Raw genomic sequence first — 72,089 nt, 5'->3', positions numbered from 1 at the left:
TTCAAGCAACGGCTCATTCTTAGCCTCAGTATTATTCATAATCCCTACAATTTCAGCATCTCCATGGATAGTAATCACTAGCCCATCCTTGATAAACTTGACCTTCTGGTATAGCGTAGAAGGGATGGCTTTGATTTGGTGTAACCATGGTCTCCTTAATAGTAAATTGAATGAAGACTGGATGTCAATAACCTGAAATTCCACAGGAAATTCGACTATGCCAGTGGACAGTCGAAGGTGCAAAATTCCCAGTACATCTCTCTTGGTGTTATCATAGGCTCTAACACCTTGATTAGTAGGTTTGAGATCTTCAGCCTTAAACCCGAGACAAGTAGCAGTTTTCAGAGGGCAAACGTTCAGTGCACTCCCGTTATCGATCAAAACCAAAGGCACCCTCATCCTGTTACAGTCAACTGTAATGTGCAAAGGCTTAGTGTGGCTTGCCCCTTCTTTTGGGAGATCCGAGTCCGAGAAGGATAGGATATTCTCCACGTAAGTTGCCCCTACTATACTGGCCAGCTGATCTGGAGAAGTTTCAAGGGAGACTTGGGCTGTGCTTAGTGCTTTGAGAACAGCCTCCCTATGAGCAGTGGAAGCCATAAGTAGACCCCATACTGAGATATTGACCCCTGATTTTTTCAACTGTTTGATCACGGAGTTATCCTCTTCGATGCTTTCCTTGGTGGGATCATCTCCTTCTTTTCTTGCCAGGGCTACAGGATTATCAACACAGAGTTCTTGTGGCTTAAAAACTCTTCCCCCTCGAGTCATATGTTTAACTTCATCACAGGAAAGGGGGAAAGGCTCATCTTCCTCAGTCAACAAGTATGGATCTTCGACTGTCAAAGGTTCAGGGTTTTTTAGATTCATTTGGGCCAACAAGTAACTAGTGAACGCGGGACTATCGTAACGAGGCGGGGATAAACGATAGGTATCATCCGAGGTTAAATCAAATGGTTCATAGTTTGTGGTGAAAACCTCATCAGTGAAGGCTATCCCAGCAAGGGGTAACTGGGCGGTTTAACTTGGATTTGATGGATGAGAGAAACAGGGTCGAATGGTAATGGGGTGTGAGAAACCATGTTCAGGGTTGGTGGAGGTTGATAAGTAGGTAGTGGATTAGTGGTGACATTTGGCGAGCTAGGGATAGTGACCTTTTTGTTGTCAATAAGGTTTTGAATGGCATGGTGCAAGGTGATACAATGATCCGTGTGATGGCCAGGATTTTTATGGAACTCGCAGAACATGTTAGCATTATGTCCAGCTGGCAAGGGATTAGGTAAAGGTCGGGGTTGGATAGGGGTAAGAAGCCATTTTTTCATCAATTTGTGAAGCACTACAGTGAGACTCATCCCTAGATTGGTGAACTGACGCGGAGTCCGAGGTTGACTTGGGTGAGCTTGGTTATTAGTCCGGGTTGGGGGTTGAGCTGGGGTAACTGAGGTATTGGCGATGTAAGTATGGTTGATGTTGGGTTTGGGAACATATGATTTCTTAGGCTTATTATCTGAGGGGTTAGAAAGGATCCCAGAGGCAAATGCATCCTCAAGTTGGCTCCCGGCTTGCAACAAGGATTCAAAGGTAGGGAGGTATTGGGCCACTAGGTGTTGAGCATATCCTTGAGAGAGGTTCTTTAGGATAATTGCTACTTGTTCTTTCTCCGAAGGTCTATCCCACATTTGAGAAGCCTTGGCCCTCCAGCGACCAATGAAATCAGTGAATGTCTCCCCATTTTTCTGTTTAGTTGCTTCCAAATCCCTTCTTGAAGTCTCAATCTCGGTACTGTACTTATACTGATGCCAGAAGGCCTTTGACATGTTTTCCCATGTACCCACAGTAACTGGATCTTGAGACATTAACCAACGTAGTGCTGATCCTGATAAAGTTCTTTGGAACAACAATGTCATATGTTCGTCGTTGAGCCCCATAGTGCGTATGTTGGTAACATACACCTTAAGATGTGTTTTTGCACACCCTGTCCCACTGAACTTGTCCATTTCAGGCATCACAAACTTCTCTGGCAAATGGATTCTAGGGATGCGATTCAAAGCTTCAATGCCTGCTGCAATTTCATCAATACCCTTTATACTCTTCATCGCTGACTCCAATTGAGACATTCTATTAGATAACGCCGGATTTTCATCAACATACTCTTCGTCTCCGTCGAGTTCGAAAACTTCACGTGGACGTTTCTCTTCAACCTTTTTTTCCCTTTGGGTCATCTAAGGGAATTCCCGTGGATTCCGAGGTCTGTTCTAACATTTCCACTTTGCCTTTTATATTGCTGATATCATTGGCAAAGGCTGCCAAGATCTTACGGATCTCTGTAAGCTCAGATTCTGAAGCCATATCTGCTTGTTGACTTAATACTGTGGTTCTTTCTAACCAACTGGGCTTACGACTCCAACTAGGAGGTGGACGCTTGAGTTTGGGCGCAATGATTATCCTATATGACCCCATCAAAGGTAGATTTAGTCAATTTCAGTATTACCCCCTTGATAACGTTTTTAAGAATCATTTTATTGAGGTTTGTGCACCAATCCATTAATTAATCCATTCACACAATGAGTATTTGAAAAGAAGATATTTATTCAAAAAGATAGTTTTATTGAAAATGATTGGCAACGAATATGTTCTTATTAAAAACATTTTTCAACAATTTTGACTTGAACTATTTTTACATGGACGCTTGGCTTTGTCTTGATGGTCATCAAGATTGCTGTCAGGCTTGACCCTCTTGGCTCTAACAACTGGCTCTCTGAATTCTACTGGTCCATCTGGATACTCTAAGGTGCGCTTGTTCCAAGCTTTCTCAATGAGGTGTACTAACTTTTCAGTCAAAGGCTCGGGGGAAAAGAAAGCTTTGTGCTGAGGTAAGGATAATTCTATAGGTACATCGTACTGTTCTGGGATCAGATTAGGATGGTAAAAGGATGTTTCTTCTAAACCAATCAGACGGACATAGTAGGATCCTTTGGTTCCTAGAACATGGGGATCAGTCATCCACCAAGGGCACCTAAAATCAATATGACAGGCGAGGCGAGAGTCTAACCATTTGCTCCAAGCTTTGACTGAGTTGTGACGCACTAACAGGTTTCTCTTGGAAAAGTGTTCTGGCCCATATTCGAGGTTTGAAGGAACCTCTACGATTTTGAGACGATCACAAATCCACATATAGAGTAAGTAGGGGCTTCCCTTGAAGCTTTCCCGCTCACCATTTTTCATGGCATCCAAGCCTGAGAAGGTTTCGACTAGGATGAGAGGTACTGGGTTGGCTTTCCTTGAGAGTTGAGAGGCTATATCTATGAAGGACTCAGGGATAGTTTGGCCATCACTATTGGAGGTCAGTATGTATTGGGCTAGGATTCCTAAGCATAATCGATAATCCCTAGTGGCTCGCCAAGCTTCGGGTTTTACATTGATAGGGTGACTGCGAGAGCGATACGGGCCCAGTAAAGGTACTAAGTTCAATCTCTCGTCATTGTAATTTTGTCGAATTCTGTGAAAATTGACGAAATGATTTATTTGGTTTCGATTTGTTATTTTATGTGTTTGAATGAGTTTTCCTAATCGTAACGTAGGCTCTAGGGTTGTTTTGATGTTAGGGGTATTTTGGTAATTTGGTCATTTTTTAGTGATTTTTACCATGAAACTTCTTTTTGTCTAAAAAATGATGATTTCTAAGCTTTTGGGGTCGTATTTTCCTAGCGTAGCATGATTTCTACATTTTTGTCAATTCGAGATACCTCATCCGGATTTCTGAAACACATCTGGTAACAAAATAAAATAATGGAATAAACATCCATCATTGGGAATCATTGCGATCGGGTTGACGAGTTGATTAATCAGGCGAGTGCAAAAATGGGGTGTCACAGATGCCCCTCTTTGGCAGAGGGTTGAAGCAAACTAGATAGCAAATCTATTTTGGTAGATAGTGCGATATCTGAATGCCGAAGCTAGTGACAGTTCATTTTACAGCCTGATTTAGCAATTAATCGGGGTGTTCAGATCCTTGAGGGTAAAACTCTCCCTGAACTAAAAAATGTCAGGTCCTTGAGCATGAGCTCTCACTAGCAGTGTCAGATCCTTGAATTTTAGAAAATTCTCCTTGACTGATATAACAACTGTGCAAGTGTGTGACGTAAAATCTGTGGTAAATTTCAAAAAGTTTAAGTTTGAACTAAGTAAAATCTTAGCATAAAATGAGTACAAATTGAGCATAAACCGAGCATAATTTGAGCATAATCTGAGCATACACTGAGCATAGACTGAGCATAATTGAGCATAACTGAGCCTAAACTGAACATAATTCCGAGAAAATCCTCGGTGGTAACTGAGCAAAATCCAAGATAACTCTTGGCGGCATCTGAGCAAAATCCAAGATAACCCTTGGCGGCAACTGAGCAAAATCCAAGTTAACCCTTGGCGGCAACTGAGCAAAATCCAAGATAACCCTTGGCGGCATCTGAGCAAAATCCAAGATAACCCTTAGCGGCAACTGAGCAAAATCCAAGTTAACCCTTGGCGACAACTGAGCAAAATCCAAGATAACCTTTGGCGGCATCTGAGCAAAATCCAAGTTAACCCTTGGCGACAACTGAGCAAAATCCAAGATAACCCTTGGCAGCATCTGAGCAAAATCCAAGTTAACCCTTGGCAGCAACTGAGCAAAATCCAAGATAACCCTTGGCGACATCTGAGCAAAATCCAAGTTAACCCTTGGCGGCAACTGAGCAAAATCCAAGATAACCCTTGGCGACATCTGAGCAAAATCCAAGTTAACCCTTGGCGGCAACTGAGCAAAATCCAAGATAACCCTTGGCGGCAACTAAACTAAGCAAAATCCAAGATAACCCTTGGCGGCATCTGAGCATAATCCAAGATAACCCTTGGCGGCATCTGAGCATAATCCAAGTTAACCCTTGGCGGCAACTGAGCAAAATCCAAGATAACCCTTGGCAGCATCTAAGAAAAATCCAAGTTAACCCTTGGCGGCAACTGAGCAAAATTCAAGATAACCCTTTGCGGCATCTGAGCAAAATCCAAGATAATCCTTAGCGGCAACTGAGCAAAATCCAAGTTAATCTTGGCGGCAACTGAGCAAAATCCAGGTTAACCCTTGGCGACATCTGAGCAAAATCCAAGATACCCTTGACGGTAACTGAACAAAATCCAAGATAACCATTGGCGGTAACTGAGCAAAACTGGCAGAGGAATGAAAGAATTTTGGGAAAGAATGAATGAATTTGGAGAAAACTGATTAGAATGAATCGGAGAATGAATAAATCTGGAAGATAATGAATCTGGAAGAGAAATGATCGAATCCAAGAATGATTAGATCTGGAAAAGAATCTGGGAAAGAATGCCATATCTCCTACTTTAGGTAAATGAAGTATTAGTTAATCTCTAGGCACAGTCAAATGTGAGATCCGAAGTGCTTTGGTTTGAACCTCAAGATTTTATCCAAAAAGTTTTATGAATTTAAAACCTGAGTTTTGATTTCTTTTGAACTTCAAAGGTTTTTCGAAAAATTGTTATCAAGAGGGTAACCTTAAGTTTAGGGTTCCCATTATCTTTTAGGATTAACATTGCTCAAAAATAAAATGCCCCTAGTTTGACAATAAACATGGCATTGAAGATAATCGAACACATCATGTAAAAATTAAAAAATGCCCCTGGTACAAAGGGGAAAATTACATATTTAGAGGAAAAAGAAAATGCCCCTTGTATGAAGGTTTAAAATATTTGATTACCACAAGCGCAATAAAGATCCAACTTTTTATTTTGATTAATTTTATTGAAGATTTTGAGTCAGGCTCAAGAGAACAAAATATTTCCATTTGAGACTCATTATAGAATTCATCATTCTCTCCCTTGGTTCACTTGGGGAAGAAAGAATTTTCAGATCGATCATAGACAAGATACTTGTGGCTTCTGAGTCTATGCCTGGTTTAAACTAAGTATTGAACTTGATTATTCGGACTTCTGATGTTTTAGCTCGGACCGCTCTCAGTTTGGGATTTTCTTCTATTTTTCTTTGTTGCTATAACTTTTGCCTAGATCGCCTTTTCAGGTTTTCAATCTTTCGAGTTTGCTCTAGCTTTTGCCTAGATCGCCTTTTCAGGTTTTTGATCTAGCGAACTTTTTTTTTTCTTGGCTTTGATTGTTGTCAAAGTTGTCCTTTCAGATTTTCAACCTTGCGAGCTTGTCTTAATTTTTGCCTAAGTCGCCCTTTTCAGGTTTTCAACTTAGCAGGCTTCATCATTTTTTATCTTTTTCTTCTCCTCTGAACTTCTAGAGTTACTGTCTGATCATGCTTTGCTATCTTCCTTGACATTTCGCACGGTACTTAGGAGGACTTTTATAGGTAAGCTTAGGACTGGGTATAAAAAGAAAGGAATTTTGAGGCTCAAAAACCCGAATGCCACTTGTGTGGCATTTATTTTATTTCTTCCCCATTTTGAAGATATTTTTTCTTTCTTTTGAATTTTTTCTTGATTTTTTTTTATTGTGTGGGAAAATAGATTTTTTTTTTGATGTGGTCGGGCCGAAGTAACTTCTCAGGTTACCTACATACCCCAGAATTTTGGGATCAGACCAAAACGTAGTTCGAACTTTTCCCTCCCTTGGGTTAGGTGATTGGGCTGAGAAAGAAAAAAAGTATATTTTTTTTATTTTTTTATTTTTTTTTGAAAATGGTTGCAAAGGGCTAAGAAAGGAGATATTGAACTAAGTAGCAGGGAAATTGATTCGAACAAAGATGGCCTCTTTAAATATAGTACTGTTTGATCTGGTCAAGGTTGATTGGTTCTAGTAGCTTAATTATATCATGATTTTGAAGTCTGACGACTTTTCCAAGAATATTTTCTTTAATGATGAACGGACCTTCCCAATTAGGTTTGAACTTCCCTCTGGGGTTAAAGATAAAAGATAGGTGCTCGATTTTCTTTGAGTACCAAATCCCCGACTTGTAAGTGACGAGCACTAGCCTTCTTATCAAACATGAAAGTGACTCTTCTTTAATAAGTTTGCACGTGGCACAGAACTCTAAGTTGTTTTCTTCAATCAAATTTAGTTCTTCGTATCCACAGACCCAATCTACCTCTGGCAATTGACTTTCCAATAAGACCTTGAGAGACAGGATTTCCATTTTAACTAGCAAGACTACTTCCATATCATATATTAGAGAGTAGAGAATAGCTCCAATGGAAGACTGCATTGAAGTATGATGTGCCCCTAGTGTGAATGAAAACTTCTCTAACCATTCCTAGTGCAATCAACACATTTTCACGATAATTATTTTAAGACTCTTATTAGCTATTTGCTTCAACCACTCCATTAATCTAAGGACGATAGGGAAATGATGCCGAATCTTGAACTTTGAACACAAAGTAATCATTGACTTTGAAGTGTGACCCGTTATCAGATATCAATCTCAAAGGTACCCTGTATTGACTTATGATAGCTGCAGTGAAGACAACATTGAAACGTTTTGTAACATCTTCTTTGATCTCGTTGGTGTTTTCATTTCATCAAGCGAGTATCTATTCCATGTCAGACAACACCCAAGCTTGCACCTAACATATCCTCACCAGACCACGTGAACAAGTCTTTTGAAATTTATGAGTAAATTCATTATCCCTTCGTGTTCCTCAAGGGATAGGATGGTTTCTACTTGAATCTCTTTAGGAATTATTTTCTGTTCCGAGGTCAATGACCTTTGCTTTCTTGATTGAAAGTTGTTGAGTCCGACCCTTATCTTCTTATTCAGGAGAAAAATATATCATTGAAATAAATTATTAGTTAATTCGTTAATGCACTCGAGATATTCAAAAAATTTCTTTATCCAATCAAATTCAGAAGGGGCGACAGATACCTCTATGACTCGACAAACTAACTCGACTTAACAGAAAAAAGAGTTGACTCAATCTAAAGAAAACATGACTTTGCTGGATTGATAAAAAAAATGGACTCGAGCTAATCCAAATGACTCATGAAAACTCAAGACAAGTAACAACAACAGGCTTGATTATGGACTGAGGACTCGAGACATTGCTTATAACCGGCAAGACTGAAACATTATGATCTTCAGGGAATAACTGTGTAATTTTGAGATATTCTGATATCATTTCTGACTGTTGACTTGATATTGACGTTTGTTCTAACTGACTGGATTTACAACCCAAGCTAGACGATGGACGATTGAGTTTAGGTACAATGATAACCCTGAAATCTAATCGAATGTGGATTTAATCAACTTTAGTGTTACCCCCTTAATAACATTTTAAATGAACCCTGAGATTTTATTGAATTCTATGCACCAATCCATAAAACAATTCATCCGTTCAAGGATTATTCAGAAGGAAAATAATTTTATTGCACTCTTGAAAATTATTGAAAAATAATGTTTTTATTATATAAAAATTTTCACAAATTTATTATTTTTTGCAACACATTTTGATAATTTTTCAAGGCCCATGCAAAAAATAGATTTTTTGTAAAAAAATATTTCAAAAATTTTCCATGCAAAAATAGATCTTTTGAAAATCATTTCCTTCATTTTCTTTTCTTTTGGAAAATATTTTTTCTTTGGAAAATATTTTTCATTTGGAAAACAAATTTCTTCTGAAAAATATTTTTCTTTTATTAAAATGGATTAAAACCCAAATTAGAAAAGAGTTTGAATTCTATTTTGATTCAAATGGATTGACCTATAATGATCGTTGGATCGAGATGGACTGGGTCACTATGAATCATTGCAAAAAATGGATTTTTTATTGGGTCGGTGCACCCATTTTAATCAGGTAAAACAAAACCTTAATCATTGAGGACGACAAAATATTCTGATCTCATACGTACATTTTGATCTCATTATTCACATCATCACATACATTCATCAATCACAAGGTCCCATTCAATAAATAACCCGGGAACACCGACGATAAGTTCGAGTCGTGACCTACAGGGGAGGTTTCTAGACTCTAAGCTTACTATATGCAATGCATTTTTATCTAGCCACCCTTGCCCAAGTACACCTATATACCTCTCGATACGTGGTGACTTGGTTTGATATACCGTATAGGTGATAATCTAAAACCTCAACTCACTTCTCTGAAGCCAAAAACAGCCAGTCTGATCTCCAGTTGAGAGGTGGCGCACAATGCTGAGCAAGAGCCCACTTAAATACCTCTCGTCTAGAATAGATGTAGTATATTCCCCTCGTACAGTAGGGTACAGTGGGGCAAGATCTCGCTTAGGCACTGGTTTTTACCAAGAAGTGCAATTGATATACTTAGATTATCTTTTACATACCTATAGGTACGAGTCAAGAGTTGTAGCTTTCATAAATGGTTTGGCATCCCACGAGGGGACCGACCACGTACCAGTACTACGTTGGCAATCGGGACATGTGATTATATGGCTCACAATAGGTCAAAGGCTCAGGTCGCTCCAGCCTGGGTGCATCGATATACCTCTTAGAATCACCTGATCAGACGGTATTGATGCTCCAGTTTGATATACCTTAAGGTACGTGACTGAAGTTGTGGTTTTCATGAATGACGTCGCATCTCCGAAGAGACCGGGCCACGCACTAGTGCCACGTTGGCTATATGGGACGTACGAGCATGCAAAACGATAAATATGCTAGTAGTGTGTGCAAAATAGGGTGGGGTGTGCCCGGGGCCTCTTCCAAACAAATGGACCCATAGGCCAGATCATACCATCATAACATTGATACCACGTAAACATGAATCAAAACAAACATTATTTCAATCACATTATTAAAAATACGCACATCAAACTTATCAAGATCATGGCACCATTAGATAGGCAATCAATCAAGGCATTATAAAAATAACAACAATGATCGATTAATCAGGATAGCACTTACAAAAATCAATTATCGATCAGTCATGGGCACAAGAATAACCAATAAATTTTTTTTCTTTTTTGGTCCAATCAAAGGTTATTTTGGGTGATCCAAAATACATCGAGATTTCAATGGATGTTAAATTGATGATAGAATGATATTTGTTGAGACTAGGAGATGACTTTTTTTTTTTTTTTTTAATTGAATTTTGTTTTACTAAGCAACAAACAAAAACTTCTCTCAGCCAAAATTAATTTTGAAAGCATAAGGAAATTTTTATTTTTTATTTTTTATTTTTAAAGCTATTACTAATTTAAAAAAAAAACTAAAAATATAGCCTAAAAATTTTTATTTTATTTTTTTGCCACACCAATTTATTTGTAATCAAGTAAATCATTAACAAGCATCTAGATGTGATGTACTATAGATAAAATTGGGTGTGCAAAAAAAAAAATTTTGATCTTCTTCAACACCAAAGAGAACCTGCTAATAAGTTCCATCAAAATTTTTTTTTTTTTTAAAACACACTTATACAACCATCACACCCAATTTCTTTTTCTCTCTCTTTTGGAAGAATCTCATTGATAGATTTGGATCCGAAATTGTTCATTAGATTTATGATTATTGTTGAAGATCTTAATCGATAAATTCACCTTCTTGTGTTGCTCGAAAGCTCCGCACAACTCGAACAAATTCTGGCAATCAACCATTGAATTTGTGAATAATCTGATATTCTAATTCTTTTGCAAATCAACAACTTGATCTAAAATCTGAGTAAATATGAGGATTAATTCAAAATTCTCGATCACTCAATCCAAAACCACAATCAAATTGTATGTTGAAACAAGACATGGAGAGTACGCAAATTATATGAACGATAGATTTGTTGAAAACTAATTTTGACCTCAGTTTCTATCCAAACCAATCTTGAGGTAATGATAATAAAAAAAAATTCAGCATTTTAAACAGCAGATCTCACACCCAAAACTGATTTCTCCATCGATTCAAAGGCCTAAAACCTGAAAACCTCGACCCAAACATCCTTCGCCAACAGATCTCCCAATCCGATCACTCAACACAATCAAAAGAAGGGATCGGATGAGAATCTGCTCGTAAAACCTTCAACAATCGATCCAATCAATTTTTATTTACTCAAAGGTAAATCAACAAATCTAAAACGCATTCCAAATTCCAAAGCCATGATTTCATTCAATCGGAAACCAAAAGATCTACCAAGATTCAAGCTTTAACTGATCATAGATCATAATTTTGCCAAAAAGATAATTAGATCGATGAAAGCGCCCTCGATCCGCGGGGTGCGCGGATCTGCTTTTGACCCTTGAGGTTTGGGAGTCGCCACCTAGTTATTGTGGTCTAGGAACCAAATTGACCCTACAATGGATAAAAAGAACTAATCTACTATAGAAATCTGAATTCGGGGATCATGTTACGGGGTTGGAAGGTGTTAGGCACCAACCCCGCCCGGCCAATGCCGGTCTCTACTTATCCCAAATAGATCTACATTGCTAATGATAAAACCTAGATTAAAAAAATAATAAAAAACCTTACCTTCGATCTGCAAAAACACTATTCCCTCAGATCTGAAAAACAGTTCCTTGCACCGTATTCCTTGCTTCGTTTTGTCTCCAGATCTGATTTCTGATCTCCGAGGCAAGGTGTCTCCTTCTTGGATCTGAATGCTTTGAATTTGTGGTGGATTTTTGGGATGTTTTTGGGAGGTTTTTGGATGTTTTTTAGGTTAAAATAGGAGTAGGGGTGTTAGGGAAGGAGTTGGGACTCCAAAATTAGGGTTTTGGAGGGGTTGTGGGGGCTTCTTCACCTACTTTTTCTAGGGTTTTTTCTTTGATACGAAAATAGGGTGTGGAGGCTCCTATTTATAAAGCATTTAGGGTTTGATTAGGGTTTCTTTTAGGGTTTCAATTAGGGTTTTGACTTAGTCTTTAGGGTTTTAGGGTTTTGACTTTAGTCTTATGAGATTGACTTGATTAGTTTTAGATTAGGGTTTGGATTTAGGGTTTTGACCTTAGTCTTATGAGATTGACTTGATTAGTTTAGATTAGGGTTTTGATTTAGGGTTTTGACCTTAGTCTTATGAGATTGACTCGATTAGTACCTTGACTTCAGTCTTGCTTGATTGACTTTAATTTTGATTTCAGTTTCACTTGATTGACTTTAATACCTTGACTTCAGTCTTGTTTGATTTACTTTTAATTTTTGGAGAACCCCCTTCTATTATATCTTTAATTCTTTGGACCCCCAAATGGAGGGGTCCTTAAAGAAATATCCCACGAACCCTCAACAATTTTACCTGAGAGTCCAATTAATCGATTTTTTTAGGTTCAACTTTTTAAATTAATTTCATTGATGTTTCACTTTAATTATTTAATGTTTTATTTATTAATTTCGAATTTTTTAATTATGAAAATTGTGAAATTACCGTTTTACCCTCGGAGAGGATTTTTTACGTTTTAAGTCGTTTTTCAATGTTCCAGGATGTTTTGGAATCAGTTTTTCGTAAGGAATTCAATGAGAATGTTGGTTTTTGTCATTTATGAAGTTTTTTGTATGAAATGATCGTGAACTTTATGAGGGGTATTTTCGTAATTTTGTCAAATTTTGTGAAAATTGGCGAAGTGGTTTACTTGGTTTCGATTTGTTGTTTTATGTGTTTGAACGGATTTTCCTAAGCGTAATGTAGGCTCTAAGGTTGTTTTGAGGTTAGGGGTATTTTGGTAATTTAATCATTTTTAGTGATTTTTATCGTGAAGCTTCTTTTTGGTTTGCATGATGATGATTTCTATGTTTCTGGGGTCGTATTTTCCTAGCGTAGCGTGGTTTCTAAGTTTTGTCAGTTCGAGATACCTCATCCGGATTTCTGAAACATATCTGGTAACAAAATAAAGCATTGGAATAGACATCCATCATTGGGAACCTTTGCGATCGGGTTGACGACTTGATTAATCAGGCGGATGCAAAAATGAGGTGTCTACAATCGAGCAAACCGATGAATAATTGACAGATCAAAACTTCGCAATCACGATTCCTCAAGCTTCAAAAGTTGATGAGATCAATTGATCCATATGACTCTCATATGAACGATCAAGAGAGAGAGAAAAAGCAAGAAAGAACAAGAGAGATCAGAAAGAAAGAGAGAGAGAGACGTTCTCTCTCTTTCTTTTCTGTTTTTCGTTTTTAAAGATTGGAGAAGAAGATAAAAACAGCAAAAGCTGTTTTCTGCTAATGGCACACCACGAGTAAAAATATTTTTTTTTTTTGATTTATTTTTTTTTTATTTTCTTGAAATCCTCTCCTCATCACGAACAATATTAAAAAAGGCAATTTTTTTGTTTCTTAGTGCATCATTCACAAATAATTTTTTTTCACAAATCGCCGCCTATGCCTAGTAACGTGCCAAAAAATCATCCAAAATTATTTTTTTTTCTTTTTTTTCTTTTTTTTTAAAGAATATCATAACTCTCATCCCAACCACCATCATTCCATCCTCAATTTATGTCAATTTTAATCTTTCATTATTTAGGAATCATCAAAAGGTGACCCTTAATTGAACCATAAAAAAGTGCCAAAACAAAGTATCCAAAATTGAACCAAATACTGATAAGGAAAATACAGACCCAAAAATAATTCAAATAAAAAAAAAAATGGGTCATTCCCTATGTCATTAACCTTTGATATCTTGCATTGTTTAGGGTCATTCTGAATGACCCCAAATTGAACCATAACAAAGATGTGTCAAACAAAAATATTCAACATCCCAATCAATGATCACCAATAGGCCAAAAGAATGATAAAAATCAAAATAAAAAATAAATAACTAAAAAAAAAATAAAAAATTAGGTCCTACTGGCAATGCTCCCATACTTGGGACTTTTCAAGTCTGATCCTCAATGGTCCCCAGCAGAGTTGCCACTGAAAGCGCCCTCAATCCGAGGGTGCAAGGATCCGCTTTTGACCTTTGAGGTTTGGGAGTCGCCACCTAGTTATTACGGTCTCCACCTAGTTATTACGGTCTAGGAACCAAAAATTAACTCTAAAAGGCAAAAGAAACTAATCTACGAAAAATAAGAAACTAAGTCTAGGGATCACATTACGGAGTTGGAAGGTGTTAGGCACTAACCCCGCCCGACAAACACCGGTCTCTACTAATTCTCAAGTAGAACTACATTGCTAAAAAGACCTAATCAATAAAAAAAATAAAAATACTTATCTTTTGGAACGCAACGATTTTCTTTTCCCTCAGATCTGATAGAATAACTTCTTGTACAGTATTCCTTGCTTCGTTCTCTCACCGGATCTGATTTCTGATCTCCAAGTTGAGGTATCTCTTTCTTAGATCTGAATTTTTCGAATTTGTTTATGGGTTTCTGGGTGTTTTTGAAGGACTTCTAGGTATTTTTTGGAGCTAAAATCGAAGTATGGATGTTAGGTAAGGAGTTGGGACTTCAAAATTGAGGTTTATGGGAGGTTAAGGAGGCTTTTTGACCAACTTCTCTTTGAGTTTTGATTTGATACGAAAATAGGGTGTGAGGACCTCTATTTATAGATTTTTTTTAGGGATTGATTTAGATAGAATTAGTGTTTGATTATAATTCTTTTAGTTAGAGTTGTATTTTAGTTAGAATTGTTTTAGGTGGAGTTGTATTTTAATTAGAACTGTTTTAGGTAGAGTTATATTTTAGTTAGAACTCTATTAAATAGAGTTATTATTTAATTAGAACTCTATTAGGGTTTTGACTTTTGGTCTTATTTGATTGACTTTAGTCTTAATTTATTGACTTTAATATCTTGACTTTAGTCTTGCTTAATTGACTTTAATTTTGACTTTAGTCTTATTTGATTGACTTTAATATATTGACTTTAGTCTTTCTTGATTGACTTTAATTTTTTGGAGAACCTCCCTCTATTATATCTTTAATTCTTTGGACCTCCAAATGGAGGGGTCCTTAAAGAAATATCTTGTGAACCCTCAACAATTTTGCTTGAGAGCCCGATTGATCGATTTTTTTAGTTCAAATTTTTAAATTAATTTCATTAATGTTTCACTTTAATTATTTAATATTTTATTTATTAATTTCAAAAATTTTAATTATAAAAATTGTGAAATTACCGTTTTACCCGCGGAGAGGACTTTTCGCGTTAAGTCAATTTTTAATGTTCTAGGATGTTTTAGAATCAATTTTTCGTAAGGAATTCAATGGAAATATTATTTTTTTTCATTTATGAAGTTTTTTGTGTGAAATGATTGTGAACTTTATGAGGGGCATTTTCGTAATTTTGTCGAATTCTGTGAAAATTGGCGAAATGATTTATTTAGTTTCAATTTGTTGTTTTATGTGTTTGAATGAGTTTTCCTAATCGTAACGTAGGCTCTAGGGTTGTTTTGATGTTAGGGGTATTTTGATAATTTGGTCATTTTTTAATGATTTTTATCGTGAAGCTTCTTTTGGTCTAAAAAATGATGATTTCTAAGCTTTTGGGGTCGTATTTTCCTAGCGTAGCGTGATTTCTACAGTTTTGTCAGTTCGAGATACCTCATCCGGATTTCTGAAACACATCTGGTAACAAAATAAAGCAATGGAATAAACATCCATCATTGGGAATCATTGCGATCGGGTTGACGAGTTGATTAATCAGGCGAGTGCAAAAATGGGGTGTCTACAATGTTCAGTCTCATTTTTCCATTTACAAAGTGTCTAGTCTATTCTCAATGATCCATAGCAATATATGGGGTCTGTCAAAAATAAAAAATGTAACAGGTGCTAAGTGGTTTGTCTAATTCATAGATGATCATACTAGATTGACATGGGTATTCCTCATGAAAGAAAAATTAGAAACAAGTCAAATATTTAAAATTTCAAAAATATGATTCAAACCCAATTTCAATCAAAAATACAAATCTTAAAGACTGATAATGCTAGGGACTATTTCAACTCCATTCTAGGAGAATTTCTATAAAAAGAAGGAATAGTTCACTTAAGTTCATGTGTAGATACCCTGCAACAAAACGGAATCACTGAAAGAAAAAATAGACATTTGCTAGAAGTGGCTAGATCGCTATGTTCTCAACGAATGTTCCGAAATTGTTATGGGGGGAAGCTATCCTTACAGCAACTTATCTCATCAATAGAATGTCATCTAGGGTACTAAAATTCAAAACACTTTGCCAAACCCTCCCAAAATCCTTTCCAACAACTCATCTTATTTCCACCATTCCACCAAAAAAAATTGGGTGCTCTGTCTGCATTCATGTCCATCAACAACATAGAAGTAAACTTGATCCTAGGTCACTCAAGTGTATCTTTCTTGGGTATTCTTCAAATAAAAAAGGGTACAAGTGTTACTCTCCAATCACGAGAAAATTCTATAATTCGATGGACATCACCTTTTTTGAAACCCAACCATAATACCCCAAAACTAATATTTAGGGGGAGAATTCAAGTCAAGAATATCAATTTTGGGATGTTGAGTCTCTCACTAAGTCACCAAAATCCATAGAAAATCCCATTATCCTAAGGTCAGAAAATCACATTTCTCCAGAGTCTCCTAGTCAACCTCTACTTGCCAAAACCACCGTGTTCATTGTTAACTTGTGGGATAAAGAGCACATCTAAAAGGAAACTGAGGAAGGAGCACTTTCTCAACAAATCCATGAAGCAGACTGGGTCCTAATCCAAGCAAAATTCCAGGTAACGTTATCTCCGACTCAGATAATACTGTTGATTCAGAGTTACAAAATGTTATTCTGAATATGCCCATAGCTAAGAGAAAAGGAGTGAGATCTTGCACTCAGCATCCCATTGGGAATTTTATTTCCTATGAAAAGCTATCACCTTCTTTTCGTTCATTTACTTCTAGCCTCATAGAGATACAGGTAGCCTCGAAACATTTAGGAAGCGTTTAAGTGTCCTAAGTGGAAAGCTGTAGTCAATGAAAAAGTTCAAGCTTTGGAAAAGAATGGTACTTGGGAAATTGCTGACCTTCCAAAAGACAAGAAATCGGTGGGGGTGTAAATGGATTTTCACAATTAAGTACAAAGGTAAATGGAAATGTGGACAGGTACGTGGCTCGTTTAGTCACCAAAGGATTCACTCAATCCAATGGCATTGACTATCAGGAAACATTTGCTCCAGTTGCCAAGCTCAACACTATACGTTTACTTCTGTCATTGGAAACTAATCTCGATTGGTCGCTTCACCAACTAGATGTGAAAAATACCTTTCTCAATGGGGATCTAAAGGAAGAGTTCTACATGGATATTCCAACAGGTCTTGAGACGAAATCCAACTCCAACAAGGTATGTAGATTTCAAAAATCCTTGTATGGACTCAAATAATCTCCCCGGGCTTGGTTCGAACGGTTCACAAAGGCTGTAAAAAGGTATGGATATTTTTAGTGTCAATCTGACCATACCATGCTTGTGAAGCACTCCATAGAAAGAAAGTTGGCGATTATCATTGTGTATGTAGACGACATTATTTTGATAAGTGATCATGAGGAGGAGATAGGGCTGCTCAAACAATTCTTGCCCAAAGAATTTGAAATCAAGGACCTAGGGAATCTCAAGTATTTCCTCGGGATGGAAATTGGCCGGTCAAAGAAGGGTATATCTGTTTCCCAATGTAAGTACGTCCTGAACTTGTTAAGTGAAATAGGAATGCTTGGTTGCAAGCATGTTGAGACTCCCATGGATTCAATAGTAAAATTAGAAGCCAATGGTAGTAGTACTCCTGTCGACAAAGGAAGATATCAATGTCTTGTGGGAAAACTCATCTCTCTCTCAAACACAAGACTGACATAGGCTTCTCCGTTAGTGTGATTAACCAGTTTATGAACTGACCAAGCGAAAAACATGTGACCACTGTTTACAGAGTACTGAGATATCTCAAGATGACGCCTGGTAAGGTATTATTCTTCTTAATAATGCCTAAGAGGGATATCGAAATATTTTCAGATGTAGATTGGGCAGGATCTGTTACTGATCGACGATCAACTTCAGGATATTGTTCTTATGTATGGGGAAACTTGGTTACTTGGAAGAGTAAGAAGCAATTTGTTGTAGCTCGCAGTAGCGCAGAAGCTTAATTTCGTGCACTGGCTCAAGGTATATGTGAAGTTATTTGGTTACAAAGACTACTATTAGAATTAAAAATGTTGATAAAACACCCCATGAAGTTATTTTGTGACAATCAAGCAGCAATCGGTATTGCAAAGAATCCTATTCATCATGACCGAACAAAGCATGTGGAAATCGATCGGCACTTCATTAAAGAGAAGACTGAAGAAGGAATATTCACAGTCAATTACACAGTTACTCACCAATAGATTGTCAAACAACTAATATTCTCACAAAGGCTCTCGCTAGATCAAACTTTGATAACTTAACGGAAAAATTGGGAATGATAAATATCTACAATCCGGCTTGAGGGGGAATGTTGGAATCCATGCCCTAATTCTCGTATTTAGCATATTTAGCTTGGTTGTAATTATTTTTATTTCCTTAGTTGGTAGGATTGGATTTTATTTATTAGCATGATTCCCTCCTATATAAAGAAAATTTTCCAAAATGGACAGCCACTATAATCTATATATGTTTACTTCTCATATTCATAATAAAAAAGATGAATCACAAAAAGAATTGAATCTGTGTTCCTCCACTCCCTTCTTATTTTCTTCATATAAAGATGTGTTTCTTTCTAAACTTTACAAAATCAACAATCCTTATGAAACTTTTTTAGAAAGAAAAATTTATGTCAGGACTACCACCTCTTTTCGCAGCAAAAGTTAAAGAAACCTTAGCTGCCATCCTTGGCGGAAATCTAGATTATGATCGATTTTCTATACGAGAAATTATTCAACACATCAACAAAATTGGCATAAAATTTTGTTTTGACATGAAACTTCAAAAGCAATTAAAGTCTAATAAACTAAAATCTAAAAAAGAACTAGGTGATTTTTGTTATTGTAGACACCCCATTTTTGCACTCTCCTGATTAATCAACTCGTCAACCCGATCACGACGATTCCCAATGATGGATGAATGTTCCAATGCTCTATTTTGTTGCTAGATATGTTTCAAAAATTTGGATGAGGTATCTCAAACTAACAAAACTATAGAAACCATGTTATGCTAAGAAAATATAACCCCAAAAACACAGAAATCATCATTTTACAGAAAAAAAGAAGTTTTACGATAAAAATCACTAAAAAATGATCAAATTACCAAAATACCCCTAACATCAAAACATCCTTAGAGCCCACATTACGCTTAGGAAAACTCTTTCGAATACATAAAATAACAAAATGAAATCAAATAAACTATTTCACCAATTTTCACCAAATTCGATAAAATTACGGAAATACCCCTCATAGGGATCACAATCATTTCATACAAAAAATTTCATAAATGACACAAACCCATAATCCCATTGAATTCCTTATGAAAAACCGATTCCAAAACATCCCGGAACATTGAAAAACGACTTCAAACGCAAAAGTTCTCTTCGGGAGTAAAATAGTAATTTTTCAATTTTAACTATTTAAAATTCTGAAATTAATAAATAAAAAATTAATTAACGTAAATTGAAACCTTAATAAAATTAATTTAAAAATCTGAATCAAGAAAATTAATCAATCAAGCCCTCAGGCAAAATTGTTGATGGTTGTCCACTTATTTAAGTGGAGACCCTTGATATTTATTAAAAGACCCCTCCATCTGAGGGCCTAAAGAATTAAAATATAATTAAGGGGGATTTTCCAAAACCAAAAATATATTCTTTCATTGTACGTAAGAATTAAAACCCTAATCTAAAGAAACCTAGCCAATCTCATAAGACTTAAGTCAAAACCCTAATCTAAAGAAAACTAGTCAATCAGATAAGAATTAAGTCAAAACCCTAATTCACCTTATTTAAAAAGAAACCTAGTCAAACCCTAATTCTTCCAAAATTTTTTATAAATATAGAGCATCCACAACCTAATTTCGCAAGTCAAAATAAATCCTAGAAAAAATAGGTCAAAAAGTCTCCCTATCCTTCTCCAAATCGATTTTGAATCCCCAACTCCCTACCTAATATCCAGACCCCAAGTTTTGCTCAAAAAACATCCAAAAATCCTTCAAAAACACCTAGAAATCCATTAAAAAATTAGGAAATACTCAGATCTAAAAAGAAGACACCTCAACTTGGAGATCTGAAGTAGATTCAATAATTAAGGAAAAGCAAGGAATCTCATAGAAGAGTATTTCCACCAGCTCTGAGAGAATAAATCATTGTGATCATCTAGGTATGCTTTTTTACTATTTTTATTGGTTTTATTTATTAGTTCTAGGTCTTTTAGCTATGTAATCATTTTTTAGAAAATAGTAGAAATCGACGTTTGTCGAACGGGATTGGTGCCTAACACCTTCCAACCCCGTAACGTGATCCCCGGACCATAGTCTCTTTTTTATTCGTAGATTAGTTGGTTTCATCTATTTAGAGTCAATATTTGATTCCTCGACCGTAATAACTAGGTGGCGACTCCCAACCTCAAAAATCAAAAGCGGATCCCAACACCCCGCAGATCGAGAGTGCTTTCAGTTATTAATTTGGTTTCGATCAAATAATTGCCCCTTCTAAACGAAAGCCCATTTTCCCCAAAAAACATTTCTTAAGAAGAATAAGAACCCTACTTATCCAACTTTTTGTCAACACAAACATAAGCCTTTCCATAGACAATATAATCAAACAAACCAGACTAACCCTAAACCATCCTCTACCTGCTATAAATGTGGTAAACCATGCCATTTTGCTAACAAATGCCACCTAAAAACTTTTAAGAAAAATGTCTATGAAATACATTTTTTCTAAAAATGAACACGAAAATACTGATCAAAAAATTGATTCCAAATCTGATAGTTGCCCATTTCCTTGGCATCTCCTTAGCCTTCCTTCTACCTCCTCTTCTCCTTAGAACTTAACGTTCTCACTACAAATGAATAATTAATGTTAGAATTATTAGATAATATCCCAAATGAGGCATTGAAAATGATTATCTCAGAAAAATACTGGACAATTCTAAACACAGCCTCTACTTCCAATCCAGGCCCGAAGCCTCTACCAACAAACTTTATTCAAGAAAAAACTCTCTTACCATTTACATATAAAGATGTATTTACTAGATTAAATACTAAATCATAACCTTTGACCTTACAAACTCTTCAACAGCAAATTTCTCATCTAAAAACTGAAATTAAAGATCTAAAACTCTAAGTTGAATCTCTACAATTTAATAAAAAATACACAAAAGAACTCCTTGATATTCAGCCTTTTCAAAAAGAAGAAACTCATGTAAATCTTGACCAATTCTTAGGAACTATAGGAACCCTAATGCAATATATTTATCAAAACTGGTATGCTCAAGTCACTTTAAACCTACTTAATCATTCTCATAAATTTATAGCTTTACTAAACTCTGGAGCTAACATTAATTGTATAAAAGAAGGCATTCTTCCTATCAAATTCCTAGAACCTACTAATTCCTCCATTTCTACCAATAATGGTAGTTCTCTGACTATAAATTATAAATTAACAAATGGCTCCATTTGTAAACATAAGATTTGTTATCCTACCAAATTTCTAATTGTTCCAAACCTTCAACAAGATATGATTTTAGGAACACTTTTCTTAATTGATCTCCAACCTTTTATTGTTAGAAACAAAGGTCTCGAAACATCTACCTCTACCTCCAGGAAAAACACTCCTTTTTGAATTTGTTAGTCCTCCCCAAAAGGGTAACCTAGAAATGATTTTAAACCAAATCCAAAATAAAGAATCACAACTCAACTTTATCAAATAAGAATCAATATATCAATCCATTCAACAAAAACTCTCTACTAATTACTTCAAAATCCAATTAAGAACTTTTGAACAATCCCTTATACAAGAATGATGCTTTGATTTACCAAATGCTTTCTTGCCTTAAAAAACACATCACGTCTCTCTCCCCTACATTCTCAAATTCGATGAAAGAAAAATTCCTACCAAAGCTAGACCCATACAAATGAATTCTAGATGTTTAGAATTATGTAAAAATGAAATAAATGACCATCTAGCCAAACACTTAATTAGAAAATCTAAATCTCCTTGGATTTGTGTTGCCTTCTATGTTGAAAATGCCGTAAAACTAGAACGTGGAGTTCCTCATCTAGTTATAAATTACAAACTACTTAATAAAGTTTTAAAAGTCATTAGGTTCCCAGACCCTAACAAACAAAACTTAATAAGTCAATTATCCAATGCAACAATATTCTCAAAATTTGATCTCAAATCAGAATTCTGGCAAATTCAAATTCACAAACTAGATCGAAACAAAATAGCATTTACTGTCTCTTTCAAGCACTACGAATGGAATGTTATATCATTTGACCTTAAAATTGTTCCAAGTGAATTTCAAAATATGATGAATGACATTTTTAATCCCTATCAATGCTTTCTTTTAGTTTATATCGGCAATATACTTATTTTCTCAAATTCCATAGACTAACATTGGAAACATTTATATTTATTTAAAAATATTATTATAAAAAATGGATTAGTTTTATCTGAATGCAAAATTAAACTCTTCCAAACATCTGTCCAATTTTTAGGTTTAAATATTGAACGACAAACTATTACTCCTACCAATAGATTAATTTCTTTTGTTCATAAGTTTCCTGATGAAATCACAGATGACTACTTAATTTAGATGCCAAAATTTAGATGAATAACACATTCCTTACTTAGTAAGCAAAGTTTCTAGACTGCATCACATTGTGGCATCCAAAAACATGATCCAATGCAGCATTCTTGTTGAAAGTGCTCTCAATCTGTGGGTTGCAGATCCTTTTTTTTTTTTTTGGGTTTGAGAGTCGCCACCTAGTTTTGCTGTCTAGGAACCGAAACATGACTCAAAACTGGAAAAAGGTACTAATCTACGAAAAAGAAAGGGTCTGGGGATCACGTTACCGAATCGGAAGGTGTTAGGCATCGATCCCGCCCGACAAACACTGCTTTCTACTTTTTTTTAAAATTATTACATTGCAAAAAATGACCTAAAAATCAAAATTAAATATTACCTTTGTTACCTTGGGTGATTGCGACAATTGGTTCCCTCAGAGTTGGAGGAGAGCGTCATCATGTGAGTTTTTCTACTTTTTCTCTATCACTAGATCTGCTTCTGATCTCCAAGATGAGGTACTTTCCTCCTAGATCTGAGTATTTTCTAGATGTTCTAGGTATTTTGAAGGTTTCTAAGTATTTTTCTTAAGAATTCTGGCTATTTTTTAAGCAAAAACTAGGGTTTGGATGTTAGGTAGGGAGTTGGGACTTCAAATTTAGGATTTTGGGAAAGCTGGGGGTGTTTCTGACCTCTCTTTCCTATGATTTCTCTTGACCTGCGAGATTGGGTTGTGGAGGCTCCTATTTTGGAAGCTTCTAAGTTTGACTAGGTTTTTTTTAGATAAGGCGAATTAGGGTTTAATTAGGATTTTGAATTAGGATTTAGAATTAGGGTTTTAATTCTTACGTACAATGAAAGAATATTTTTTAGTTTTATGGAGAACCATCTTAATTATATCTTTAATTATTTGGGCCCCCAGATGAAGGGGTCTTTTAATAAATATCAGGTGGGCTCCCACTTGAATAAACGGGCCACCACTTAAAATTTGGCTTGTGGGCTTAATTAATTGGTTTTAATTATTTAAAAATTTTAATTTAATTTATTAAGATTTCACTTTACGTTAATTAATGTTTTAATAATTAATTTCGAAAATTTGAATTTTTAGGGTTGAAAAATTATTGTTTCGCCCTCAAAGAGGTCTTTTACTTTTTTGAAGTCGTTTTTCGATGTTTTTGGATGTTTTAAAATCAATTTTTCGTAAGGAATTCAATGGGAGTATCAGTTTATTTCACTTATGGGTTTTTGACGTGAAATGATCGTGGACCCTATGAAGGGTATTTTCGTAATTTTGTCGAATTTGGTTAAAATTGACGAAATGATTTATTTGATTTTAATTCGTTATTTTATGTGTTCGAAAGTTTTTCTTAAGCATAATGTAGTCTTTAGAAATGTTTTGACATAAGGGGTATTTTGATAATTTAGTCATTTTTTAACGATTTTTCTCGTAAAGCTTCTTTTTGTCTCATAATGATGATTTCTACATTTTTGGATCATATTTTTCTAGAATAGCGTGGTTTCTAAAGTTCTGTTTGTTTGAGATACCTCATCCGAATTTCTGAAACATATCTAGTAACAAATAAAAAATATTGGAATATCTATCATTGGGAACCATCACAATCGGGTTGACGAGTTGATTAATCAAGCGTATGCAAAAATGGGGTGTCTACAGTATAGGACGCAATTCTAAAAACATAAAAAGAAAATTATTTTTACCATTGTATTTTAATTTTGAGAGTTTGATGGCCTTAAATTTTCAGCCACTTTGGATCAAGAGCAAAAAAAAAATAAAAATCGTTTTTACCCTAGAATGGTAGGTTTTCTTTATGAAATCTGTAAGGGTGTGATGTTGGATTTCCAATTCACTAACACTTTCCTTACTATCTTAGTAATATTTTAAGTCTTACTAAGGGTCATTTTTCTCAAATGGATTATCACATTGGCAAACTAACATCACAAACCTCTAGAGTTCCTGAAAAAACTTTGATAAAAAAAATTGATTTTTTCCCTTTTGGACGTGGTCTAATGCTTTGAAAATGAACGGCCACTGAACCTCCACCTAACTCCCAAATTTAAATTAAAATTCAATGGGAAAAAACAACTATTTTGGATTTTTTTTCAAAGTTCATTGAATTTTGTCCTATACAACCCTAAAGCATCGGATCATGGTTTTGGATGCCACTAGTTGAGCCCTAGAACCCTTAGTATGGATGGAGACCTGAACGAGACAAGACATGAAATGGGAATTAAAAATCATTGAAGGAACTTATTGGACCCACTTAAACCCTAAACCTTAGACTTAACTAGCTTTAGAACCATTAATCCTCTTCTCTAAGGTTCAAATCTAACCCTCAATTGATACCTTTTTTGTTTAAGAAATGCATCATTCTCATGAGATGTGTGCATTTGTTATACTTAAGAAAGATTAAACCTAGGTAAATCCTTGATTTCTCGTTAAGAAAAATATTTTGTAAGTTCTGATAACTCAATGGCTTGACACCATATGTCATTACCTTGCAAATTTCTTTTGTCTCGATAAGGAACATTCTTCAAAGACCCATTTTCAAATGATTGATTAATTTAAAAATATAAAGCTTGTTTCACCACCAATCTCATTATACCACCATCATTATCATAATCTTTGATACTGTTGTCAACATCAAATTTTGATGAAACTCACAGGACAATCACCACCATTATAGAATCTTTGTTGCCAGAAGATAAATTAGAGAAATAATTCCTTAAAACAAACAAAAATTGTATGGATAGTATTATTGACCATAAATATTACATCTCTCACACTAAAATAGATTTTTAGATTATATAATTTGACTCCACTTCAAACTACATTATTGAAAATCGTAAAACCTATCAAAATAGTAATTTTTAAAACAAAATGATAAACATTTTAATGTTTCTAAATTTTTTATAATTAACAATACTTAACGACAGTCTTCTAAAATAAATTTGAAGTCAAAATATTATAACATCGCTAAAATAGAATTGATCAAAGAAGCTAGATCATATACACCTTAGAAAGTGCGCTAAATCCCACGTCACAATCTTGTCACATAGATCTCACATTAAATGCTCTTGCAAAAGAATATTTTTTGATGGGTACGTGTTAAGATGCATTAAATACGCCTTCCAAAATTTGTTCCTGCCTAAAATGCACTAAAAAAATATTAAATACACCTTCAAAAAATATTATTTTCCTACCTAGAATGCAGTAAAAATAAATTATATCAAAAATACTTTGAAAGGTTTATTTCCTAGGGGTGCACATGGTTCAGATCTTGACAAAATTGGAATTGAACCAAACATGATCAGTTTTACAAATTTGGAACCAAACCAATCCAATTACCCTATAAAACCGAACCAATCCAAATCAACCTTGGTTCGGATCGGATCGGATCTTGGTTCTCATACTTATTATTTTCAATAGTAAAATTAAAATAGTTAAAACTTAAAACTAAGGAAAATAAATATTAAATAAAGCATCACACATAATATATAGTACGCATAAACAAAACACCAACATACTTATTATTTCAACATAAACAAAGCATCATATATAACACAAAAATAACAAACTCTTAGTCCGATCTTACATCGGTCTACCTATGCACCAAAAATTACTGGAATTTATTTTAAAAAATGAAAACTCCATAGATATTTCAAGTGGGGGAGTGATCGATAGAGAAATTGTTATAATTCAAAGATCCGTAATTAATGAAAAGGGAAAGAAAATAAATATTAGAATCATAATCAAATATGAGTGTGACACAAAACACTCATAAGATAAAATAGAAAGGAAGTTAAAATTCATTAGGAGAAAATCGTTCTTTTTTTAAATTTATTGTTAAAACATATAAAAATTAGTACAAAATATATATATTATAATAGATACTTTGGATTAGTTTGGTTCTCGGATTGGTTCAATTCTATTATGCCCCTAATCCGGGATCGAACGAAATCAATCGGATTTTTTTTTACAATCCGCACCCGAACCAATCCATGCTCAATCTGAACCAATCCAATCCAAAAGGCTTCGGATTGGTCCAGTTATCGAATTTACCCAATCTAGTGTGCACCCCTATTATTTCCAATGTGTATTTAATTCATTAAATACACCTTCAAAATTTATTTTCTTGCCTAAAATGCACTTAAAAAATCTTAAATACACCTTTGAAATTTATTTACTTGCCTAAAATGCACTAAAAAAAATTAAATACACCTTCAAATCAAAAAAATTTTAAACTCATTTTTTTTAAATCAATCTAATATTATTAGACCTTCTTTACAGCTAAAATCAATATAATATTATTATATCTTCTTTGGAAGTTACACCTTTTAAGAAAGTCACAATTATATGGGTATGATTTAACAATGAAATTTCAATTACTATTTTTTTTCTTCTAAATTTTGATTTAATAACTTAAGTATTTGAAGAGCATTTTGAAAAAAAAATCAAAAGCTCACTGTTAATTCATTAAGAAAATGTAATGTTGACTTACAGACAAGGGGTAAATCTAACCTTGCATTTTGGAAGGGGGTAAACCTAATATAATCAATTTAACAAGGGGTATTTCTAAAACTTAATGATAAGGATGAAGAACTTGAAGATCATTGATTTTGGGGAAAAAATTCAAGGGTTTTTGGTTAAAGGTTAAAAAAGATCAAAGTCAAGGGACGATCTCATTCGTTTAAAAATTTAGGGTACGTTAGATATTCACCAAGACTCCTACATGCCCCATTGACCTTGGTCTTCCCCAATAAATTGATGTAAAATGATCTCATTACCAACATCTTCAACTTGAAACCAAATCCCTTCAAAAAGATTTATTTAAAAATCATTCATCTTCAACCTCTAGGCTTGGGTAAAACAACCTTATTTTGCAACATTAATATAATGTACTACAATTTTCAAATCCAAAGTACAAATTCAAGGATTTTCTATAAGAGATTAGAACAATGTTCAAAGCAATGAATTGAAGATTAAAATTCATTTGTCATAGAGGTTGAAGATGACTAGTTTAGGAAGAAAAATCAAGGGTTTTCCATTATTGGCTGAAAATAGGATATTTTAGTAATTTTATTGTTAACATAAAAGAAACGAACAAGGTCACAATGGCAAGTGATAAATTACCCAGGAAATTAAGGGAGGAGATCAATGGGGGCATCCCATCAGATTGAAAACACAGGTAGGGTATTTCAAATATTCACAAAAATGTAGGGAGGGGTATCTTAATCACCTAAAAATTTAAGGGTGGGCAAAAATTGGAGGAAGATGTGGGGTGGGAGAAACACCATCAAAGATGTATCTAAATCATAAGGGTTTCCTCAAATAATCTCCAAAACACAAGTGTATTTGGATAATTAGGGGCGGATTTACATTGGGGGCACTTGCCTCCACAAGAATTTTCAAAGTTCATGAAATAATGAGCTGTTGCGAAAGATATCAGCGACGAATAGAAAAATCCACCACTTTTAAAAATATGTCATCTTCAAGCTTTTCAATCTCTAAGGAGAAATATTTTAATCCATTTAACTTTCTCTTAAATTTAATTATTGATTTTTGTACTAGAAAATTCTTCACCTTTTAATTCCTATAAATTCATAGAGTTGTTGCTGACACTCCAACTTTTACTTATTATACCACAATTAAAAATAAATGAATGGTTGAGGATATATAAAAGTTGGGATGCCAATAGAAGATCTCTCTCTCTCTCTCTCTCTCTCTCTCTCTATATATGAGAATGCTAACGTCCAAGACCTCATGGGGATGTTAGCATTGTCCAACACTTTTTTATTTCAATAATATCCAGTCTTGGTTTGTCTTTTAGTGAAAAAAATATGGCATATTAGTCTTTTATACAATAAATACATTTATTATATCATTAATAAATGTATTTATTATGTTGGCATTGATTGTCCAAACATTTAATCCAAAAAAAAATATTTAATTCAAAATACTTAAATGCTCATAGCATTTATTATGTTAACTAGCATTTGTTATGTAAAAGAGTAATACACATTTGTTTTTTTTTTTTTTTTTTCTTAAAAGAAAAAATGAGGAGGGATATTGTTAAAAAATAAATGTGGTGGACAATGCTAACCTTCCCATGAAATATTAAACGTTAGCATTCCTCATATATATAAATATATATATATAGGAGCGGTTCAGCAGCCCTAACATTTACCCAGTTTCGTGCCAAGCTTTTACGGCCGTAAGATAGGGATGCATCTGACGGTTAAGAGAGATGTTTACGGTTTTAAAATAGAACATAAGTAATTACAAAACACCCCATCATCAATTTTTTATTTCTTTTAAAAAAATCCCTCTTAACAAGTTCCTTTCTTCTTCTTCGATCTCTGTCTGTAAACCAAGTTACAGACGTAACTTACGAGAACCTCTCTCTCTCTTTCCTCCAAGTTTCACACACTTTCGCCATCGTCTCTCTCTCTCTCTCTCAAGTTACATCGTTGTCTCTCTCTAAACCCTTCTCGCCGTTGTCGTCGCCGTCATACTCCAGGTGCTGTTGGCCCAATCCGGCTCAATCTATATGGGTTTGTTCTAATTGTAGTCAATTTATATGGGCATGTGATCTTTGAGTATGCCAAAGAAAGACCGATCATCTTCTCGTCTTTCCAACCAAGTGCAACAGAGCTGATCAGGAAATTGCAGAAAACCTATCCTGTAAGAGATTTTTGTATTTCTAATTATACTCTCTTTTTATGATTTATGATTATGAGCTCTTAATCAAATCGATTTTCAATTTTTTATGACATTACCTTTTAATTAAAGATAATTTCTTTTGTTCAAATACTTAAGTTTACTAATGTGGTTGCTTAATCAAGTGTTCTTTCTCACAAATAAGGGATTGGAAATTTACTCAGACGTTAGAAGGAATTCTTTGGATGAAGCCATAAAACTATGCTTGGAAAATGGCTTGCAAGGGATTGTATCTGAAGTGAAAGTCATTTTCAGAAATGCAGGAGCAATAACCAAGATCAAAGAATCTAATCCCTTTCTCATGACATATGGCCAGTTGAAGTAAGCCTTTTAATTATCATTTGGAGGATCTATGAAAATGGGTATCAGGGTATGCCCATTTTGGATAAAATGGGAAGGAGAGGGTTTCGTTCCAAGGAAGCTTCGATCTAAAACTTGAGAGAGAGAGGTTCTCGTAAATTACGTCTGTAACTTGGTTTATAGGCAGAGATCGAAGAAGAAGAAAGGAACTTGTTCGGAGGGATTTTTTAAAAGAAATAAAAATTGATGAAGGGGCATTCTGTAATTACTTACGTTATATTTTAAAACCATAAACATCTCTCTTAACCTTCAGATGCGTCCCTATCTTGTGGTCGTAAAAGCTTGGCACGAAACTGGGCAAACGTCAGGGCCGCTGAACCACTCCCTATATATATATATATATAAATTGTAAACAACTACAAGCCTAATTATAATTGTAAACAACTATTGAAACTGTTTGAACGAATGTTACAATGATTTGTAAAGTTGAGAATATAATTTGAGCCAAACCTTAATAAGGTTTAAGAGTATCTTTTAATCTTTAATTGGAGATGTGAAGAATAATTTAAGAAAATGGGGTGTAACAAGTAAAAGTAGGGGTGCCAATAGCAGCTCTCAAATTTGATGATGTATCTTAGATTAAAAGGTTTATTAAATAATACCACCCAAAAGCTAAGAACTATTTAGAAAGAAACCCCTTCCCCTCTCTAGGGCCTATTTAAGTAATTTTCCCTAAAAACAAACGTAGTTGTTGTGTAGAGAAAAAGACATAATTTCCCTCCTTAATTAAAACGGTTTCTTGTGTTCGATTACGAGTCTACTTGTTCTTGTTCTTGTTCTGGAGAAACGAAGTTGCAGAGAACAATATTATGGGTGCAGATAGCGATTCCAGCGATGCTAGCGACTCGAACGTCAATGATGGAGTTACTGTTAACATTTGTGGTCCCAACGTTTCAAAATTCTCCTTAAAGACCAGCCTTGAATCGACTGTTGGGGCGTTCAAAGTTGTTGTGGCGCAGAGTTGCGATGTTCCAGCTCAGGATCAGCGACTAATTTACAACGGTCGGACCTTGGATGACGAACAAACCCTAGAAAGCTTTGGTACGTCCTTCCCATTTCAATATTTTATGAGTTACATTTAATTTAGGTTTTGTTAAAGTTTGATCTCGGTCTTTCAGTTCCTCTATTTATTGAATTTTGTGTATGTTTTCTTTCGTTGGGAAAATTTTCTTTGGTTCTAATGCTTAACGAGGCATAATGTACATTTTCTTGTCATTTCTTTTTTGTTAAATATAATTTTATTTCAAAAAAAAAAAGGGGGAAAAATAATGTAAAGAAGGCAGTCGAGATGACCAACCTAAGAAACAACAAAAAGAAGAAAGAAACTAACTGGAACACACAAACTCCAACCTAAAGACAAACTCTAATACACCTTTAGACTCCAAAAAAAAAAAAAGAAAAAAAGAAAAAAACCCAAGAATACTTAAAAATGGGTATCATAGGAGGGTGTTTTTCAATATTACATTACTGGATACAGATTTAAAATTTTTACGTTCCCTGATAATATTATCCATCTGTGTAAAATCTTTTTTGGTGAATTTACATTTTATACACCCCTTTGGTTTTAAAAAAAATTAGGTAACCGATTATTTTAATACCACAGGGATATAAAGGTAAATTCACTGCAAAAGTTTTTAGGTAGACAGATGAATTTAACTGGGTATGTAAATATATTAAAACCATATCTAATTACACAATTTGACCAAGATTTTTTTATTCGTTTCCATATTTTCACCATCACAGAAACTGTAATTTTGTATTGGACAATCTTGTTAGTTGCATTCTTAGTTTCACATTGTTTCTTGGAACTTCGTGCAACTTCTCTTTTAGTTTGTAAATTTAAGTTTTAACTTGTTAAAAAGAAAAAGATATTTGTTACAATCCTTAGGTTAAGACTTTCCACTCCACTAACGCCTAGGTTCTTTTGGAGCATTAGTTTGGGTCTTAACATTTGCTATCAGAGCCAACCCCACGTCTAGGGTTCGAGTCATGGGGAGGTGATTATGGAAAGAAACAAGAAAAAAAAAAGGCTTCTCTATAGTGTGAATATGAAGGGGTTTTAAAAGGGGGGGGGGGGGGGGTGGGCTGTTCTCTATAGTAGGGGATATGGAAGGAGTTCTAAAGAAAAGGGATAGGGGGAGGGGGGGCGCTCGCCATATTATGGGATATGGAAGGGGTCCGCCATAGTAGGCCACCGTGACTCATTTGGGAAGGGGCGACTTATGGAAAAAGAGAAAGGGGTACCTACTACTTGAAAAGAAGTCCAAGTCTGGGGGGCTTGCCAAAAAGGGCGTCGGCCTTGAAGTGTGGGGGTATCTTGTGATCCTTAGGTACTTTTGGAGCATTGTTTTGGATCTTAACAATATTGCACACAACCTTGCAGTTGTTTAATTTACATATCTCAAAGGGGGTTGGTGAATATTGAGGAAATTGATGTTTTGAATTGCTCAAAGTGCTACTTTGATTCGTTTTCCTAGATTGCTTGTATACGATAATTCTCATGTATGCTTTTCATGTAGTGTGTCCCCCCATCAATGTATGTTTTCTGTTGCAAATATGTATAATGTAAGGGAAATTTTGGGAAAGTTTGGAAGCACATATGCAAAATGCCTTGAATTCAATCACTTCTACTTGATAAGTTCTTATGTATGCTTTTCATTTAATATGTTCTCCCCATCAATGTATGTTTTGTATTGCAAATATATGGAATGTATTCTGTAAGCATCTATGCAATTTCTTTTGGGACATCTTTTATTTTTTGCTAGGCAAGCAAGGGTTGGTTGTCGGCAGAGGTGAAGGTGGGGATCAATGGGTTTTGAACTTAGGTCATGGGATCAACACTCCACATGCCTTACCAACTTAGCTAAGTTGGCACTTTCTCTTTTCGGACGCCGATCACTCCATGTCCCTACCAATTGTAAGAGGCACCTGTTCTTTCTCATAGTTGGGGATCTTAAATAATTGGTTTGGTCCAATGGGCTTATATGTTTGTCTCGTTATAGGTCCTAGCATGGGTGTCTTACATGCCTAGTAGGTTGGGCTTAAATTTTCCCTCAATGACTAATAAATAAATGGACATGCTTGGTCTTGGCTTTCAATAAAAAGGTTTGGCTGAATTTTCAAGTCCAAACTAACTCCATTAACACCCTAATTATGGTCAAGAACCTCAGTGATACTCCTAGGATTAGGAGATAAGATATACGAGAACATTGGGTAGAGTATTTGTCCTAAAGTCTTTTTTTTTTTCTTGGTTTTTTTTGCTTTCAAATAAAAATCTCAACTTCCATAATCTTAGATGTTGGCCAACTCTTTGAATAATTGGATTCTAATAGATTAGTTGTTAGAGGCAACACCAAAAGGCAAGCCATGAATCGTCGGTAGTCTGAAAATTCCCACATCACATCCCAAGATACTTGCAGTATGATCAAGATTATGAATGGACTCTTCTCCAAACACCTTGCTTTTAGAAATATTGATTGCTAGACTTGTAAGTGGTAAGTGGTAACTACCCCAGAACAAGAGTGGATTTTGAGTATTCTTGGTTTGTTATTTTTTGGTGTAAACAGTTGTTGGAGTTTAGGGGTTTATTCTTTGAGGATTTTGTGTTTAGGTGGGGATTTTGTGTGTTCTGAGATATAGTTGCTTGTTCTGTTTGTATCTTTTTTGAGGACTTCTTGTCCTCCTTTTAATAGAACTCTCGCTTATCAAGAAAGAAAGAAAAGAAAAAAAAAAAAGAGCTCCGGAACAACTTAAGAGCCCTATAAGGAACCTTATTCTTTTTTATTATTTATTTATTTTTTATTATTACTATTTTTGAGGAGAGGGGGGGGGGGGTCCGCATAAACCAAAGTATTGTTGGCAAACTATACTTATCCACAACTCTCGAAACGAATCTACCCGAAAGCTTCAATGACGATATAAAAAAGAAATGGTGAGAAAATATCACTTCGCTTACACCTTTGCGTTCATAAATAAATCGTTCGAGCTCCTGTTAACCAGTATGGGATATGAAGGTTAAAGAGGCACATTTCATGATTCAATTGATCTACACATTTCCAAAGTCTATTCAACTTAGCCTATACTTCAAAAGTCTCAAGTGATGTATTCATAGACTTTCTCTAAGTCTATCTTGCAAATGACACTGGGACTACTTGAATGAAGTCTCGAATCAATACATTAAAAATCCTAAAAATTTGTCAACCCTGATAAAAGGACCGTCTGTTGGACCAATCATAGATTGGATGGCTGTTTTGAACCTCGAAGCTCTCAATGTTAGTATTTTCAAAATAATATTATATGTTGCATCCACCACTAGTTGATCTAAGGTCCGAAATGTCTTGACCCATTGTTTCTTTGGGGTCAACTGCGGAGCAAAAATTCAGGTGAGCTTCTTATTAAAGTTCTCATCTTCCTCAAAGAGCCTCTCTAATCAAAGTTGTGCCCTGTGCTTATTTTGTTGAAAGAGAGGTTGTTTAGAGAAGGACTGGTATTGTAGTGCTTAGAATATAGTAGTCTTTGAGGGGAAAGAGAGCTCCTTGGGGGATTTAATCAAGTCAGTTTTGTGTTTACCTTTCTTCTGGTTTAAAGTGTTTAGAGAAGCAAGGGGGATCTTCCTTGAGGATCTCATTTTCAGGTGGAATTTGGTGTGTAACTTGAACCTGGGGGGTGGGGTGACTAGTTCTGTTGGTTGGTGGTGTTTTTATTCTCTGCACCTTATGTATTATTCATTTCACCCTCCAACACTGGCTCATTATCTGTTAGTCAAGAGGTGAAATTAGCCGTTCTGCGACTAGTTGTCCTTCGACCAAAAAATTGGTATTATGGTACCCTTCTTTCAATCTCCTCACCTCAACGTTTGTCACCTATTAATCTCCTCAAGAAGTACCAATTTTTGGAAATCAACCTTCAAGTAGTTCTTCTCATAATCTCTTCGATAGATAGATTCCCACCATCTTCCATTCTATCTAAAACTTACTATTTATCTAGCAAAATGTACTTTAAATTCACCATCTCCAATATTTCTTGGTTCAACACCTTCAACTTTTTTTATGCCATTCATGGCACATTGGCACGTTTACGATTGGACGAAAGCTTTTTTAACATGGCAAGAATGAGTCCATCCGATTGGAAGACATTCTTTGAGTGGGTGGTTAAAATTCTTTAATCTAACCTGTTTTGGAATTTGAACAATAGCATCGGCCTAGAGTGCAAGAGCCATGTGATTATCCGTGGTGATACTTTTGGAACCTCCACAAGAAGTTTAACTCGCTGTTGTTGGAAAAACTTTGAAGTCAGTTGCATTTTATTTTTCGAGCGGCCCCTATAGAATTTTGTCCATCTGATTTTCCCCTATTATTTACTATCCAACATCAGTTTACTCCAACTCATAGGAGCACGGACTAAGTGGTGGTATCAGTGTTCATAGATTTTAACCAACTTAGCAGGCTGGGACCTTTGAGTTAGCTCGTACATGTTGGGTAATCACGTATCATTGACACCCCTACAAGTGGCAAGTTTCTTGTTTTTGAGAATTGAAGGATTTAATCAAGAAGAGTGATCAAGATGATCAGCTAAACACACTACAAGACAGGGTTATGCAACAAACCTAGTCCCGTCTTACCAAGAAGTCTTTAAAGAAAATCCTTTTGAACTTTGTAAAAACCTTACACCTGAAAAACAAAGTGCTCATGATTATAAAATTTAGTCCTGCATTGACTCACAGTTCCCCTGAAACACCATACGATTATGTTCATTCCAAATCCCCAAACAAACTGCAAAAGGGGTGGTGCTCCAAAGTCGTATCTTAGAATCTCTAAGGCTATGTTTGGATTTAGAGAAGTGGAGAGAAGAGAAACTTATTAAGAGAAGAGAAGAGAAGAGAAAATCAATTTCTCTGACCATGTTTGGATTGACAAGAGAGAACTTGGGACAGCTTTGGAATTTTAAATTTTCTTAAAAGAGATCTAGGGGCAGGGTTGCTATTATAAAATATTTTAAAAGGGTTTCTCTCCATTTCTCTCCTCTTCTCTCTAATTCTTTTCTCTTCTCTCCCCACTTAACAATCCAAACAAGAGAAATGGAGAGAAACTCATTTATTTTCTCTTCTCTTCTCTCCATTTCTCTCAATCCAAACACAGAGTAAAGGAGAAATCCCACCCAGTCAAGACCAAAATAAGGACTGAATAGATGGAGGAAAACAACCCAATTGATCAAAAGAGCAATGAATACAAACATGATCTGTTGACTCCTCATCAAGTGTTAGTACCCCCAAAAACCTCTCCTAATAATTTGTTCCATTGTAAGAATTCTTCCCAGCATTGCCCATCAAATTAGAAATGCCACCCTTGATGCAAACCTTTGGGCCCTGAATAGCCACAGCAACAAAAGAAGGTAAGTTTCTTAGTACATGTTCATTACTATTTTGTTGGGGAAAAAATGCTCTTGCCGCAAAATAATGCAGTCACATAGAATCAAGCTTTCCTTATATCAAATTCAATGCCTATTACATGGAATTAACTTATGAATATGAGTTCGATTTTTTAGCCTTAGAGGCAAAATATCTATCCTTGTTCTACATATTTGGCCTTTTGGGATCATAAACATTAGTCAATACTTGAACTCTTGAGTTCTTGATCCATCTTCACCCCTTAACAGGAAATCCATGCAACTTTAACATGCTTATTGAGAATAATGAGCATGTGGGATGTCAATAGTGAAACAGGAGGTGGTTACTGCTGAAACTGACTTTTTATTCCGTCATTGATAGGTTTGGAGGCTGATCACACTGTTCATATGGTTCGTGGTTTACCAACTAATACCACCACCACTGGTGCAGCAAATCTTGGAAGTACAAACACCACTCCAGGTGAAGGTGGTTCCAATGTCAATAGATGCCAAGGTGGCAGGGGAGGAGTATTTAGAGGAGTTCCGGACAGGAGGTGGTTACTATTGAAACTGACTTTTTATTCTGTCATTGATAGGTTTGGAGGCTGATCACAATGTTCATATGGTTCGTGGTTTACCAACCAATACTACCACTACTGGTGCAGCAAATCTTGGAAGTACAAACACCACTCCAGTTGAAGGTGTTTCCAATGTCAATAGACGCCCACGTGGCAGGGGAGGAGTATTTAGAGGAGTTCCGGAGTTTGATGAAGTGCAGCAACAGTTGAGTCAGAATCCCAACATGATGAGAGAAATAATGAACATGCCTGCCATACGGAACCTAATGAATAATCCCGAGCTAGTGCGCAACTTGATTATGAGCAATCCCCAAATGCGTGCCATCATTGATCGAAATTCCGAACTTGCTCATATACTTAATGATCCCACTACTCTCCGTCAGGCGGTAGAAGCTTCAAGGAACCCTCAACTCATGCGGGAGATGATGCAAAACACTGACAGGGCTATGAGCAACGTTGAATCTTCTCCCGAAGGATTCAACATGCTTAGACGTATGTCTCAAACTGTTCAGGAGCCATTTCTTAATGCAACAATCATGACTGGAGGAGGAGATAATGGAAATGATTTGGGTTCAAACCCATTAGCTAGGGATCGGTTCAACCCTTCAACTACTGGTTCTGAAACTGCTGGTTCTGCACCAAATGCCAATCCGCTTCCTAACCCATGGAGCAGTGCTACTTGTAAGGTTTCATATTTTTTTTTGTCACTTATCTCTAGAAATTTTTTGTTTCTGAAGCTGAACTTTCTCTTTTTCCTCTTTTTTACCCCCCACCAAAGAATACATTTATCATTCGAGCAAGAGTAAATGTTCAATAGAAAAGCTTAACTAGGGGCGACTAATACTAGAATGATAGGAAGAATGTATCTCATTAGAGGGAGACTTTTCCAATACTTGATCAATCTCTATCCATACAAACTTTGTTCAATGAATCCAGAAAAAAATTGACATTTAAGAAAATTAATTTGGGGACATATTTAACTTTTTTTTTTAAATCTCATTCATAATGCAAGCATATTTTCTGCACAAAGACTAGATTGATAGCTTTCCGAGACCTCATGAGCTTTCATTTTTTTTTTTTGTTAAATGATAACTTTATACTCACTGAAACAGAGCGAAAAGCAATGAACTTTAGAAAGGCATTTGTTTCTCATTTTATAGAAGACGAAATCTGAAACTCTAGAGTTGAATTGAGTCAGTATTCTTGTTGCTTATCCTGATATTTTGGTTTAGGCATAGATGATGATGATGATTCTGCTTTACTCGAAGCTTTTTAAAATTTCAATCGAATCTCAAAATCTTTGTGAAGAACAACTCCATCCTTGTGAATCCCAGCTGCACAGACAAGGGCACAAACAAACACCACAACAGTGGTGGATGCTCCTGGTATCAGTAGTAGTGGCTTGGAAGGAGAGATGGAAAGGATGTTGGGTGGCTTGCAGGATTCCTCTCAATTGAATCAGATGATGCAAAGCTTGCTCTCTAACCCTCAGTACATGAGCCAGGTATATTTGTTATTTTATATATATCATTGAGCATAAAACTGTTTCTTATTTTTCTGACTTTAACACATTTGTCTTGCTTGTTTGATTCTCGGTCTCAATCAGCTTGATTCCAATTCCCAATTAAGAGAAATGATGCAAAACCCAGAATTTCTTCCACAAGTGACGTCCCCTGAAAGAATGCAGGTACTATCCCTTTATCTTTTGCCAAGTGAGCATGTTAAATAGTGAAGCTTACACATTTCCCGGTCCTGCTTTCTGTGATGTAAGATTGCCAGTGTTGAAGAGGGACGTCGTATTCCTCGATTATTTTTCGTGATTTAGATTACTATAGCTAGTTGGTACATGCTTGTTCTCCGTTGTTTTTTATTTTTATTTTGACTTTTATTTTATAATTTTCTGCAGCAAGTTTTGGCTTTACAGCAATCACTTTTGTCTAATCTTGGTCAATCGCAATCAGCACAGTAAGTCAAGGCATCTACCAATTGCTATAAATCTTTGCTTAAATTTACTTCTTTTCTAAAAGAAAATTTTCTTATTACTACCATCTACCAATGGAATAGTTTCCTTATCAAAAGAAAGAGAGAGAGAGAGAGAAAAACAAAAGACAATTGCTGCATGCATTAAACTTGAAAGAGAGGACTACTAAGTTCAGGACTTAACAGATGGTCACATTTTATGAATATTCCAATTGGGAGTTTTGTAGGTCAAAAAATATAAAAAACTAAAAAAAATGCCTGACTGATTGGGGAGATCTAACGATCTGATCTATGGTAGTTTCTCTCTCCATAGTTAGCTTTATCGACATGTTTTCTCCCTGACAAATAATGCATTAATCAAACCAATTTGGTTTAAGCAGAGCATCCTTTTATGTTCAATTCTGTTTCACTTTGTCAGTTGACTGATTCTGTTGTTATGGTTTTCTTATGGTGTGATGCTGTTCTCTTGCAGGGAACCACCTGGTCAGGCTGATGGTAACTAAGACAATCTCCACTTCACAAACAAAATTTATTGGCTAATTTACCAAATAATGCACCGAAAATTGAAAAAATTACCAAAACGGTGCACTATTCAAATTAATTCCGAAAATGGTAATTCACCCTTTTCAGAAATAAGTTTTTTTTACCAAAACGGTAAGAAATAAATTGAAGAGTATTTTTTACAATTTTCTTACCCAAAATACCTTTTTTTAACTTTATATTGAACTTTCTTAATTACCCTTCCTTTAATTTATATTCAAATTACATGTAAAACCTCCTATCTTTATTATATAAAAGAGTTGGGTTTTGATAAAAGGTAAAAATGGTAAAAAGGTTGAAGAAAGAGAAAAGGGCATTTTGGTATGAAAACTGTAGAAATTACTGTTCATTTTATTTTTTACCATTTTGGTAGGAAAAAATTATTTCCAAAAACAGTAAATTACCATTTTCAGAATTAATATAAATAGTGCACCGTTTTGGGATTTTTTCAATATTTGTGCTCCATTTTGGTAATTTGCTCAAATTTATTTGTTGCATCAGCTTGCTTTATTTTTGGGTTTGGGAATTGTAGGCACTACCGTTGTTGTTTCATAGTCTTTAATAAATCATACTTGTTGAGGAGGACTTATTAGTGGATATAAATGATCAAGCCAGACAGACCTGTCCAATCCACCTAGCAAATCCAAATCAGTCACCCTAACCAAGAAAACTCTCTCAAGTTTGTTCAGTATTTTCACGATGGTCAATGTAGAACATGGGGGGGTATCAGATAAGAATGTTTTTAAATCCATGTACCTGTGATCAGGATGGACCTGAGCCATCTTGGTGAGCATGGCTTGATGAGATCTATGTGAAAGGAGGGCGTTAATTCGATTCAAGATCCCACCAAAAGAATTTTGAATTTACAATATTTTTCTATTCCTATTCTTGCTTTTTTCTCCTTACCTACGAGGTGGTTGAATAATCTTTAGTCTCACAATAAAGGAACACCAAACAATATAGGGTTGGAGTCGTTGATGAATATGTTTAGGGAACTTGGCACTGGTGGTCTGCCCGTTTCTAATGCATCTAATAATGGTCATTAACTCATTTCTCCTGTTTTTTTGTTATTGTTGTGCACGCGCACGTGTGTGTGTGTGTGGTTGGGCTTTGTTTAAACGACATTATTTATAATAATAAAGTGTAGACTAAAGGTTCTATCTTTTGATTTGGTAGTGGAACCTGAACAAATTTACGCCACTCAGCTCTCACAGCTTCAAGAAATGGGCTTCTTTGACACCCAAGAGAACATTCGTGCACTGAGCGCGACTGCAGGGAATGTGCAAGCTGCGGTGCAGCGACTATTGGGGAACAACACCCCTGATCACAGTCAGTAAAATTTTACCAACTCACCACCCTAGTTATTTTTTACTTGCATGTTTAGTTGTTGAGCATGAATAAGAATATTAATAGCAGCAAGTAACTGAGAACTAGTTGTAGCCACCACTCCAGCTTTTGAAGAGATTTTAGTAGAGACCTACCACCTGTGATATTGTTGTACATACACACTGTTCTCTGTCGTTTATTTTTGAATTTGTCTGCACTTTGGTTTCTTTTCTAAATTTAAAGATCCATTTTGGGTACTATATAATAGGACATAATAAGAATTTGCGACCAATGCAAAGAGATCTGCCAATTTTTACACTGGCTTTCCCAAGTCTCATGGCTGTGAAGGGAATTTGTGTAGTTAAAATTTTATAATCTCAGGTGGCAAGAAAATGAAGTTGATGTGACCATATTTTATTAATTTGCGCATAATTTTGTGTTGCCACTTTGGCTTTCCATATTTTTATACAAAAGAGATACTAACAGAAGTATCTGGTCACCGATACCAAAACTCAATTGTCTTCATCCTCGGGTAATTAGAAAGCTGATATTTTCTTCCCAAACACATCACTTTCTCAACCTTCCCTTGTTCTTGAGGTTTGGAGGTTGTAGACTATGGGTTTTTTTTTTTTTTTTTTTCCAACAAGAGTTTAAGAGAAAGGGTATTTTGATCTTTAAGTCACTCATTGAAGCTAGAAGGCAAAGGGGGCATGTTATCAGTTTGAAACTTTTTGTGGGTATTATTATATGGCATAATTTTCACAAAAGACCAGATGGCTACATCAAAATAATCCGTCCTACTTTGCACAAGATGAATCCGAAGGGTGAAAAGGATGATGGATGATCATTATCACCTTATTCTTGACCATAATGACTGAATGTGCCATAGATATAACATTATTTGGATTTTCAGGTTCTTTTGAAATGCATGCATCACCCTCCCTAAATCCTGACATGAATTTCTATGATTGTGTTAGAATTTAAGGCGCTCACTAATACACTACCCATAATGATAGCTATAAAAATAAGCAATAGGCGATTCAACCACAAAAAAAAAAAAAAAAACAAACAAACAGAGTGTAAGCATGATACCAAATCCACATAAGTATCAGGTTGTGGAAAATGTACTCTAATAATGGACCCAAATATAGAATATTCGCATAAACATTTTCCAAGAATAGTAAAACCTCACTCTAAAACACCAAATGCTACCCTTTCACTCTTAAAGCAAATTAAAAGACTAAACATTATTGTCTTCTAACTCATTAGTAGTAGTCCCACTCTCTTGGAAGCATAATTTGATCGTCTACCTAACCTCTTAAGGGTTGGAACTGTTCTAAGGTCTCCTTTGTAATGGAGTTATCTACAATTGTAATAGATAGGGTGAATAACAAGGGTTACCCAATAGGTAAACTATCTCAAAGACTCAAACTAACAATCCCATTCAACAAATAATCATGCTAAATAATTTAAAACTAATAATAGTTTTTCAATGGACAACAACAATAAAAGTTTTATAAACATCTACATGGTCTCTCTAGCAGAATTAAATACAAAAAATGATAGTGTAGTTGATAATAGAGTTGAGAATCACGATTAGATACCTCCCAATCAAGATAGAAATTTCTCCAATACTTCATCGGTGTGGAATTTCGTCGTTGATTCCTTATTTTTTTGTTGGTTAGTGCACTTATCACACTTGAGTGACCAGTTATTCGACCCAGGTTGGTTGTTGACTTTGAACATAAGGTATAGGTCTTTTCACGAAGTGTTAATACGTTCGACTACTCTAAATTATTAATAATCATTGACTAATCATCTTCATCTAAGCCTATCAAGTAAAAAATTAAATTTCAAATGTTATCTTTACTCGTTTACATACTACCTTTACAACACATAGTTCACTAGTGAAGATAGAACACAATTTCACAAATCTCAAGTTTGATTATACTCTCCTATGCATCCCATATTACATAGGAGATTACCATCCTAACGATTGGTCTTAGAATAGCAAGTCACTCTGAAAATGGGATGATAGGCATTCACAAATTCTTTAATAAGGAAAAATAATATCATATATTGTATGGAATAGATACCTAATTTCCTACCATGTAACGAAACATAAATAATAATCTATGAATAAACCATTACTCGTACATGAAAGCAAATAAACATGATCATTGCATTACGGTAAAAAAATTTAAACATCAACCCTTGATATCTACTTGCCAACACACACATCCATAGAGAGTATATACTCTCGTTTTGCACCTGAAAAATATCGCACCTCCAATGCGATCATCAAAACTTTAAAACCCAAAGCTCCCATTTTTGAAAAGAAGCAAAAGTACAATTTTCAACCAATTTTTAGTCCCTAAATCTCTGTTATAAAGCCTTGAGGATTAAAAAAAAATAATACAAAAATGTGCAAATGTAGGAAGTAGCAGGCGGTGGTGCTATCACTGATATGAATTTCTGGTGGTTCCACTGCTTGGTGCCGCCCACAGCATGAGGGATTTTCGTCATAAAAACATCAAATACTCATACTAAACATGTGTTTTTTTTAATGTACATATGAAATTGGACCTATATTTTGATTTGAAAAGTAGGGTTTTAGAGATCAAAACTAACATGAATAAAAAACTGTGACTCTTTGCAAAATCTAGGAGTTCCTTACCTCGAATCCAAGCAAGATAAGCAGTAAAAGACATGGTTTTGGGGTGTCAGATCTTGGTGGATATAGGAATAGATCCATATCTGACCCGGATCCAACTTTGATCATGGGACATCAACCCATATCCAAACCATATTTTAATTCGGATATACTTGATAGGGCCAAACCCGTTAAATTCGAATTTGGTGGACTCGAATTTCGGATAAAATTCGTTCCATTTTAAGCCCTAGCCTTGGAGAATAATTCAAATTTTATAAAAACCTGAATGATGGCATGCAATTGTCCAAACTTGAGTTGTCTTAAGGGTCGATTACTCTCATGTGTCTTAACAAGTTGGGGTTTGGAGAGTAATTCTCCCTTAAGTTTTTAAGAGAATTCTTTTGATGGGCAAGGGTGTCCATACCTGTTGAAACATGGTCATTTTGCATTGAAAACCTTGATGAATGAACTATTAACTATCCACCTAGGATAAGGTCCTAGGGGTCTATTACCTTCTCTTGAGTCTCAACAAATAGGGGTTAGGAAGGTAATTGGTCTTTGAGAGGGAAAGCTTTGAGGATGTCAATATTTACAAGAAAACATTGGTAGAATCCTGCATGAAATGATTAGAGGATGGGTTGAACAGGCAATTCACTCTCTTTCTCTCGAGACAAAAGAGTAAAACCAGAAAGGTGTAAAAACACCTTAACAAAATCTATAAACACATGGGGTAGAGATCCACGATATAATGACAAAACAACTGGTCCTTCCCCGAGGTAACGACCTGTGGAAATTTGTGCAATGGAGCACAAAGAGTTCAGGACCACATCCTCAACATGATTGTTAAGACTGTGAAACTTAAAGCATTGTGGATGAACGTAGATTATTAATTCTTTGATCAATTTAGTCTCAACTTTCTCCCAGTTTAGTTCGATCCTTTCAAGATCCATTAAATCAACATGTGTATTTACAAGGAAAAAAAGTTGAGATAGGAGATTCATCGTTTCTGAGGAAATTAGAAAGAAGAGAGAAAAGTAAAAGAAATGGAAGAAGTATTTGCCAAGGAAAGGGAAAAAGGTTTGAGAATGAATTTTAAAGATCACTGTGCATATGTTATGTTATGTTATGTTATGTTAGGGGAAATATTAAGAATACGTGGCTTGAATCATTTGCTTCAATTGGGTTGGATCAACTTACACATTAGAAAATTATAAGTGCATATCCCAGAGTGCTGATTATACTCCTATCACTTAAAAAAATCCAACTTGCAGTATGATTGCACTCTAAAAAACAAAAAGGACTCCTTGGAAGCTCAAATCGGTGACATTGTCACTTTGAAATATCTTAGCGAGATCATCACTTTTCAAAAATATCTTAGCAATCTTGCAACCTTATATCAGTGACATTGTCACTTTGAAATACCTACGATCTCACTCTTCATTGTTTTGAGAATAAAAATTAACAATGAGTCAGAATTGGAATTTCATCAAAAGTTGAGCACTTTTTTGGAAAATTCTCTAAATTTTATTAAAAAAATTCGTTTCAACTCCATTGAACTACCACTTTGCTCTGTTTTTAAAACACTGACTTGAACTACTGGATTACACATTGTGATATACTTTATTCTACATTACTCCAAATTGAAAACAGTAACTTTTGAGATAAATAATTTAGACATGCCCCCTCATGTTTTGTTGAATGTTAGAGATATTCACCTGTGATTTTGAAATTGATCACATGCCCGCCTTGACCCCAGTCTTCTAAGTAGACTAATAGGAAAAGACCCAAATGCCATCATCTTCAATCTTTAGCCAAAAACTGCCTTAGCTGGGTCTATAGCTTATGATGTTTCCTTCTGCGACTTCACTTCCATAAAGGCATGGGGGGATAAGGGGCAAGGAATGAGATGGGTGGGGAGAGGGACTAATGGATGCCTGTATGTCCCAGTTGTACCAATCTTGGCAATCAATCTTCTATTTCCTTTGAGCGAGGTTCCCCTGATAAGAAAGGCCTTAGCTTTCATTCGTTCCCATCCCTCACTCAATATCTAAATACATATATAAGAGACAGCCTTTGCTTTGCTTTTAAAGTAGGCGGGCGGGCGTGCCCCCTAAAGCTTAAGGCGCTAGCAGTTAGCTTCCTTCTGGTTCAAGGTTGACGACGAGAGGATTTGAGTCCTTTACCATTAGTCTATTTAGATGACTGAGGTCAAGGGATGCATGTCATCAGTTTCAAAACATAGTGGGACATTTTCAGCTAACAATCCGTCTATGAACTTTAATTTGTAATATCATCAAATAGATTCATATAATAAATATATAAAAAATGGAATGATTCAATAATGGCTGAGATTGTAGGATATTTCCTAGAGATGCCTAATTGGAATGAATCCCTAGAATTACATATTTTTCTTCTCATTTCAACCGTATGTCTGATGCTGTGCATCAAACCTCTTTTGAGATATAAAAAGTCCAAATGAGAAATAAATGCACACACACTCATGGACCAGTGTTCCTCAAAAAAGCCATATTAATTGTATCAAAGCGACTTTGCAGCAGCTGTGTTGTTGGGGCTCCTGTAATTTGGATGAAGTGGGGATTGACGGGGAACATGGTGATGGCCGTGTCGATTGCGGTGGCCTTTATTATTTGTAGGTCTGGTTCGGGACTCCCTTGACCCGCCCTTGATGGCTTGGATCCGTTCCAAGGTTTCCAAAACTTCTTTCATCGATGGACGAACCCTAGGCTCAGAACCGAGGCATTTGAGTGTGAGTTCAGCTGCCTGAAGTGCAGCTTTGGATGGGTACTTGCCCTCCAGCCTTGGATCCATTACACGAACTAACTTTCTTCGATCAGATAGAGATGGCTTTAACCATTCCACCAAATTATGTTGGTCACTTGGGCGATTCGTGTCAACAGCTCTTTGGCCTGTTAGCATCTCAAGCAACACTACACCGAAGCCATATACATCGCTTTTTACGTACAAATGACCTGTTCAATATTGAGTTCACACATTTGTTATTAATTTGTTTGTTTGAGGCTGAGCATTGAATATATATGAATAAAATGAGAGGAAAAATGCATTTTAATTTCTTAGGCTATGGCAACTTCACAACAAAGTCTTACACCAAAGATTAATTTGGGTGATCAGCTTATAAGTATATTTGTTTTTCTAGGAATTCTACATGTTTCCTAAGCTATCAGTACATCTTTGTAGAGAGCATCCCCTATGGACCATTCTTCCCTCTCAGTTACTCATTTGATGGCGCCATTGTTTGAGGTTAGTTTTTTTTCCTTTATCCCTCAGTTTCAGAGCTCGAAAACAGATTGAACTGATTCAACTACGATGATCAAATAAATAAAACCAAAGACTCAGGATTGTAGAAACTACAAACGGTGTCTATGTGACACGTTTTAGTTGGGGTTTAAAACATCCCAGGCTCCTAACCAAGCCCTGCACGCAGCCCAATGTGTTTATACTCTATATCAAATGTGTGTCACATAGATACCTGTTCCTATCTATAGGAATGGGACACCTTACTGGATCATGATTCTAAAAATATATAAAAAATATCTTAAATATTCTCCTCCCCCCCCCCAACCCAAAAAAAATTATCGTGCTAGAGAAGCAACCCAAGATTGACCTCATTTCACACTTTCCTGAGGTGGAGATGCACACAGAACCATAGATACTTTTCACTTGTATCTCAATGAAAAGCATCTATGGTTCCTACATACTTGAACATAAGAAAAGTTTGAAATGAGGTCAATATTCTTGAGATCTCTTGAGCATTATTAAAAAAAAAAAAAAAGAAGAAGAAAGGCAAAATGAAGGTTAATAGAGAGAGAACAAAGGAAGCAAGAGGGGGGAGGGGGGGCGAATTTACCTGTGGCCACATATTCAGGAGCGGCATATCCATATGTGCCCATGATCCGTGTTGTTAAGTGTGATGCACTGCCTAAGGGACCATTTTTCGCCAATCCAAAATCTGATAATTTTGGATTATAAATCTACATAGAAGATATCGGAGTATGAGCACATCATTTATCTTTGACATCCCTATTTTGTCATACCAACAGTAATTCAAATTAAAAGGTCTTCTGTGCATCTTCCTTTGTTTCTTTTATGTAAGTTGGGATGAAAAAATATTGATTCTTCCAACTCAGACTGGTTTTTTAAGAATCGGTCCAACATTGTATTAAAATTTTTTTTTTTTTTTTTTTTTTAATTTAAATTTAAATTTATTTACCCCATCTAGCAAGATATTGGAGGCCTTGAAATCCCTGTAGATGATTTGCTTTTCAGAAGAGTGCAAGAACTCCAGGCCTCGAGCTGCACCTATTGCTATCTTGATCCGTATATCCCATTGAAGTGGTTGGACTGCTGAACTCCCTGCACAAATAAACCACTACTTACTTAATCTTCAATATATACATACATACATACATACATACTAGAAGGTGGCACACATGTATCAACAGTAAGTAATTTTGTTTCCTTACTTCTGAAGAGGTGGTTCTCCAAACTTCCTTTTTGCATGAATTCATAGACAAGAAGGAGCTCTTTATCTTCCAAACAGTATCCCAAGAGCTTTACAAGGTTGGGATGAGAAAGCCTCCCCAAGAAATTCACCTCCGACTGCACGCACCATCATTAATAATTAATAATTAATAATAATAAAAAAGTCTTTGAAATTAGTGTAGTCAACTAAAATTCTGGAAAATAGTTTCTATAATTTGATTATAATAATCCATAATTGAATAAAGTATCCTAAGACTAAGAATCTAGGAATGTGAAGGGCTAACAACACAAGAGCAGATTTGAGAAACAATCTGATGAGGGGAATTCAAAAGTCACTATTTTATTCACCACGAAGATTTTGGCGCTACAGATGTCAATAATTTCTATCCATTCAAGTAAGTAAGTAGATGCTATTGCTAGCTGCCTCTAATGTGTGCGTAGCGTAGGTTGCTAGTTTCCACAAATTTTACCAATCGGGTGGGTCTATCTTGACTTTGGTCAAGTCAAGTTGACATGAGTTTATCGAGTCAATGCTTCCAAACCGAGATCGAATTATCATCAGATTACCATGTGCGGGTAGCCCCCATTTCGAACGATTTTCTGTGCTCTATCCGATGGTTATGTTAGTTTTTTTTTTACCCCAGATTCCGATGATTTTATCTCATTAGTTTTTTATCCAATGCTATGTTTTAACCTACTTTGGGTGACCTGAATCATGTCATCACAACTAACATTATTATTATTATTATTATTTGCTCTGTGATGGGTAAGATGTTTGCTAATTCTTTGGTGATTTAAATAAGAATTGGAGCGGCATTAGCAAAATTTGGAGTTGCAATAGAATCTCACTATTATTATTATTACTATTATTTTTACTCGTTTTGGGTAAATGTCGAAGATAAGAAAGAGGGCATTTAGGTCATTTCTTCTCAGGAAAGAGCATGGAAGGACCTGTCTGAAACTCTAAATAACCATAATAATCAAAGTAATATTTCTGAGAAATTATAAGTTGGGGGGTCTGCAACGGTTAATGTGGAAGAAATTTCATCTTCTCTTGGAAAATGGACTTTTTTTTTTTTTTTAATGCAAGTCTCTCAGAAAAGATTTTGGTCAAGAAGGACATGTCATCATTTTGATAAAACAGGGATGTTATGGAGGGCCATGTCCATAAGAAACTAAAATTTCTAAGAAAATATGATTCATTGGTCTACAACAAACAATTAATTCGAAAAAAATAATCAATTAATTTTACATAGAAAATGATTTCTCAAAAATAGTCTTTGACCAACATGATTTTTCTCATGACAGAAGGAAAATCCATGCTTAAAAGAAAAGTAAAACACATGGCAATTTTTTTTTTTTTTTTTTTTTTTGGAGAGAAACGCCTTTTTCCATGAAATCCCAAAGAACTTCAATCTTTCACGGCGCAATGACAAAGTCAAATAGAGAGATTTGAACAGCCAAATCTAATAGTTGATTTCAACGCGTCATTGATTAATTAATAATATATATAAAAATAAAAAAAAATTGAATAAATCGTAGTCAATGTGACTTTAGTTTTATTGATGGGTCCACAATTAGAGATTGGTGGACCCGCAGTAATTACAATTAACCAATTAACACGTAATAGATTAGACTAGAGAGTAAAACTAAGTATTCAACACCCAGGTGTACCTTATCAAAATTCCCATTGAAACAGTCAAAAGTCAATTGTTCAACGAGAAGAATTGACTTTATTGCCACACCAACTTCTTTTACTTATAATTCTTTCATTGATTGGGGGTGCCTTAAGTAAAAGTTGGTCTTTTAGTTTAAAAAAAAATAATAATAATTAATTTTTTTTTTGACTTGAAGAAATGAATTTGTTGTTACCTGCCATTCTTCCAATCCTTGCATACTTTCTGAATTCAATTTCTTGATTGCAACAACAGTTCCATTACTGTTCTTAGAGGTTGATGATGATGATGATGATGAGTTATTTTTGTCATCGATCCAACCCTTGTAAACAGTTCCAAATCCTCCTTCACCCAATACGGTATCACTTTTGAAATTTCTTGTTGCGCTTTTTAATTCTGCAAAACTGAAAATTTTAAGATTTGGGGTTGGCAAGATTTGACCATTTGGAAAGGAATCATCAATGGTTTCACTTGTTGTTGATGTTGATGTTGTTGTTGTTGTTGTTGTTGTTCTTGATGATGAAAATACACTTTTTCCAGCGCTACTGTTCGAGAATCCACCACCTCCGTCGCTGTTGTTATTTGATCTTCCTGTTTCTTACAAAGAAAAACAAATATAATCAAATTAATTCTATTTTCTTTTCTTAGTTACTACAGATACCCTTTTAAATTTCGATTCCCAAATCACATGATTCAGATCTTATAATTTGTTCAAAAAATAGATCAATTAATAATTTTAAAAAAGGTAAGAAACAAACATCTTTAATAAAGACTGACCCATAAAGGAAAAAAATTCAAAATAAAATTGATATTTCTATAATCTTGTTGTTGAGGGTACCGTACCGTACCTGGGATTGAAGTTCCAGTAGTACTTGGGCTTCGATGATTAACCTTCTTAGCTCCCCAACAATTCCCCATAATATCTATCGATTTCCCCTAACCCTTCTTTTATTCTAAATAGTTTGCTTAGATGAACATGCTCTCCTCCTTCCTCTTCTTCTTCTTCTTCTTCTCTTCTTTAAAATAGAGAGGAAGACAAATGGAGATGAGAGAAATAGGATAAGAAAGTCAAAGCTCAAATTCAACAAGTCTTTCTTCCTTCCTTCCTATTTATGAGCTTTTTTAACTATACTTTGTGTGTTCTCTGTTTTTTATTACAAGGGAAAGAGAATTCATCTAAAATACTGTAAAAATTCATCTCTCCATTCTCCAAAGCAACCGAGTGAGAAAGTCATTTTCTTGTTTCTTTCTTCAGATGACTCCTTAGTCAACAGACCTTGCTGTTGCATTTTTATTTGCTGACAACTCCAACGCAAACTTACTATACCAAGTTTGTTAACCCCCAGACCCTGTCCTGTAGTGGGATCTACAAGTCAGTCGTGCGGGATTAACAAGTTGGTAAACCATATGAGCCCAACAACTCTTGATAAGATTTGAAATCTTACCCTACCTCAATTCATCTTACTTAGTCGGGTCAAGTAACAAACGTGATAAAGTAAGGCAGTTTTTGTAATATAATGGGAAATTTACTTAACGGACCCTTGTGGAAGAGTTTCTTTTGAAATATTCCCTATATTTTGCACAGTAGTTTGAGAGGATATTTAGTAAATATTTTATTTTTTTAATGGTCCCTCGTACTATTGAGTTCACAATTTTTACTTTCAAACTCAATACTTTTTTATTTACTGTCAAGTTTATGATTTTTACTCTCGAACTCACCACTATTTATTGTTGGGTTCACCACTTTTTATTTACTGTCGAACTCGACGCTTTTTAATTACTGTGGTGAGCTCGAGAATGATAAAACCTACCCATTTTCAATTTTTAAGTTTTTCCAACTAAAATACATGAAAATATCGACTAAAAACTTGAGATAACGACTTGTTTAAATGATTTCAACCTAAAAGAAACCTTCATGATTGATTTTCATCCAAAAATTAAGAAAAAAAAAAAAGTGAAAAAAAACCCTAATTTTTTAACATACATCTTCAAAATATTTGAAAAAAAACCTTCGAACATGACTTTTTCTTTCTTAAATCCTTTTTGACGGAATGGAGTATTTGAAACTCAATCGAAATGTCAAAAATCCAATGATCTTTGACAATGCTCTTCGACACGAGCTTAAACTATTTGACAATGCTCTTCAACACGAGCCTAAACTATATGACAATGCTCCTTAACACAAGCCTAAGTTGTTTGATAATGCTCTCCAACACGAGCCTAAACTGTTTGACAATGCTCATCGGCATGAGTTTAAACTATTTGACAATACTCCCCAACCCGAGCCTAAATTTTTTAACAATGCTCCACGACACAAGCTTAAACTATTTGACAATGCTCTTCAGCACGAGCCTAAACTATATGACAATGCTCCTTGACACAAGCCTAAATTATTTTATAATACTCCCCAGCACGAGCCTAAACTGTTTGACAATGTTCATCGGCATGAGTTTAAACTATTTGACAATGCTCCCTAGCACAAGCCTAAAATGTTTAACAATGCTCCTCAACACGACCCTAAATTATTTGACATTGCTCCTCAACACGAGTCTAAACTATTGGCGATGCTCTTCGACTCAAGCTTAAACTGTTGGCGACATTCCTTGACACGAACCTAATCTATTGTCAATGCTCTTCGACTCAAGCCTAAACTGTTGGCGACATTCCTTGACACGAACCTAATATGTTGTCGATGCTCTTCGATAGGAGCTTAAGTTGTTGGTGACGTTCATCAACATGAGCCTAAGTTGTTCAACAATGTTCTTTGTCACATGACATCTCTAGTCAATTGGTGTTATCTACTCCTGAGCACTACTGATAAACAATCGCTCTAAAAATTGGCCAATCGGTGTGTACAAATCCTCTATCATGTGGTTTTTCTAGCAAGTTGATGTTTTCTGCCCCTGAATACCACTAATAAATAACTGTTTTGAAAATTGGCCAACCAACGTATACAAATCCTCTGTCACATGGTTCTTCTAGCCAGTTGACATTATCCGCCCTCGAGCACCACTGATAAACAGTTGCTCTGGAAATCAGCCAACCGACGTGTACAAATCCTGTGTTATGTGGTGCTTCTATCCAGTGACGTACTCCCCCGAGCACCACTAGTAAACATCTGCTCTAAAGATTGGCCAACCAACGTGTATAAATCTTTCGTCACGTGGTTCTTCTAGTCAGTTGGCATTGTTCTCTCCCGAGCACTATTGATAAACAGTTGCTTTGGAAACGGTCCTCAGGTGGTTTTTCTAGCCAGTTAGTGTGATCCGCCCTCATGTAAATGTAATCCCTCTCTCCGTTGGCAAATCCAACCAAAGTATCAAGCTTCTCTTCATCAACGATCCAAAGTTGTTCAAGCATGCTTGAGCCATCATTTGATGCACCACCATAAATGCCAATCATGGTTGCAAGCTCCCATAAAAACATCATTTTTAGGCTGCTTAAGGCATTCCCTGTAATACAGCCATGGCCTCTTCTAACTACAAGTCCAAGGTCCCTGCAAAAATCATTTATCAGGAAAAAGAAAGAAGAATGAAAAAACATAAAATAAAATAAACTTGACTTCTTCATAACACAAGCTCGCAGAACAAATAATTGTGATTCATTTCATAGAAAATCTGGTTGAGAAGCTTGTTGTTGGTGATTCAAATATTAAGTCCTTCTTACTAACTGTTGCATATCCAACTCACATGATCATCAACGCTTACAAGAACATTCTTGATTGTTGCATTTGCTGTACTTCATCGCCAAAATTGAAAAGATAAAGAATATTTGAAGGATTCAAGCAAATTTGAAATTGTTGTCCACACAGTTATGCTTTGCAATGATGTCCCAATCAACGCTACCATGAGCCATGTCATCTCTGTGATGTCAACCACCACCACCATCATCCCATGATGCTGTAATAATTTTGAACTTCCGGTCATTAGCATAGACACCAACTCTGTCATTGTTGTATTCAGTTGTTGAAGTTGTTTTACACCTCCCAAGATTACATTCCATTGTCTTGAAGCCAAACGCCATTTAGACCCCTCATTTTCCCCATTGTTGTAGTCGTACATTGCCTACCAATCAATCATGTTGGTTTAAAGACCCCGTTCAACCCCGTAACTATTGGCCTTGCTACTCTTAGTGTAGCAAATCAAGCTTCCTACAAAGAAAGAGGGAGGTCAAAATTTTTTTTGAAGTCTGTGAGTGTGCACACGTGTATGTTGGGGGCAACACCTATTCTCTTATAAGAAAAAAAAAAAATGAAAGAAGGTCTGTGGTGGTGCTTCAGCCTCTTCTTATGGAATATCATACATATTTGCCACCACCTTCACCACTCCCCATCCGTATGTGTGTGGCTTCTCTGGTCTGCTCACATCTGAAGAAAGAGATTGAAGGCTACCACATCAATCAACTAATAATTGCCAAATGACGACGACACCCATCGAATATGGCAATCTTCTTTACTTTTGCTCCACCCTCAAGTCCACCTTAATTTGCATCCATAAACCAAATGCTACTGAAGCTGCTGCAATATTAAAGAAGAGAGGTGTGGCACCTCAGTCAAAATAGACATCGAACACGGAAAGATCAGGACAAGTATCGGATCGAACCGCTGTGGTCTTGAAGGTCACGGATTTATTTTCTCAAAATTCCAATTCTGATCAATCCATCTCTGTGGAAGACGTTCCAAAGAAGGCTGATTTCAAATATGAAACGGATCCAAAATCCACCCAAGTGACGATATTGTATGCTGCAAAAGTACTTGTGTTCGACAATTTTTCAACAGAGAAGGCACAAGAAATAATGCTCTTTGCAAGTAATGGAAGCAGTTTCACCTCTACTTCTGACACTGAACAACTCAATTCTAGTAACGTTGCTGCCTCGGGTACGAATTTGGTTTCTGATTTTGGAATCAATTCGACCCAAGAGAGTCGTCTTCAAAGGCATCTTGAACTTAATGCATCAGATCTTCCAATTGTAAGAAAAGTTTTTATTTATCGGTTCATGGTGAAGAGAAAAGATAGGATTGGTGCAAGAGCACCGTACCAACCTAAGCAACTCTGCTACAGCTCCTGCTAAGTCGGAAGAAAGCAAGGCATGGCTTGGCTTGGCTCCACAATTTTCACTTGAGGTCCAAATATAGCTACTCAGACAAATAATAATTCCTCATTTTACTAAGCTAGTCTGCTTCGACTAAAATATTGTCAACTTCAACACCTAAAAGAAAATGTGGTGGAAAGTTTAAAATTTAGAAAAACAAATATTAGAAGGTTACCTGTCTACTTACGTTTATCTTTGCAACAATGTTGCCTTAGTAGCAAATGAAGAAAAGAGAAGATATACCTGTTGAGCATGTTGAAAGCGCCCTCGATCCGCGGGGTGCGCGGATCCGCTTTTGACCTTTGAGGTTTGGGAGTCGTCACCTAGTTATTACGGTCTAGGAAACGATCATTGACTCTAAAAATAAATACAACCAATCTACGAAAGAAAATACGGGTCTGGGGATCATGTTACGGGGTTGGAAGGTGTTAGGCACCAACCCCGCCCGGCAAACGCTGGTCTCTACAAATTCTCAAATTGAACTACATTGCTAAAAAGACCTAATAAATAAATAAAAAAATTAAACCTTTACCTTTACGAAGACAACGGTCTTGTTCCCTCAGATCTGGTAGAATAGTTCTTCGTACAACACTCCTCGCTTCGTTCTATCACCGGACTCGTTTCGGATCTCCAAAATAAAATATCTCCTTCTGAATTTTTCTAACTTTTTTATGGATTTCTGAGGTGTTTTGAAAGGGTTTCTAGGTATTTTTTTGAGTTAAAGTTGGGGTATGGATGTTAGGTAAGGAGTTGGGACTTCAAAATTAGGATTTATGTGAGACTAGGGGAGCTTTTTGACCTACTTCTCTTAGGATTTATTTTTATATACGAAAATAGGCTGTAGGGACCCCTATTTATATAATTTTTTTAAGTGTTTGTTTAGATAGAATTAGTGTTTAATTATAATTCTTTTATAGAGAGTTATTGTTTAATTATAATTGTTTTAGGTAGAGTTATATTTTAATTAGAATTATTTTAAATAGAGTTATTATTTAATTAAGATTATTTTAAATAGAGTTATTATTTAATTAGAATTCTATTAGGGTTTTGAATTTTAGTCTCACTTGATTGACTTTAAGATTTTGGGCTTTAGTCTTACTTGATTGACTTTAAGATTTTAACTTTAGTCTTACTTGATTGACTTTAATATTACTTGATTGACTTTAAGATTGACTTTAGTCTTATGTGATTGACTAAGAATATATTTTTTTTAAGTACCCCCCTTTATTATATCTTTAATTCTTTGGGCCCCCAGATGGAGGGGTTCTTTAATAAATATCTAGGCAACCATCAACAAGTTTGCCTGAGAGCCTGATTGATCGATTTTTTTTTATTCAAAATTTTAAATTAATTTTATTAATGCTTCACTTTACATTATTTAATATTTTATTTATTAATTTCAGAATTTTAAATTTTTTTTAATTGAAAAATTACTATTTTACTCCTAAAGAGAACTTTTGCGTTTCAAGTCAGTTTTTGATGTTCCAAGATATTTTAGAATCGATTTTTCGTAAGGAATTCAATGGAAATATAGGTTTTTTTCATTTATGAAATTTTTTATGCGAAATGGTTGTGAACTTTATGAGAGGCATTTTCGTAATTTTATCGAATTCTGTGAAAATTGACAAAATAATTTATTTGATTTCGATTTGTTATTTTATGTGTTTGAATGAGTTTTTCTTAGCGTAATGTAGGCTCTAGGGATGTTTTAAGGTTAGGGGTATTTTGGTAATTTAGTCATTTTTAGTGATTTTTATCGTAAAGCTTCTTTTTGTCGTGATTTCTACAGTTTTGTTAGTTCGAGATACCTCATCTAAATTTTTAAAACATATCTAGTAACAAAATAAAGCATTTGAATAAAAATCCATCATTGGGAACCGTTGCAATCGGGTTGACGAGTTGATTAATTAGGTGAGTGCAAAAATAGGGTATCTACACCTCTTTGGCAGAGGGTTGAAACAGACTAGATAGCAAATCTATTTTGGTAGATAGTGCGATATACGAATGCCAAAGCTAGTGACAGTTCATTTTGCAGCCTGATTTAGCAATTCGTCGAGGCGTTCGGATCCTTGAGGGTAAAACTCTCCCCGAACAAAAGGTTGTCAGGTCCTCGAGCGCGAGCTCTTACTAACAGTATCAGATCCTTGAATTTTAAAGAATTCTCCCTGACTAAAAAGTGCAAGTGTGAGTGTGTGTACTGTGTGAAACTAAATAAAAATTGAGAAAAAAATTGAGCATAATCTGAGCAAAAGTGAGCATAATCTAAGCAAAATTTGAATGTCTTACTCTACCTACCCTGGGTGAAAAAATAATTAATTTTTTTTTTGGAGTCCTACTCTACCTACTCGGAGTGAAAGAGTAATGAACCAAATTTTATTTTTTTTAAGAATCCTATTCTACCTACTCGAGGTGAAAGAGTAATGGACTAATTTTCTAGGAGTTCTACTCTACATACTCGGGGTGAAAAAGTAATGAACTATATATATAGATATATATATATATATATATATATATTTTTTTTTTAAGTTCTAATCTACCTGCTCGGGGTGAAAGAGTAATGAACTTATTTTTCTGGAAATCCTACTCTACCTGTTCGGGGTGAAAGAGTAATGAACTAGTTTTTTGGGAGTCTTACTCTACCTAGTTGGAGTGAAAGAGTAATGAACTAATTGTTTTGGGAGTCCTACTCTACCTGCCCAAGGTGAAAGAGTAATGAACTAATTTTTTTTTTGGAAAGTTCTACTCTACTTACTCGGAGTGAAAGAGTAATGAACTAATTGTTTTGGGAGTCCTACTCTACCTGCCCAAGGTGAAAGAGTAATGAACTAATTATTATTATTATTATTAATTTTTTTTAGGAAGTTCTACTCTACCTACTCGGAGTGAAAGAGTAATGAACTAAGCTTTTTAGGAGTCCTACTCTACCTGCCCAGGGTGAAAGAGTAATGAACTAATTTTTTTTGGGAAGTTCTACTCTACCTACTCGGAGTGAAAGAGTAATGAACTAAGCTTTTTGGGAGTCCTACTCTACCTGCCCAGGGTGAAAGAGTAATAAACTAATTTTTTTGGGAAGTTCTACTCTACCTACTTGGAGTGAAAGAGTAATGAACTAATTCTTTTTTCGGAAGTTCTACTCTACCTGCACAGGGTGAAAGAATAATGAACTAATTGTTATGGGAAGTTCTACTCTACCTACTCGGAGTAAAAGAGTAATGAACTAATTTTTTTGGGAGTCCTACTCTACCTACCCAAGGTGAAAGAGTAATGAACTAAATTTTTTTTTTTTTGGGAAGTTCTACTCTACCTACTCGGATTGAAAGAGTAATGAACTAATTTTTTAGGAGTCCTACTCTACTTGCCTAGGGTGAAAGAGTAATGAACTAATTTGTTTTGGGAAGTTCTACTCTACCTACTCGGAGTGAAAGAGTAATGAACTAATTTTTGTGGAGTCATACTCTACCTGCCCAGGGTGAAAGAGTAATGAACTAATTTTTTGGGAATAAATGGGGGATTTACACTGCATTTGATTTTTTTTTTTTAAATAAAAAATTAAATTTTATGAAAATTCGATAAACATTTTAACTCTCTTTGAATCTTAAGAGTTTTCAAAATTGCTATCAAGAAGGTAACCTTTAATTCAAAGTTAACCTTATCCTTTGGAGTTGAAATTGACCAGGCTTTAGAACCAAAATGCCCTTAGTTTGACAGGAAACATTGCACTGGGGATAATTGAACATAATTTGAAAACGAATGGCCCTAGTGTAAGGGGGAAAACTGTACTCTTTAGAAAAAGGAAGTGCCCTTGTTATGAAAGTTTGAAATCCTTGATTACCGCAAGCGCAATAAAGGTTTAACTTTTAATTTTGACTTTTTATATTGAAGATTTTGAGTCAAGCTCAAAGAAATTGGAACAAAATATTTCTTTCTAAAATTCATTATAGAATTTGTTCTTTCTCCCCGTCGGTTCACTTAAGGACATGAAACTCTTTAGATCAATCATAGATGAGATACTTGTATCCACTGAGTCTATATTTGGTTCAAACTGGGTATTGAAACTTGATCATTCGGACTTCTAATGTTTCGGCTCGGATCGCCTTTTCAGCTTCTCAACTCAATAGAGATTTTCTTTTATTTTTTGGTTGCTTTAAATTTTTCCTAGATTGCCTTTTCAGGTTTTCAATCTAACGAGCATGATCTAGCTTTTGCCTAGATCACCTTTTTAAGATTTCGATCTAGCGAGCTTACAATTTTTTCTTTTTTCTTTGTTCTGATTGTTGTCAAGGTCGTCCTTTCAGATTTTCAACCTTGCGAGCTTGCCCTAATTTTTGCCTAAGTCATCATTTCGGATTTTCAACCTAGCAGGCATCATTTTTCTTTTTCTTCCATTTTGAACTTTTAAAGTTACTATCTGATCATACTTTGCTATCTTCCTTGACTTTTTCGCATAGTACTTAGGAGAACTTTTATGGGTAGGCTTAGGATTGGGCATAAAAAAACAAGGAATTTTGAGGCTCAAAAACCCAAATGCCCCTTGTGTGACATTTCCTTTTAAATTATTTTTTTTTCCTTGAATTTTCTTCCCCATTTTGAATGATTTTCTTTTTTCTTTTTAGATTTTTTCTTTGTCGGGGAACCTATTTTTTTATTTTGATGTAGTCGGGCCTGAAGTAACTTTTCAGGTTGCTTACGTACCCCAGAATTTTGGGATCAGACCAATACATAGTTCAAATTTTTCCCTCTCCTAAGTTAGGTGATCGGGCTGAGAAAGAAAAGGACATCATTTTTTTTGAAAAAATTGCAAAGGGCTGAGAAAGGAGATATTGAACTGGGTAGCAGGAAAATTGATTCGGCCAAAGATGGCCTCCTTAAATGTAGTACCATTTGATCTGGTCAAGGTTGGTTGACTCTGGTAATTCGATTCCATCATGATCTTAAAGTCTAACAGTTTTTCCAGATAATATTTTCTTATTGATTGAATCTCTCCAATTGGGTTCAAACTTCCTCCTATGATCGAGGAAGAGTGCTCAATTTTTTTTGATAGTCTGATGGTTAGATCCTTGACTTATAAGTGATGAACTTTGACTTTCTTGTCAAACATGCGAGTGACTCCTCTCCATTGATAGACCCAATTTGTTTCTAACAATTGACTTCCATCAAGACCTTGAGATATAGGATTTTCCCTTTTAACCGGTAAGATTGCTTCCATATCATACACTAGAGTGACTCTAGTGGAAAACTGTATTGAAGTGTAATATGTCCATAACGCGAATGGTAACTTCTCTGGCCAATCCCGGTGTGATGTGTGATTGACACATTTTCACGATGATTGTCTTGAGATTTTTACTGGCTACTTCAACTATTCCATCGATTTTAAAAGTCCAGCACTGATACATTTTGTAATCTCTCCTCTGACTATGTGAGTCTATTCTGGTTTGTATATGTGGTGTTCTCACAGGATGGGTATATATTTCATGTTGAATAACACTCCAAATTTAACCAACACATCCTCATAGGACCATGTAAGCAAGTCTATTGAATTTTCTGAATAAATTCATCATCTCTTTTTGCTCCTCTGGGGATAAGTTAGTGTAGACACCCCATTTTTGCACTCGCCTGATTAATCAACTCGTCAACCCGATTGCAACGGTTCCCAATGATGGATGATTATTCCAATGCTTTATTTTATTATCAAATATGTTTCAGAAATCCAGATGAGGTATCTCAAACTGACCAAACTGTAGAAACCACTCTACACTAGGAAAATATGACCCCAGAAACATAGAAATCATCATCTTGTAGACAAAAAGAAGTTTTACGATAAAAATCACTTAAAAATGATCAAATTATCAAAATACCCCTAATATCAAAACATCCTTAGAGCCTACGTTACGCTTAGGAAAACCCATTCAACAACAAATCGAAACCAAATAAATCATTTCGCCAATTTTCACAAAATTTGACAAAATTACAAAAATGCCTTCACGACCATTTTGCATAAAAAAATTCATAAATTATAAAAACCAACATTTCCATTGACTTCCTTACGAAAAATCGATTCCAAAACATTCTAGAACATTGAAAAATGACTTAAAATGCAAAAGGTCCTCTCCGAGGGCAAAACGATAATTTTATAATTTTTATAATTAAAAATTTCGAAATTAATAAATAAAATATTAACTAATTAAAGTGAAACATTAATAAAATTAATTTTAAATTTTAAATTAAAAAAATCGATCAATCAGGCTCTCAGGCAAAATTGTTGAGGGTTGTCAAGATATTTATTCAAGGACCCCTCCATTTGGGGGTCCAAAGAATTAAAGATATAATAGAGGGGGATTCTCCAAAAAAATTAAAGTCAATCAAGTAAGACTAAAGTCAAAATTAAAGTCACTCAAGTAAGACTAAAGTCAAGATATTAAAGTCAATCAAGTAAGACTAAAGTCAAAATCTTAAAGTCAATCAAATAAGACCAAAAGTCAAAACCCTAATAGAGTTCTAATTAAATAAAATTCTATTTAACAATCCTAATTAAATAATAACTCTATTTAATATAATTCTAACTAAAATATAACTCTACCTAAAATAATTCTAATTAAAATATAACTCTAACTAAAAGAATTATAATTAAACACTAATTCTATCTAAACAAACACTTAAAAAATCTATAAATAGGGGTCCTTACACCCTATTTTCGTATCAAATAATAAATCCTAAGAGAAGTAGGTCAAAAAGCTTCCTTAGCCTCCCATAAACCCTAATTTTGAAGCCCCAACTCCTTATCTAATACCCATACTTCGATTTTAGCTCGAAAAACACCTAGAAACCCTTCAAAAACACCTAAAAATCTATAAACAAATCCGAAGAATCCAGATCTAAGAAAGAGATACCTCGCCTCGGAGATCAGAAATCAGATCCTATGACAGAACGAAGCGAGGAATACTGTACAAGGAGTTACTCTGTCAGATCTGAGGGAACGAGAACGTTGTCTTCGGAAAGGTATAAATTTCTTAATTTTTTTATTAATTAGGTCTTTTAGTAATTTAGTTTATTTGGAAATTAGTAGAGATCGGCGTTTGCCTAGCGGGGTTGGTGCCTAACACCTTCCAATCCTGTAACTTGATCCCCGAACTCAGTTTTTTTTTTTTTAGTAGATTAGTTATTTTTATCCGTTTAGAGTCCAAGTTGGTTCCTAGACCGTAATAACTAGGTGGCGACTCTCAAACCTCAAAGGTCAAAAGTAGATCTGCGCACCCCGCGGATCGAGGGCACTTTCAGTTAGTTCCAATCTGAATTTCTTGGGAATTATTTTTGTTCCGAGGTCAATGACATTTGCTTCCTCGAGCAAGACATTTATCTTCTCATTCAAGAGGGGGTTCCTTATTAGAGGAATTTCTCCTTGAAGCCAGTTATTAGTTAATTCGTTAATGCGCTCAAGGTATTCAAAAATATTCTTTATTCAATTAAATTTAGATGGGGTGACTGACACCATTGCAGACTCGACAAACTAACTTGACTAGAACAAAATAAGAAATAAAAAGACAGACTTGATTACTGAATTGATAGAAAGAACTGGACTCAAGACTCATAAACAACTAAAGATAATTACCCACAACGGGCTTGATTACAGACTGAGAACTCGAGAAACTATTTCCAAGCGGTTGGACTGAATCTTCTTCTTCAGATTCTTTGCATTTTTTAGACTTACTTCTTCTCTCTTGGCCAAGACTGCATTTGTGGTGAAAACCTCATTAGGGACCATCATTTTGGTAAGAGGGGGGCTAGGAGGTTTATGATTAACTGATCGGATGAAAAGGATTGGGTCTAACGAGTGTTGAGTATTAGATACCATGTTTAAAGTCTGAGGAGGTTGGTAAATGGATAGAGGGTTGGTAGTAACATTTGGCCACTCAAGGGCAGGGACAGTAACTTTTTTGGCGTCAATGAGGTCTTGAACTGTATGACGAAGAACGACGCAACGATCAGTAAGATGACCGGGATTTTGGTAAAACTCACAAAATAGGTTAGGATTGTGAGAAGTGGGGAGTGGATTTGGTAAAGATCGAGGTTAGAGAGGTACAATGAGCCCTTTACTTAATAGTTTTTGAAAGACATTGCTCAAGGCATACCAAGATTGGTGAATTTCCTACGTGGTCGAGGTTGATTAGGGTTAACTTAGTTACTAGGCAGGATAGTAGATTGGATGGGTGTAGTAGACGTAGTGGCTACATAGGCGTGATCAGCGTTAGACTTGGAATTGGTGAAAGGCTTTTTGAACTTGTTGTCAGACAGATTGGAAAGGATTCCGAAAGCAAAAGCATCTTCCAATTGCTACCAGCTTGCAATAGAGACTTGAATGTAGGAAGGTATTGGGAGACTAAATGTCGGGCATATCCTTGCGAGAGGTTTTTTAAGATAATAGCCACTTGTTCTTTCTCTGAAGGTCTATCCCACATTTGTGCAGCCCTGGCCTTCCAACGACCAATGAAGTCAGTAAATGTTTCCCCATTCTTCTGTTTAGTTGACTCCAAGTCCTTTCTTAAAGTTTCAATTTTAGTATTGTATTTGTACTGATACCAGAAAGCCTTTGACATATTTTCCCATGTACCTACCATAGTTGGGTCTTGAGACATCAACCATCGTAGAGCTGACCCGGATAGAGTTTGCTGAAATAGCAATGTCATATGTTCATCGCTGAGTCCCATAGTGCGCATATTAGTAACATACACCTTAAGATGCGTTTTTGCACAACCTACCCCACTGAACTTGTCCATTTCAGGCATCACAAACTTCTCTAGCAGATGAATTCTAGGGATACGGTTCAGGGCTTCAATGCCCGCTGCAATTTCATCGATACCCTTTATATTCTTCATAACTGACTCCAGTTGAGACATTCTATTGGCTAATACTGGATTCTCATCAACATACTCTTCGTATCCATCGAGTTCGAAGATTTCATGGGCACGTCTCGCTGTATTTTCTTCTACCCTTTTTCCTTTAGGATCATCAAGGGGATTGCCAGTTGATTCTGAAATCTGTTATAAGACTTCCACTTTGCCCTTTATACTGTTGATATCATTGGCAAAGGCTGTCAAAATCTTACGGATCTCTGTGAGCTTAGATTCTGAAGCCATTTCTGCCTGTTGACTTGGTACCAACGTTCGTTCTAACCGACTAGACTTACGACTTCAACTAGGAGGTGGACGCTTGAGTTTGGGTGCAATGATAACCCTGAAAACCTCATCAAAGGTGGATTACTAGTTATGGACCCTAGAGTAGACTTTTAATACATAGAGGTTTCTATTGATAGTATGGGTTAAGTTAACCCCTAGATTCAAAATCTCTAACCAATGAAATATTTCGATCAAGAAATATTACATGAATATGATTTACTAATCTTGTTAAAATATTCAGTCCATTGAATTAAATTGGCTGATGCAAGATGATTGGGACTATGTACCCATTTGAGTTTGGGCTGGTTCGACCCAATGGATCTGAATATTCCACTTGCATCACTTCATCCAATATTTTTAAGCCAATTAGTTCAACCGGTCCATATGTTGATCCATAAGATCCATTTACCAATTGGCCTAATCGGTTTAACTTGATATTGACTAGTATGTCTCATCAATTAAGTTTATTGGGTTGGACCGATATTGCGGGTTTGATTGGAGCGGTGTAGACCGGTCCACCCACTTACCTTTTTGTTGGAATAAATAGAGCAACTCGGGAACACCCACGATAAGTTCAAGTTGTGGCATACAGGGGAGGTTTCTAGACTCTAAGTTTACTATATGCAATGCATTTTTATCTGGCCACCCTTGCCCAAGTACACCTATATATACCTCTCGAGCGTACTCAATCAGACGGTACGTGGTAACTTGGTTTGATATACCATATAGGTGATAATCTAAAACTCCAACTCACTTCTCTGAAGTCAAAAATAACCAGTTCGATCCCCAATTGAGAGGTGGCGCACGATGCTGAGCAAGGGCCCACTTAAATACCTCTCGTCTATAATAGATGTAGTCTATCCCCCTCGTACAGTAGGGTACAGCAGGGTAGGATCTCGCTTAGGCACTGGTTTTGACCAAGAAGTGCAATTGATGTATTTGGATTATCTTTGATATACCTACGGGTACGAGTCAAGAGTTGTAGCTTTCATAAATGGTTTGGCATCCCACGAGGGGACCGACTATGTACTAGTACTACGTTGGCAAAGGGACATGTGACTGTGTGACTTACAATAGGTCAAAGGCCCAGGTCTCTCCAGCCTGGGTGCATCGATATACCTTTCAGAGTCACCTGATTAGACGGTACTGATGCCCCAGTTTTATATACCCTAAGGTACGTGACTGGAGTTGTGATTTTCATGAATGACGTCGCATCTCCGAAGAGACAGGACCACGCACTAGTGCCACGTTAGCTATATGGAACATGCAAGCGTGCAAAACGATAAATATGCTAGTGGTATGTGCAAAACAGGGTGGGGTGTGCCCGGGGCCTTTTCCAAACAAATAGGCCCATGGGTTTGATCATACCATCATAACATTGATACTACATAAACATGAATCAAAACAAACATTATTCCAATCACATTATTAAAGATACGCACATCAAACTTATCAAGATCCTGGCACCGCTAGATAGGCAATCAATCAAGGCATTATAAAAAATAACAACAATGATCAATTAATCAGGATAGCACTTAAAAAATCAATTATCGATCAGTCATAGGCACAAGAATAACCAATAATTTTTTTATTTTTTTATTTTTTTATGGTCCAATCAAAGGTCACTTTGGGCAACCAAGAACAATTTGAGATTTCAGAGACTATTAAATTGATGATAGAATGATAATTGTGAATGTAAGGAATTATGATTTTTTCTCTTTATATATAAAAAAACTATAAAAGAAAAACTAAAAACTCATCCCACAAAAAAATCAAAGAGAAAAATTATACTGCCACACCAACTCGTTTCTAATCAAATAAATAGTTAACAAACACCGAAGGTGTGTTATAGATAAAAAATTGGTGTGACAATAGTGATCTTGAAAAATTATTCTTAACATTCCACTAGAGGGGCCTGCCACCAAGTTCATTCCCTTTTTATTTTCTCATATATGCAGGACTATGTAAAGCTTTTTTTTTTTCAAGTAACAAATTGCATAAGACAGTGAGTTTGATGAAAATTCAACCAACATGCAAAATATTAATTTTAAAATAAGGCAATATGGGCTAGTTATGATTGGTAAACTAAAATAAAAAAAATTTATAAAACATTTTTTAGTTGTTGCCAACACATCAGCATTCCTCATGATTTAAGAAAAAACTCTCTTTTTTCTTTTGTATGTTGCTGCCTCCACATACATTCACAAACCAAAAAACTCACAATTTTTTTCGTTCTTATTATGCTGCCACCATACAACATGCTGCTAGCACCTCAATATTTCGGTTTTTTAATATTGCTGGCAGCAACATCACTCTCACCTTCATTCAATTTTGTTTTAATTTAACAAAACACAAACCTATGTAGAGCTAATAAAAATTAGTGTGAGAAATTTTTTTTTCTTTTTTTTTTTATAACAAACTTGGAGTGAAGACCACGGCATTGTGAATGAAGACTGTAATAGTTTAAATCTTATCGAGGTGTGAGTCCCAATATGAGATTTGTGAAGTAACAAACTTGACAAACGAAATTTAATCATTTAAAGATGTGAGTTTGCATCAGCCATGGTTTGTTAAACATCAAACTTAAAAGAACTTTAACCCTTTATTTTTATTTTTTTTTACCAAGGGGTGAGTTCCAAGTTGTTAAGTAAAAAAAAAAAACTCGTAGAACAACATTAATCTTTCAAAGATGTGGTCCAACCAAAGTATTTGGAATAACAAACCTATGAAGCAAATTTTTCCAAATAAAAAAAATGTGCAACAAGAATGTCAGTCCGGGTAGGATTTTTTTTTTTTTTTTTAAAAAAAAACGTTTTTCTTCTTCTTCTCTACTCAGCCACATACTTACAGCACTCACTCACTCTCCTCTTCTTTCTTTACCCGAAAATTTTCTGTTAGTTTCGTGTGATCCTCTTTGATCGATCTCAAGACCTACTCATAACAAAGGAAACTAATGGATCTCCAAACGTAAAACCAGGACATAAGAATAATAGAATTTTTTTTTTGTTGAATCAATTTGAATTTCGGAATCTGAGAGGTCGTTAAATGGCGGAAGGGGGTGAGAGTGAAGAGAGAGAGATGGGCGTTATTATTGCTGTCCATTTCTTTCTTCCAATGGGAGAAGAATATAGGAAAAGAAAAAACCATTTTTTTACTAACCGCACACCAGCCTCTTTTAAAAAACTAGTTGCTGTAGCTAACAGCACGTCCCTTATGCAAGAAAAATTTTTCTCTTTATTTAAAAAAACAGCACACCATCCATCTAAAAATCTTACTTGTTAACAACATAGCACCAGCAATAAAAAAAATGATTTAAAAAAAAAGTTTTTTTAAAAAAATAAAAAATAAAATGAAAAATAGCAAATCTCTACTTTTATTCTTTTCTTGAAATCATTCATTACGCACAAATTGAGAAGGGAAGAAACTCATCACGTACCATGCATAGCAACACCGATTAAAAGATTATTAATTTTTGTTTTAAAAAAAATGATTGCTCCCCATCCCAACCACCGTCATTCCATTCTCAATTTATATGTTAACTTGAATCTTTCATTATTTAGGGTCATCAAAAGGTGACCCTTAATTGGATCATAAAAACAATACCCAAAAATTCAAACAAGTATTCCACAATCAAACCACAAATAAATAAAAGTAAAAAAGTAAACAAATAAAAATAAATAAATAAAGTAAAATAAACCTAACTAAATAACAAAACTAGGTCGATTTGGCAATGTTCTCATACTTGGGGTTTTTCAAGTTTGATCCTCAATAGTCCCCAACGGAGTCGCTGCTAAAAGCGCCCTCGATCCGCGGGGTGCGCGGATCCGCTTTTGACCTTTGAGGTTTGGGAGTCGCCACCTAGTTATTACAATTTAGGAACCGATCATTGACTCTAAAATAAAGACAATCAATCTACGAAAGAAAATACGGGTCCGGGGATCACGTTACGGGGTTAGAAAGTGTTAGGCACCAACCCCGCCCGGCAAACGCCGGTCTCTACTAATTCTCAAATAGAACTACATTGCTAAAAAGACCTAATAAATAAATAAAAAAAATTAAACCTTTACCTTTATGAAGACAACGGTCTTATTCCCTCAGATCTGGTAGAATAGTTCTTCGTATAGCACTCCTCGCTTCGTTCTGTCACCAGACTCGTTTCGGATCTCTAAAATAAAGTATCTCCTTCTGAATTTTTCTAATTTTTTTTTATAGATTTTTGGAGTGTTTTGGAAGGGTTTATAGGTATTTTTTTGAGCTAAAGTTGGGGTATGGATGTTAGGTAAGGGGTTGGGACTTCAAAATTAGGGTTTATGTGAGGCTATGGGAGCTTTTTGACATACTTCTCTTAGGATTTATTTTTAGATACGAAAATAGGTTGTAGGGACCCATATTTATAGAATTTTTTTAAGTGTTTGTTTAGATAGAATTAGTGTTTAATTATAATTCTTTTATAGAGAGTTATTTTTTAATTATAATTATTTTAGGTAGAGTTATATTTTAATTAGAATTATTTTAAATAGAGTTATTATTTAATTAGAATTCTATTAGGGTTTTGAATTTTAGTCTCACTTGATTGACTTTAAGATTTTGGACTTTAGTCTTACTTGATTGACTTTAGTTTTACTTGATTGACTTTAAGATTGACTTTAATATTACTTGATTGAATTTAGTCTTATGTGATTGACTAAGAATATATTTTTATTTTTTTGAAGTACCCCCCTTTATTATATCTTTAATTCTTTGGGCCCCTAGATGGAGGGGTCCTTTAATAAATATCTAGGCAACCATCAACAATTTTGCCTGAGAGCCTGATTGATCGATTTATTTTATTCAAATTTTTAAATTAATTTTATTAATTCTTCACTTTACATTATTTAATATTTTATTTATTAATTTCAGAATTTTAAATTTTTTTAATTGGAAAATTACTATTTTGCCCCTGAAGAGAACTTTTGCGTTTCAAGTCGGTTTTTGATGTTTCAGGATATTTTAGAATCGATTTTTTGTAAGGAATTCAATGAAAATATAGGTTTTTGTCATTTATGAAATTTTTTATGCGAAATGGTTGTGAACTTTATGAGGGGCATTTTCGTAATTTTGTCAAATTTTGTGAAAATTGGCGAAATGCTTTATTTGATTTCGATTTGTTGTTTTATGTGTTTGAATGAGTTTTTCTAAGTGTAATGTAGGCTCTAGGGATGTTTTAAGGTTAGGGGTATTTTGGTAATTTGGTCATTTTTTAGTGATTTTTATCGTAAAACTTCTTTTTGTTTGAAAGATGGTGATTTATATGTTTTTGAGGTTATATTTTCCTAGCGTAGCGTGATTTCTACAGTTTTGTTAGTTCAAGATACCTCATCTGAATTTCTGAAACATATCTAGTAACAAAATAAAGCATTTGAATAAAAATCCATCATTGGGAACCATTGCAATCGGGTTGACGAGTTGATTAATCAGGCGAGTGCAAAAATGGGGTGTCTACACATGTTCTGAGTTTGGACTGTAAGATGAAGAAGAGAAAGATAGAAGTTTACCTCCACAGCAGCAACACGAAAGGGTAGTGATCAAGTCATATGCCCTTATTTTGGTAAACAAATTTTGTTTTAAAAAAAGGACCCAGTTTCGATATTTTCTTCATCACAAATTGAAACTTTGTCTTCAACTAATGATCCACGAATGTTTCTTAATCTCACTTTTTCCTGGATCAGATTCAAATGAACCCAATGATGGTTCGCTTGTAGATAGAGGTCGGTTTTGGCAAAAAGAAGAAAAAAATTTAAGAAGAAAAAAAAAGTGAAGTAGGAGATGTTACCTATAGGCATGTATCAATTGAATAATCAATGTGTTGCTGCAACTTCCCTTCAAAAAATCAGGCAACAGTAGGCATGTAGCATTCCAAAAACCAATATGCTGCTGCAGATCCCTTCAAGAATCAACCATCAACAGTAGCAGTCATGTGCTCTATTTATAAGAGGGGAATCGTTCTTAAAATCGACTATTAGTGTTTGAGAAGGATTGAAAGAGCTTCACCGAACTGATTGGATCGACTTGTATAAGGAGTCCATCTTGAACCCGTATTGGATGTTTGGAGAAGAAGTGAAAGAGAAAAAAAAATGAGTCTCATTCGGACTCTTTATGGGTAAGATTAGCTTCACCAACTTGTAAGATTTCTTATCTTACTAATATTGTTGAGCTCGCCTAGTGACATCCAAGTACATTATCCGATCCAGTAGGATTGCAGAAGGCAAAATTCTTTGAACTTTAAAAACAAATCGGGCCAATATTCAACCAGTTTGGAGCCCATTGTGAGTCGATTTAACTTGGCTCAATTAAAGTTGAGACGACTTAGTCAAATCAGATTTAGGAGCCTTTCAAGATCAACCCAGAAGCTTGACGAGTTAACTCAAATAAGAATGACCCGAAAAAAATGATAAAAAAAAAAAAGAAGAAGACATCAATCCTTCAACCCCAAAAAATAAATAAATAACCATATTCAATGGTTATCATTTTCTTCACAAAGCCCTTAATTTCATCATCCAAAACTCTATCTTCTAAAGCCTTGAGCAACCACTGTAACTCCTTGAGGAAGAAAATTTTGGATTCCACTGTATAAACCCACCATCAATATCACCTTTACTATTCTTGTCAAGGTATGAATCCCAATCTAATTTTATACAAAATTTTTGAATGTTGAAAAGGGGGGGGGGGGGGGTAATGCACCGTGTGAAACTTGGAACCTGTGTGTACTTTTGAACCTTTGCTGAAAGGTTTCTTGATGGAGTTAAAAGTCTGGGAGATGAGAACAAAAGGATATGATCCTATGCTTTGCATTCATACTCAACTTTAAGTTTAGTTAAATGAGAAAAAAAAAGATATGACCATGTGTTTCCCATACATACTCAACTTTGGGTTGAATGTAACCCATTATAAAAAAAACAGTTATAAATGTGTGAGCTTCTTAAGATAGTATGCAAGAAATATTATCTCCAACTATTGTAACTGTCAGTTTTAGTTTGATCTCCATCAAGCCTCCTCAAAATTGTGGTTTGATCAATTCCTAAGAGTGATCTTTCATACAAATCTTTTCATACTCAGCTAGACGGACATACCAAACTTAAGACACTTACACGCCAATCGACATAATCAATTACTGCCAGCTATGCATCTAATAATGCATTCTTGAAGGGGCATTTGTAGGCACCAAAATTTGAAGGAAGCCTTTACAAATTTTATAAATAAAAATCCATAAAGTTATAAATAGGTTTCGCATCCAAATTGAGTCCATTAACTGGGAACGTGCCTCCTACAAGCCTGGGTTTGGAGCTTTTGTAGATAAAGCCCATAATCCAACAAATTCAAGTGATCCACATATTAAATATTGGGCCTTATACCCAAACAAATGAGTTTGCCCAATAACAGTCTATAGAATCCCTAAAATTGGATTTTGATAAGTTTAGCTTTTAAACAAACTAATCAAATCTCTTTAATTTGAGGTATAATTGGAAAGCTAAATTATTTTTAAGTCTATAAATATAATACCCTTTCTCATTAAGAGGAGATCTGGATCACTTTCTCTCAGAAGATAGAAAATTTTCTTTTAAAGAAGAAGAAGCTCTCAAGCCCTCCTCAAAAGATAAATCAAAAGTTCTTCAGAGATCTGGACTCCGATTAAAAAGAAAATTAAGCATAAAGCCCTTCTCCGAAAGCCAAGGAACCATTCTCAATCGATAAAGTGTGAAATCCGGAGAGAAGAAATTCTACAGAAGCCTCTACAGAAAATCAAGCACAAAACAAAGTCAACGTCAACGTCAAAACAACCTTTTCAGTCGATAAAGCGCAAAGCCCAGAGAGAAGAAAAGCTACATACATCACTATCACTATTTTGTACTTGATTATTAATCAAAGGAAACATTGAGGTCTATATCTACTTTTCATCAAAAATCAATAAAATCATTTGCAATCATATTTCACGAATCTCGGGCTAGATTTGTTGAAATTTATTGTCGACAACACCTATATACCTCTCGAACATACTCAATCAAACGATAAGTGGTGACTTGTTTTGATATATCGTATAGGTACAAGGCTAAGGTTGTAGCTTTTGTAAATGGTTTAGTGTCCCACAAGGAGACCGACCACGTACTAGTACTATGTTGGCAATCGAGACATGTGACTTTGTGGCTTATAATAGGACAGAGGCTCAGGTAACTCCAGCATGGGTGCATTGATATTCTGATCAAACGGTACTAATACCTCAATTTTATATACCATAGAGGTATGTGACTGGAGTTGTGTTTTTCATGAATGACGTCACATCTCATGAGGAGATTTGACCACGTACTAGTATCACGTTGGCTATAAGGGATATGTAAATGTGCGATGCATCATAAATTAGAAGTGCTAGTGGTGCGTGTGCAAATAAGGTGGGGTGCCGGAGGCATTTTTCAAATAAATGGGCCCATTAGCTAGAT

General features: G+C 35.3%; 3 protein-coding genes across 7 annotated transcripts; 2 read left to right on the top strand and 1 right to left on the bottom strand.

Annotated features, from left to right (window-relative positions):
* Positions 1–30,345: 30,345 nt before the first annotated feature.
* LOC147404712 (ubiquitin domain-containing protein DSK2a-like) lies at positions 30,346–41,156 on the top strand. Of its 4 annotated transcripts, none has more exons than XM_086440771.1 (9): positions 30,346–30,740; positions 36,466–36,597; positions 36,680–37,342; positions 37,996–38,165; positions 38,268–38,348; positions 38,568–38,626; positions 39,114–39,136; positions 40,127–40,219; positions 40,358–41,156. In XM_086440771.1, exons 1-9 carry the CDS (start codon positions 30,509–30,511, stop codon positions 40,516–40,518), a joined length of 1,614 nt encoding a protein of 537 aa, XP_086296897.1. In that variant the 5' UTR covers positions 30,346–30,508; the 3' UTR covers positions 40,519–41,156. The 4 variants fall into 4 exon arrangements, with proteins under 4 accessions (XP_086296897.1, XP_086296900.1, XP_086296899.1 ...); XM_086440772.1 differs by having other exon boundaries at positions 30,348–30,740; positions 36,466–36,564; positions 40,358–41,062; XM_086440773.1 differs by lacking the exon at positions 40,127–40,219 and having other exon boundaries at positions 30,347–30,740; positions 40,358–41,063.
* Positions 41,157–45,427: 4,271 nt separating this feature from the next.
* Positions 45,428–50,485, bottom strand: KIN3 (Protein kinase superfamily protein). Of its 2 annotated transcripts, none has more exons than XM_086440769.1 (6): positions 50,206–50,485; positions 49,554–49,954; positions 47,663–47,798; positions 47,410–47,552; positions 47,047–47,170; positions 45,428–46,150 (listed from the first exon to the last, which is right to left on the bottom strand). In XM_086440769.1, exons 1-6 carry the CDS (start codon positions 50,273–50,275, stop codon positions 45,699–45,701), a joined length of 1,326 nt encoding a protein of 441 aa, XP_086296895.1. In that variant the 5' UTR covers positions 50,276–50,485; the 3' UTR covers positions 45,428–45,698. The 2 variants fall into 2 exon arrangements, with proteins under 2 accessions (XP_086296895.1, XP_086296896.1); XM_086440770.1 differs by having other exon boundaries at positions 49,554–49,948; positions 50,206–50,479.
* A 3,288-nt stretch (positions 50,486–53,773) lies between these two features.
* On the top strand, positions 53,774–63,019 carry LOC147404710 (protein TIFY 10A-like). The gene is made up of 3 exons (XM_086437892.1): positions 53,774–53,894; positions 54,030–54,377; positions 62,940–63,019. Exons 1-3 carry the CDS (start codon positions 53,774–53,776, stop codon positions 63,017–63,019), a joined length of 549 nt encoding a protein of 182 aa, XP_086294018.1.
* Positions 63,020–72,089: the final 9,070 nt, after the last annotated feature.

This window comes from Akebia trifoliata, chromosome 4, assembly GCF_017979445.1.
Source record: "Akebia trifoliata isolate Shusen 1 chromosome 4, ASM1797944v1, whole genome shotgun sequence".
NCBI classification, from domain to species: Eukaryota; Viridiplantae; Streptophyta; class Magnoliopsida; order Ranunculales; family Lardizabalaceae; genus Akebia; species Akebia trifoliata.
The sequence above is the reverse complement of the archived record's forward strand: the minus strand, read 5'-3'. Positions and strand labels throughout refer to the sequence as shown.

Bases quoted from the DNA above. Each gene is read 5' to 3' on its own strand.
- LOC147404712 (XM_086440771.1), top strand. From the start codon at position 30,509: ATGGGTGCAGATAGCGATTCCAGCGATGCTAGCGACTCGAACGTCAAT. The intron at 30,741-36,465 runs GTACGTCCTTCC...CGTCATTGATAG, and splicing joins ACAAACCCTAGAAAGCTTTG to GTTTGGAGGCTGATCACACT. The intron at 38,349-38,567 runs GTACTATCCCTT...AATTTTCTGCAG, and splicing joins CGTCCCCTGAAAGAATGCAG to CAAGTTTTGGCTTTACAGCA.
- KIN3 (XM_086440769.1), bottom strand. From the start codon at position 50,275: ATGGGGAATTGTTGGGGAGCTAAGAAGGTTAATCATCGAAGCCCAAGT. The intron at 47,799-49,553 runs GTAACAACAAAT...TGGTGCGTGCAG, and splicing joins AAGGATTGGAAGAATGGCAG to TCGGAGGTGAATTTCTTGGG. The intron at 46,151-47,046 runs GTAAATTCGCCC...AATATTGAACAG, and splicing joins TCCTGAATATGTGGCCACAG to GTCATTTGTACGTAAAAAGC.
- LOC147404710 (XM_086437892.1), top strand. From the start codon at position 53,774: ATGACGACGACACCCATCGAATATGGCAATCTTCTTTACTTTTGCTCC. The intron at 53,895-54,029 runs GTGTGGCACCTC...TCTCTGTGGAAG, and splicing joins TGCAATATTAAAGAAGAGAG to ACGTTCCAAAGAAGGCTGAT. The intron at 54,378-62,939 runs GTGCAAGAGCAC...CAATGAAGTCAG, and splicing joins GAAGAGAAAAGATAGGATTG to TAAATGTTTCCCCATTCTTC.